We start from the raw sequence: 72,089 nt of genomic DNA, 5'->3' as shown, positions 1-72,089 counted from the left end.
GCAAAACAGAGATTAATAGCATGAATTTAATGTGGAATTTTATTTTTGTATGCTTCAATAGCACCTACTCCTGAAGGCAGAATGAGAGTTGCAGGTGATGAACTCATGCATGAGTTTAGTGCTGATGATTTTTACTTACAGAAGGTAGAAGTCTTTGGGATGTATTTGGCCTCCTGTGTAGGAGTATATGCACTCTAGCATCTCAGAAAAACAAAGGGGGGCATGCCAAGTTATGTTAGCTGTGTTTTTTCATAAAACTCTCAATAGTGACAAACAAGTGGGGAAAGTTGAGTGGGGAATTAATTTGAATCTCAGAGGTTGGTGCAGATGATCATTAAAAGAGCAGATCTGAACAGAGAAGACATGGAAGAGGGAGCACATCAAAGAACATCATTAGGGCAGAGAGTGATGCATTCCACACCCAGTGGAGGTAGGCCTTTTCCCCCATATCTTCTGCTGACAGAAGAGAGAATAAGTAAAGTCAAAGGAATAACACTGAGACCAGGTCAGAGGAGCTGATGAAACACTGTGTGGATCTATCTAAAGAAGTACAAGGAATTAAAACAAATCTGACCAAGAGATTCAAGTTTTTCTTTCCGCTGTGGTCCTTGCTTTTCCCAATTTGAGCACTGCTTGTTTTCTCAGTGTGCATTTTTACAGTTTCATGCAAATTTATCCCCAGGGTTTCTGAACAAGAAATGCGTAGGTGACCAGCCAGTGCTCATGGCAGAACTGGATGGAAATATTTTGCTCATCTTTCATTTGCCTGCAGTAGGTCTTCCCATCTGACTAAATATCAAAATGCTGCCTGAAAAATACCTAATGGAATGCACTGGCATTCAAGACTGCAAACAGGCCAAGGAAAAAATATGTCATAAAATTCCACATAAAATTCATGCTATTAATCTCTGCTTTCCTTTGCCCCCACTTAATAAGCCCTTAGTGCACACTACAGTGAGTCCATAGTGTTTTACCAGTGATGGCTGCTATGAAGGAATTAGATACACTGGTACACTCAGGTTCCTTTACCAGTGACACATTGATGGCTGCTGCAGGCTAAAGCTGTTAAAAATGTCACTCAAGCTTCTCCTGCCTACCTCTACACACAGGTATTAAGAGGAATCATCCAGGGGAAGCCACTGGAATTTGATGAACCTCGCCTTATTCCAGCTGATTTGATGGGCAGGGTGGAGGCCATTGGGAATAAGCCCTGGAAGCACAAGTTAAAATAGATTATTTGTTCATTTAGTGGCCTGGGGTCTTCTGCTGTCATGTCTTACCCATTGATGGCTTTTGCTTTTGCCGGTCTCTGAGATGGATTGTGATGAGGTTCTAGGCTTATTTCCAGACTGAACAAGGAGTTTCAGACCTCTACCCTTATTTCAGCTCATAATAATGAGTGAAACAGGCTGCCAGTGAGCTGCCATCCCTCTGTCCTCTCTGGGATGTTTATGTGGAGCTGGAATGGTGGACACAATGTCCTGCTGGGAATGGCAGCATGCAGACAGCCCTGTCCCAGTCAGACTGCTCAGGAAAGGCAGGGCAGGAAAGAAAATACATTGTTTTGTGGGGCTGGGTTTTTGGGTTTTTTTTTTGTTGTTGTTTTTTTGTTGTTTTTTTTTTTTTTTAATATGTCTGCTTTTAATTAGCAGCTTATAGGAAAAAAAACCCCACAATATGCAAAATAGTTTTTCCCTTGCTTTCTTAAACTCCCTGGTGCCACCTGTTTGTAGCACACGGTGTACTAATGTGGATACAGGACTCCAGCAGCCAGGGTAGGTAGCATTTTAATAATTCAGACATGGTCTGCTTGTCAGAACTGTTTTCTCTCTTTTCGCACCAGCACGGCAGCGCTTTCCTTATGTGACAACTGGAATGTTCCCTCCAGACTACCCTGTGCACAGTCACTCCACACCGCTTTCAGAGCCCAGGCAGCAGATCAAATGATCAAGGATGCATAAATCTTCAGCAGAAGGCACGGCTGGTACACAATGGAAAGATGAACCACTGATCTCTGGATATCTTCCTGTCTTGTCCTGCTGCTGGCTATCTTCGCAATTTCAGCAGCTTTTTGAGGTACACCAACTCTACAGTTCACTGCGGGTTCTTATTAACAAAGATTCTTGCCAAGGATCATTTCTGATTAAAGGATTAAAGCACAAGGATGAAATTGAGAGGGAATCAATTTTGATTTCCAAGTCTTTAGATGAAAGATGTTTTCCTAGCTCTGGATTCAGGAAAAAAGCTCTGTCTGTGTTGATATGTGTCATATTTGCTTCATACAGCTGCTGGAGAAAAGGAGCTTCACTCCCTTTGAAGTTTACCCATCTGAGCTTAGTGCTGGTACAGTAACTGAAGTGGCAACTCTGCCCTTTGAAGATGCCTCATTTCTGTCTCAGAGTTTCCTTCCTTTTTTCCTTTGGAAGCTGATGGAGTTAAGGGAATACAGAGCCAGGGTGAACTCAATATCAGTAAGGCTCTAAAATCCTGGTAATAAGAACACTGTAATAAGCTGAGTGAAGTAGTAGCATTATCATCATTAGGTTTCATCATATCTATCCCTGATGAAAAACACTTGTTCTGGCCTCTCCATGGACTTTTATGGTGTTGGAAGTGACTCTCTCACCATGACTACAGAGGGGTGAGCCTTGTAACTAAGCACTGCCTTTAGGCACATAAACCCAGATGAATCAAACACTCTACAGCACCCCATCAAATTCATTCACACACCACAATTCCTCTAGGTCCTTAGAGATATGCATAACTGGAGCCATTTCATCATATATTTTACATTTTTCATTTACTTTTTCCGTGTTCTTAATTAGCAATTAATTTTGCAGCATCATTCTGACTTCTTGATTATTCAAACTTCTTCATTTAATATACTGTGGACAGATTAAAAAAAAAAAGTTAAAAAGTTCTGCTTCTCCCAGCCATTTCCATCATAATTTCATCCATTTCTCATTTTTAATTGCTGTGTTATCTCTCGAGCTCCATTCCCACTCCAGTATGATAGAGGGAAAAAAAACCCATCCAGACCAACCTTCTGGTTTCTCCTAGCCCCTTTGGCTAACAGTAACTCATTCCAGGGTTTTAATTGCATTTTTAAATAAGACTGCTACAGCTATTGGCTTTGAGCCTTTCATCATGCATAGTATTTAGTTAGCATGCAAGGCAGTGCACACTGTTCAACAGGGACAGCCTCTCACAGAGGCAGAGATAAAAAGCAGAGCACGTAACGCTGTCTGCTTTAAGAACCTGGGCAGGGAATATGGAGATGTTAGTTGATTTCTTGGCTTGTTCGGGTTTGATTTAGTCACCTCATCTCTGTCTCACTTCTCTGCCTGTAAAGTATCCTCTCTCTTACCAGCTAGTGGCACAACTACTCAAAAATACTTAGACTTCTTCTGCCTCAGTCATCCTACCATTAGCCAGCAGGCTCTTTGGCACAGCCCTCACCCAGGTACCAAACAGACCCTGCCTCAGCACCAACACTTCTGGCATTGCAGGGTGCCAGGATGGCTGACTTCTCTCACGTGGGCCAAACCCCTGCATCAGCTATTTTCCCTTATCCAAAACTCTTATCTACTGCACAGAGCCCAAGAATGAGCAGAGTGATGTCCCTACCCAAACCTCGCCTTTCCTCTGCACGTTTGCCCATCCTTTATGTGACTCAGGATGGGAGTGCACGCTCTCTGCTGTGGACAGAGAGAAAATCCATCCTGTCCCTGCTGAGTGCTGCAGGTGTGCAGCACCTTAAGCAGAGCAGTCACACACCATTAATGCCCAGCTAGTGTAGAGGACACTCACCCGGGCGTGGGTTCAGTGATCTGCTATAACTGCACTGTGCATGACTCATCTCTCTGACCTTGTGTTAACATAAAATCCAGACTGGTGCTAATAGGAGTTGTGTTTAAACAGTTGTAAGGGCACACCCTTGACACCGCAGTCATGAAAAACAGCATTATTTCATTTCCAGGAGTTCGCAGATTTCAGCTTCCGTATTCTAAGGCAAATTCTGTGTATTTACTTTTTGTATCTCTGAGTGGTTTCTGTCCTTTTCTCTAGCAACCATAGCTTTGCTTCCTACCCTAAACCCTACTAGATTGATCATAAACTCTATACAGTGCCACAGAGAATGAAGCTGTTAGTGTATTTGTATATTGGAAAACATTCTGAGAAGACAGCATATAATGTTCAAACATAAGAATGTATCTTATTAATAATTGATATATTCTTCCAACTGTTCTGAGTGTTCATAAAATGCTCTGAGTTTCTGTGATGCAATGTGAGCTGTGAGAACAGTCACTGCTTAAACAGTGACAAAAAGTAATCACAAAGGAACCTGAGGTGCCACAATTGCTCTGCCTCCAGATTCAGCAGATTTCACAACGCGTTAGAAAAGCGTAACCAGCAATAAGGCTGCAGGGTAATTAGCTCATTAAAAGCAGGGTGGACTTCTTGTAAAACAAGCTAACATACCTCATTTATTTCAGCTTCTTCAGGAAAATCTCTTCAGGCTGCTGATAACCACTGAGTCAGGAGCTGACTCAAGCACAACATTTAGGGAACTGGTATCAGATCAGCCCTTCCCACGATGAATCTCCTGGCCAGGTTCTGAGGAACAACTGATCAAGTTGGAGCTCACAGGTTCCCCCTGCCCAGTGAGAACAACCCCAAAAGAAATAATGAGAAATGAGAAATGGAGCAGTTGCACAGAATAATTCTAGGAATAATTCATAGATAACTATTAAAAAATTATTATAATTTTAAAGTTAGTTTCTAGAGAGAAACTGCTTACTCTGATATGGCACCCAGAAAGGTTTATTTCTATGGATCCAGATGTCAACAGATGTTTGTCCAACCAAAGTTTCACTTTAAGAAGCTTTTAATATATAATTATTTACAGATCCCTGCTAATGCTTCATTAATGTCATTAATTTCTTTATGAATCCCTGAGTTTCACTCTATTCACATATACTAAAATTTTTCAGCTGCTCCACTTTTTCTTGATAGTCAAAACCTTGTTTTTTAAGTGTTTTTTGTTTCCTTTTTTCATTACTTTTTACTTTCCTCTTTTCATTACTTTTTCTTTTGAAAGACAATTTTAAAAGAGATGTTTGATACAGTGATATTTACTAGAAAATTATAACCCTTGCAGACTTTTGAAGTACCCTGTGGAGTTTAAAGGAAAACTGCATCTTCTCTAGAATGTTAGAAGAAGCCTCAAGGGTATCACCAGAAGATGCTTGAAACAGTTCAGAGGTTTGATAGCAGTATTCAGTAGAACCTTTTCAATGAGTTCATAGTTCTCCTGCAAATTTAATAAGCCCTCTTGAGACAATCTCAGCTCACTGTTTGCTGATGGATTTGCTGTGTGCCATTTCCTTGAAAGTTCATGGCCTAAAGGCTGAATTGTTACATGCCCAAGACCCTTCCCTTTGCCTTATTTGGGCACTATCAATGGGCCTTAGTAGGGGCATATAAACAAAAAAGAAATTAGCTACTATCTCTTTGTGTTTGGGAAGACACAAATGATGTGTTTGAGAAGACTTTCAAAGTCATGGGAACTAGGCATTTCTCTGATTTCAGAGGGTGTTGAGCTAGGCTGTTTCTAGAAGGGGAGTTTCCTTGCAATTTTTTAGCCTTTGAGTAATCTCTGTAAACCTTTTTTGGCTGCTTCACGTGCTTTGCATTTTCTTTGTTCATCTATTTTTAAATAACCAGACAGACACACTATTATAGTTCAATTTATTCTTCAATATTGATTTTTTTAGGCTGGCATGTGATTTGCTCCCATGACTGTTTGCAGTGACAGATCTTTGGAGTCAGGACTTTTTGATAAAAGAAATTGCATTGTTTCACCAGCCACATGGTTGGCAAGCAAGGTGAGCCAGGCAGGCTGGGTCACCTGAGCTGGAAATCATGGCTCAACTTACTTACATCACAAGTTTGTGGAAGTCCATGTATATGCCCTAATTAGATTTGAAATGTCTGAAATCAACATTGTCCAGTACAAAGGCCACCAAAATGGGGGATGTTACCTACATAATGTAAGAATTGTTCCTTTTTTTCTTTTTATGCTAGAGTTTAAAGTTAACAGTTTAATAAGGTTAAAGTTTCAAGTACAGTCAGAATTCATGTGGGCTGAGGTGTGATTTTTACAGTTCATTTCTGGCTAACAAGGGGAACTACATCTTCTGAAAACCAGAGGTCCCAAAGTGAAAATATTTCCACTGCATTGTACTTCAGTTGATTTAAACACAAATCCAGCAGTGGTTGGACACCTGAGAGCAAAGTGTACCTGGTAGTGGAGAGGGTCAGCTCTGCTCTTCTCAAAGATGAAGGCATCCACATCAGAATTGCAGGTGTGACAAACCATCTACACTGGCCTTGCTTACTCTGCTCAAGCTGGCCGATGATCTGGCCTTGTGCACCTTTATTCCCCATTCCCTCCCCTCCCTGTCACTGCTCAGAGACTGATTTGAGGAACATACCTGAGCTGGTCAAATGTTAGAAGTGGACTGGAAGACAAGGAGGAAAGGCTAGTGGAGGCAGCAACTACTTACACACCACCAGGACACGTGGCAGAGCTGCGAGGTGGCCAGGGGACACCAGAAGCTGCTCGTGTGTCCCCCTCCTCTCTCCATCTCTCCACCCTATACATATCCTATATACTTTAGTGTACCCAGAAGACACTAAGGCACAGCAATGCCTTGATAACCAGATGAACTAGCAATGTGGTGTCAACAGTTTCTTTAGGAGTCACTTTTTACTCTTCAGTATAGTTTTCAGAAAACAAATCTCAATTTGGAAACAGCCACCACAAGTGGATGAGTAAAAAACCTAACCTCATAAGCAATGGCATTATTGCAGGCAATAAAAAAACCCAACAAGAGCTAGTCAGTTAGCATTTTTTTCTGCAAAAGGACAGCCATATAAATATCTTTCATACTAATAACTTCATCCTAATAACTTCTTTATTTATACAGTAAGATTGCAGAATGAGAAACAATACTACAATTGTTGAAATTTCACTGCTCTTTATGTAAATAGCACTTCATATACACAACCATCACTTGTAAAATACAAAATAGAGACATTTATACTAAAATTCTGTACATCCTTTGATACAGATGAATAATTTTCTTCACAATCTTACAACACACAATACATAGAGAAAAGCAAATGAAAACAAATTAAGCCACAGGAATGAGACTGCATCAACTATTAGATTATCTTTAACAGCTGATATAAAGACATCATCTCCTGAAAGCATGCCACAGGGTCATAATTTTCAAAAGAGGAAGGCAATACTCTGGAACTATATACTTCATAATGACTACAGTCTGCAGAAATGCTAAAATGCACCGAAAGGAGCGACATTCAAATCTAATTATAGACAGATTTTCTAACTCAGCAGACAATATAATTTCCTCTATAGTTTAGTGAAGCTATTTTAAAAATAGCTTTCTTGATTATTCCATTTTCATAACCAGAACCATTACAATATAAAATGATGAAGTGGAAATGCAGTTTTCTGCTTTAACATGAAGCAGAAGAAATATGTCTTAGGGAGTTCATTTGTGGGGCTGGAGGAGAGATTTTTTTTGCTGAAAACCATCACACCATTTTTCATCAATTTAATATCTAAAAGAAGTGCCTTGGGAGCAAAGTCACAAAAATATAATGCACAATTGTATGTAAGATGCTGTGATATATATTTTTCATAAATGTTTAATGTTTTAGGATAGTTACATCCAGATTATCTTTCAGTCTGAACTTCCCAGAAGACAGGGAGAATTTATATGATCCTGTGGTAATAGCCCATTTTGTTCTCCCAAAATAATGTCTATCTATCACAGAATATGAATGGAAATGTCTAAGCAGAAAGAAGCCTGTGGCTAAAAATTTTGCAGTGTCTATCTTCAAGTTTCAGAACTGGTGTTTAGGGAATGAACTGCAAGATTTGGCTTTCCTGAGCTGTTACAGGTTCTTTTGTGCAATGGTCCTTCAGGTCTGCTGTCCCCTTTGCCTGTGGAAAACCATACATGAGCCACATAAAGCCACACAAGGGAGAAGGCAGCAGGCCAGCAGCTGCAGTGTCCCTGGCATATGTCCAGCATTTCCACCACAGCCTGGACACCACGGGAAGTCACTCAGGCCAGCCCTGCCTGAGGTGCTGTGCTGGCAGGTAAGGACTGCACACCAATAGGATTCTTCATCCATTGCCATTTAAACTGGAAAAAACTGTTGTTCTTTAGTGGGGGTTATGTTTGTTGAATCATTAGCAGGGGAGGGTGTCGAGTAGAAAGGGCTGAGGGTGACTGGAGCAGAGCACAGCTGCTGATGCCACTCACCATCAGCCCTTTCTACTTCAATGAGTTTTGGACATGGCTGCATGCATACAAGCATTCAGAAAATCCTGCAGGGATTACTGACAGGTAAAGAGTGGCCCAGAGAAGGAGCAAGGTAAGACCCTGCCAGGGAATGAAACTTTCTGGCAGAGGCCAGCTTGGAAATCAGACATCCCTTTCACATGCTTTCGAAAAATCCGCTTTCCCTGTGCTTTGCACATAGATTTCATTTCCAGGCAGCAGGCAACTGATTCCATCAGTGCTTTCTCCTCCATGCAGGGACTCCAGGCACTGGGGATTAGAGGTTTAGGAGGCAGGCAAGTCCTTCATGGGATTGCAAGAAGGTACTGCTATCAACTGCACATGTCAACTCCTAATGATGTCAGTAGGGGTTTGCTGGCACTCCTGACTATGTTATTAAATGCCTCTCCCAATCTCATGGTGACTGGCTTTCAGATTTCTATTACTCCATTTTTCAGATAGAAAATCAGAAAACCAGAATTTTCTCACTTGCAAGCTGTCAGGAGATTTAAAGCACTGAAACCTTCTCTCTTTTCAGTGCTCAAAACTATTAAGTTGTTCAGTAATTATAGCACAGTAATATCATATATTAGATACATTTTGTGGCTGAATGGATTTGATAATAGCATGAAGATAGAAATATTCAATAATATTGAGGTTTTTTGTAACCAAATTGCTATGGTTTTGGATAGTAGGAATAACCATCATCGTTTTCTTCATCAATATAATACCATACAACCTCACCCATTGTGTGATTCTTGCAACTGTTTTTACCTGACAAATAGTATTTCACTTCTAGCTGCCTTAAACATTTGAGGCAACTCTACAAGATCCTTTCACTGATCTTGGCTAGGGGAGATTTGTCCTTACTGAAATGCTGACAGGAGATCATTTAGCCTCTAGCTGCTTGCATATTCTCCTTGATGTTTCCCCTGTGGAACGGGACTGAGAATCCTTTGAGGACTAAAGGGTCAACTCAGCACTAACCTAAATGCTTAGTATCAGTGAAGCTTAATGTTAAATATGTATCACCATGCACTATTCTCACTAAAATCTTACTGAAACATTCTTTTATTACAGTCTGATTCTTCTGGTTTCGCTCCTTGGGATGTACTATGTTTTATACTACATATTTGTAATCAAAGCTCAGATTAACTGAAGAAGAGTATACAGCCCAGAAGTTGCTTCTCTACAGACAAGACTTTCCTTTTCAATTCAGTAACAGCTTTAGATGTGCTGAATTTCATCAGCAGATTTATTTTTGTTTACCAACAGTGTTTTGTGCTGTTGCAGGTAAATTGCACTCTATTAATAATTTCTCAAAAAGAAACATTTAATGTGGGATGGTAGGCACACAGCATATGAAAGCCTTTGTACTTTATAGTCAAACTCCCCACGGTAAGAATTTAACTGCAGTGAAACAGAAGACGTCAGTACAATGTGAAAACTATTCATTTGTCCCTTTGACTGGTGATATTAAAATTAACTCCAACAACCAATAATATTAGGGTTTCCCTTTTCTCTTTCCTTCTCTGCACGCTGCCTAGAAAAAAAACTTCAATTTACTTAACGAACAGAAAATAAAAGTAATTGTCATTGTGGCAATACATCTGATTACTATTAGTTTTAACTTCATATAAATCATTGGTTTCATGTTGATGAGGTGTATGATGAGGTGATGAAGTGGTTGACTTGGAAACAGAGGATCATCCAAAGCATAAAACCTGTTAGCAAGATTGTCCCTAATACTAAGCTGTGTATCTATTGTCCCAAAATTAATTTAACACCAATTTCATTGGAAAACCTATGCTGATGGTCAATTCTGCAGCCTGGTTTAGGATTTGATCTTTAGTCGTTTGCACTGAGGTAATGCTTAGGACTCAATTTATGAAAGGACAGCTTGAAAAACATACACAGTGGTAATTTTATTTCATTTTTCTGTTTATGAAAATATAGTCCGAAATTTACTTTATGGGATGTGTAGGGCTTTAACTAGGAGCAAGAAGAGGCACAGGTAGGACTAATTTAAAACAAGAAGTGGGGGAGGTAGAGACAATCACAATGCAGCAGAAAAAGAAAACCAACAGTTGGCAATGTTTGAAAGAGCTGCGAATGTTAGGCCCCCACCTAACATATTTTCAATTTTTTTGTAGATCTGTCTTAAAATCGGGTGTGAGACATCAGAAGACAAAGGGTGGCACAGTGAGAAATGTGGGTTGTTTACCTTGGAAACTGGGATATTTCAGTCTTTTACTCTTTATTCCTGGCCAGGCTGAAGACATTTTGAAGGATCGCAGGCTGAATTCTGGGAAAGAGTTTCTAAGAGGAAGGAAGGAATGATCTTCTAGCATGTGTTGTAATTGTTTCCTATATATATCTCATGAGTCAGGCAGAATAGGATCAGGTCACTGACACTTGTTCTGCCATAACAACAAGAAAAACAGATTTTGGTGGCAGGGGTGATGGTGATGTGTTATTTTTAAACTGCTTCATGCATTTTCTAAAGTACAGGGGAAAAACCTGTCACATTTTTAACAGAGGTTCTTCTGGATAGACCTACATTTTAAGCCACTTCTTTAACAGCCTGTAGGCCAAATATCTTTTATATTTCTGTATCTGGTAAATGTTATAAGAGTGTACAGTGGACTCTGATGGAAGTGGATAAAACAATACTACAACTGTATTATATTTAAAATTAAGCAACCCAATAGTACAGAAGCTCATATGAAAGTTATCTTACTTCACAGAAGTTTTTCTCTTTGTCCTGTGATGTTCTTTCTATGTAAGCGTACCTTTCCAAGGTAAACTTACCTACACTTCCAAGAGTGTAGGATTTGGCCTTGTATTGCATTTTTTGTAAACTTTATAATATCTCACATGACTCAAGATTTGCAAAGGTATAGGGCTGAGTGACAAAACATTTCCTTTGTACTTCTGATCAGTTTGTTAGGTTGATTGAAAGTCAGCGGGTGATAAGAAGATTCAGCCTCAATTTTGATTGATGAGTCAGATGACACAGTTGAGAAAAAGTAGGACACTGTAGCTTGTGCTCCCTCTAAGTGGATAAAAATAAATGACTAAATTTTCAAAAGATTCAGGTCACTGAAATAGGCTTTGGTGTTCATTATAGCAGGTGCATGTGGCAATAGTACCCATGGGCTGTTCCAGACATTGGTTCAGTGAAGCAATGAATAGCACTTATTAAAACTTCACACTGCTGAGGCAGAAGGGTTGCCTGGAAAATGCACCTGTCTAAATAGCATGGCTAGGTGCGAGTATCCAAAATTAGATGGTTGGCCTGTGTTTCCTCATTGTTGAGTAGTAATTCCTGCTGACTTCATTGTGGTAATGTGGGCCCTCAGCTACAAGGAATAAATGCCATGGCTGAGGGCATCTGGTCCAGTGTGTTGGTTTGTGCTGCACTCCCAGAGAAGAACTATTGGGCCACTGCTGTCAGGGCCAGCCACGGAAACACACGGATTTGCCCTGCAGAAAGAGAAGGATACCTGAAGATACAGAAGATGCCAAAGAGAGAAGAAGGTGCAGAAGAGAGAAGGATACCTGCTTCAGTGCTCCCCTTCACCATGTGCTGGCTGTAAAGCCTGTGCCCAGGGAAGAGGTTGCCTGGGTCCTCCATCCTGCTGGGATATTTTCAGGGAAGCATTGGAACTTATGCCACCCTACAGTTAAACATTAAGCTCCTTTAAACTGTAGGATCCAAACAGCACAGGAAACACGCAAGGTCAGACACAAGTGCTGCTTTCAGGTATGCCTGAGTATCTGGGTTAGAATGTATTTTACATATTAGACACTGCAAAGAGTCTCTCACTAGGGCCTCACTAGAATTGCTCTCTTTGAGCCTAGAGCCCTGAAAAGCCAAGCTGCAGCAGATCCTAGCTATCAGCTAAGGATACAGCAGGAAAGAGATCCTTTCTCAAATCTTCAACCCTACTTCTTCCACAGCTGATTACTTCTTGGCAGAATCTAGGCAGCATCTGAAACTCATCCTAAGAACCTGCCCCGTATGATCCTCATGCAGGCAGCTACAGCCAGCACCAGACCTCCCTACTTTAGTGAAGAATCTTAGCCTGGAGGTGACAGGTCTCCTATGGGCTGGAACCATTGCATTGCAGGCACGAAGACACTCACTGCTACAAAGGATAACAGCCTCAGAAACACCTGCAGTTGCTGGAGCCCAGCTGCCTAAGGCAGACTCAAAGAACAGTCAGTGTTCAGACCAGGCTCTAGCACGCTGGCCCCAGTACATCCAGTCCAAGCATGCACATATTGTTCCATCCAAACTCATAGCCCAGGGCAAGGAGGCCTCAGAGAGCAGTGCTATGCTGTGTACACGTGCTGTGGCCCAGGAACACAGAGTCAAATGGAGCTGAAGCTGAAAGCTGTTTTGACAAGTTAATGTGACCTTTCTGTGAATGGGTAAGAGGGTGCATGAGCTGTCAGAGAGAATGTCACCACTGCTGGGTCCAAGTTTTTGTCCGTGACTGAAACACAAGTTCAACTCAGCCTGTTGCATAAAATTGATTTTACAACAAGTACACAAATTCTACAGAGATGCAAACTGAATTAAAAGAGGTAAAAGGATGTGCAGTGTAGCCCAACAGGACTACTAAACTAAGACTGGGACCGGACTCCAGTTAACCAGAATCAGAAACCATGGAAATAAAGCCCAACTACTATAAAAAGTAATTACACACAGACCATTTAATGTGGAATCCATTCTAAGTCTGTATGTCTTGAAACTGGCCCAGAGAAAGCTAGTGGGCTTTGCTGACACCATCATTTCCTGGGTGCCCAAGAAATGGCACAACATATTCAAGACAAAACCAAAACTGGTCTCTGAACCGGTAAGATCAGGATGGAGGCTTGGACACCCACAGTTGTGTGAGACCACTTTAGCTACTGCATTCTTTTATTTCCCACCATGATCACCTTTAAGAGCAGATTGCCAAGCTGGGGGAAGAAGGACAAAAAAATTCTACAGAGTAGACTGAAAAGATATAAAGTATTTTGTGACTTGAACCCTTATTTTTCAGTACAAAGTAATAAGTATATCAACCATTTGTCTTTTCAACATCTTGAACAAGAGATTAAAAAGACCAATTCTGCTGGGTGACTGTCACAGGACTTAGGAAGGCAAGGTCACTTTATAGAAAACGTTGAATTTTATTTAATGTAATTCACTAATAAGGTCATGTTGACATCCTGAATTCTCTGAGCTAGTACATTTCTTTAGTGTTAACACAATCCCACAAATAACAGTTAATTGCCTTTCTACAAAGATATGGCACAACTTGGAATATAATAGGAGTGAGGAGTTTGAAGAAGCATGCTATATATATAATTATATAAGACCATATATGTATGTACATGGGTGTGTGTATTTATGTACATATATGCAGCCCTCATCCCCATTGGACCTCTTAGAGAAAGAGGTACCAAGCTGCTTTCTGGATAATGTCATTGGTAAACCTCATGGCAAATACATGTGACATTACTTTTTTCATGACAAAATACGCTTATCTTAATAAAACAGTTACCTATCAGTTATTCTACCCGGACACCAAGATCATTGGTTACATTTGAATACTTACTGCAACTCTAAGGAAAATTATATTTACACTGAACAAGGATGACTCACTCAAGAAAGAAATTGTGCCTGACCATGCATATAAACTTCCTTGATTCTAAACACTACTACTTCATGATGCAAACCTTCCCCTAAATATAGGTCCAAACTAGGCACATTAATTCCTTTCCTATCACACAGCAGTGGTCTTAACTTTTGTGGACAGCATTGCACCATTAAGTAAACAGCATAAAACAGGTTTTTTTTTGAGGAAACCACTAAATGTCAAGCCTTCTCCCTTCCCTCTACAGTAGTATTTAGCCAGGCAGGTTTTGTTGGAAATGGCATGAACATAGACACAGAATTTGCTGACTCTTTTTCTTCTGTAGCAATGTACTGTCACCAGTACGTTGCTGATAAATTTTAAAGACCTAAATACATCTCTTATTCCATCTCCATCCCCATGCCAAATTAAGACGGGAATGCATCCCCTCTTCACAGATTACTTTTTTCCCCTGAAAATTCAGGCTCTGTTGTTTCAACTTTTGTAAGTTTTACTTTATTTGACCCAAATCTATATGATTCCATTTAGCCAAAATAGAACACCTTACCCATTGGAAACAGAACACATGGCAACCCATCTGACTACTTCTTAACTTAACTACATTTGTGTTAGTGCCTGTGAGGATGTGATTCTTATAAATTCACATCCTGCCTGCCCACAGGGCCACGACATTCAGAGCCACTAGCCAACCTTGTAGTAACTTCTGTAAAAGCTTTCAAATTGAGTATTTCGAAACAATTGATCAGAAAAATTTTCTTCTATAAAAGGAAATGTATTATGTTCCAGCCTTCACTTAACAGATAGACCAAATCATGAAGGATTCTACTTCTTATCAGTTTCATTAAAAATATTCTAGGGGCAGAATCATTAATAGAAGTGAATTCAGAGAATCTCACATTTATGGCAATCTTTCTTCATGTATACATAATTTAGGACTGATCAGACTTCAAACTTGCCATAACCACTGAAGTTACATCCATGCCAAATTTAAAGAAAGGTTCTGAAGGACAAATCAGTTCCCTGCTGCTATTCGATATTCAGCTGTCAGGGTAACACAGCTTTGATACTGCCTCACGTTTTCCCCACTTAAGTTTCTACTGCCTCCCACACTGTCCTGGTTCATCCCACCGTTCCTCACCACCACCTCCTCTGTTCCCTGTACTGTGAGTTCCTGCTGTACGTATGCCAGAGCAGAACAGGTTTGGCAGGATAAGTATTGCCTGGTAACTAATTTTATTTACCCAGCTTCTGGGACTTGAGGTTTTACAACATAATGAGAGGAAGGGCTTTTTCTTCCAAGACTGATGGAAAAAGTTTTGTGATCTGGCTAAGAGACTACTCTTTTGGGGGGGAAAAAAATGAAAATAAATAATCCTTTCAGTCAACTTGAAGTTTCTGTGCATATGAGTAATTTCCAGTTTTCTTTTTAGTGCTGAAAATATTTTATAGTCTTGATAGAAGTAACAGTGCCAAACATGGGTGTTTCCCTTTCCCCAGATTCATTCCTGCTCACTGACGAGAGCTCAGCGATTACAGCAGCAGAGCCTCCACATCAAATCTCCTCTTTGGCCTACGCCACTCAGCACAGACCAGGCTCTGGGCACTGGAGCACTGCTGTGAGCTATTCTTGCTCTTCACTGAAGCTACTATTTTTACCTATTGTCATTTTCAGTCACTGGACAAAAGACTAGAGTCCAGCGATCCCCCCCTCTGGTCGCTGTCTGCCACCAGGCTGTCCTCTTCCTCTAGCCACCATCTTCTTATCTTCTGATGTCTCAAGCCCTTCAGCATTTCATTGGAAATATTTCTGTAATTAAAGATTATTCTAGTTAACCAAAAATCTCAGAGAAGAACAGACTGCCATTAACACAAAGCTTCTTCGATTTCACTTCTCCCAACAGAAAATGTCAGTGATTCATACAGCTCTTACACTTCATATGTACAAGAGAGGGTTTTCTCAGCCTCTGGACTATGCCATAGAAGCTGCTAGCCCAGTGATGTGATAGGGGAGTTGTCCTACCTCCCTAGGCAGCAGAGTTGGAGACTACTAATTTTCTCTGTGGTTTTCTAGCACCCCAGGACACAACTGTGGTTTCTCTTTCAGTTCTATGGCGGATTAGAATGTCTGCCTTCTTTTCTGCCCCTGTAGACAGGCAGCTTGTATTTGCATTTTCTGCAGCTCAGAGGAAGTTTTGTGCAATGGAGAGCAGCAGTACCTACCAAGAGTGGGTTTCTCCACTCTGCTTGCAGCTGGACTTCTCCAGCAGTAAGGAGCCCAGTCACCACGGAGCACTGCTGGTGGACAAGCAATGTGATGATGTGGTACACTTTATCAACTTGGTTCATGTTTTACTAAGAGGGAAGATCATCGTAGAATGAAACTTCTGCTGGGGAAAGGCTGTTCTGTAAGAGCCTGCTCCCCAATTTCAGTGACTCCCTGCTGAAGCATGCTGTGACGTCCTGTTATACAGGGCATGACACGGAGATCAGTACACTGAATCCTTGGCTAGCCTAATCTTTGACTAGCAAAACATGTAAACGGACATAGCATGCTATGGAATGAGGCTGGAATGCCATAACTGCATTTGCATGTGATATTATCATGGTAAATACAATCACTCAAAATCAGAAAACTGAATATGAAGACACCTTCCTATCCCAAAGAAATCTATAATTAAGTTATTTGTTATGTTAGGCACTTTGAGTTAAAATATGAATATAAATAATGGTTGCTAAACTCAGACTGTCCAGATGTTTGTTTTGGAAGCAAGAACTGGATGCTTTGGTGACACAGTTGTGATGTTCTGCCATTGCTCCCCTCAGCCATGCCTCTAAAAATCTTTGGAGATAAAAATTGAGTTAGAAGAGTATTGCAGGCTGTGTTCAGCAGAGTCCTCCTTTTCTCTTCAGCCCAACAAGCCTCCAAGTGTGAGAGGCTTCTAAAAATGGAGAGCGACTGATTCATAAAAATGGAAAACTGAAGGAGGCTGGTTCAGCTTACCCAGCCACAGTTTCCTATAACTGAAGAGAGGTGTGTTCTTAGGCAAACATTTTCTAACCTTTAAACAAATATCTGGCTTGAAGGTTGGGAAAACTCTGTTTCAGAGCAAAGACATGACTACTGCCTATCATGAATACCACACGTGTGTTCTCCCAGCACGTCATGGAGAGTCTGTGAGTCTGCCTGCTCGGCCTGTCTCCTGTGTACCCCCCACATCCCCCCAGTGCTCTACTGACCAACCATTCAAGCAGCTGCTGTTTGCATGTAAGAGCACATTTACATTTTAATGAAACACGGGGGTGGGGGATGTGTTCAAGGCCATAGAAAGACCCAGCTGTGGCTGGCAGTGGGGAACAGACCAGGAACTGGATGAGCTGTTCTGTCAGGCCAGATTTATGCCATAGCTTCATCTATCTGTTGTATAAAAGGAAATGTTGACATATAATTTAAAGTTTCTAGATTGAATTTTTTTGTGTTTCATTTTTCTATTATTTTCCCACAGTAGTCCTTAAAGCTTAGAGGGGTACCTCACAGCTTAAGGTAGGTTGCTGGACTTTTTTTACTCTGTCCAAACTCCCTGGCCCAGCCCTAGTAAATTTCTAATTTGCAAGTTACTCCTTTGTGTCTGTATAAATTGCCATTAGCTGAGAGGTGGAAGGGCCATGGCCGAACTTTGTGACCAGGGAGCCCTTTCTCTCTCCTTTACTAGAAGCTGTCTTTATTCACCCTAAGGGATAGTTTGAGAAGCTGTAATTTTTACTGTTCCTTTTCATCTGGTGGGGAGCCTCATCTGGCAAGTTTACTCAGCGGCTGCTGGTTGGAGTTCAAGATGGATGAAGAAAGAAGCATTCACAGTGAAACTTGTGAAGATCTCTGGCTGGGGCTACGCAGAGGGCTGGCTGCACAGTGCATTTGTATTCACCATGGATGCTGCTCCGAGCACTAGCCAGGCACTCCACACTATTAAAAAGAAAGTGTCTCACAAGAGCAAAGACTCCTTTAGCTTGTTTGGGGAGCTGCTCACCTGGTTCAAAGCGCACCCCCAAACAGGCCCCATTTTGAAGTTCCAGACCTGAGGGAGGACTTCAACACCTGACATCTGGGTTTCTCCTTGAACTCATCACATCCTGCACTCAATGAAAGTCAGCCTCCCGCTTCACACTGCGTCACCTTATTCTGCGTTGAAACGTGAATGAATGAATGAATGAATAAGTAAAGAATAACAACAAACAAATAGTGGAAGGAATTGTTGTTTTGGGGGTTTCTCACCGCAGGGGGCGGGGAGCAGCGGGGCAAGGAATTCTCCAGAGACTTGTGCGCGGAAAGGGGAATAAACGTCCGCCGCAGCGCGGGGCGGGGGGAGGCTCTCGGGTCGGCTTCTCGGAGCGCCAGGATTCCACGCGTTACTCGGAGACAAGGAACAGCAGGGAGAGAAAGCGCCGGCGTCCCAACACGAGGCGGCGGGAGCAGCATCGGCGGCAGGAGAAGGAGGAGGAGGAGGAGGGGGGGGGAAGCCCTTCCTCCCTCCCTGCGTCCCTCCCTCCGCCGCGGTACCTGCGCCGCGCGTCCACGTGAGCGCCACATCAGCGCCGCTCCGCGCCCTCAAAGTCAGCCAGCGGCCGCTCGGGGGGCAGCCGGCGGCCGCGCTCCACCTTCCCTTCCCTATTTCCTTCAGCCCCCGCTCCCCTCAGCGGCCCGGCCCGGCCCGGGGCTCAGCCGGCCCCGGCTCGGGAAGATGCTGCAGTCGCTGGCGGGCAGCTCCTGCGTGCGGCTGGTGGAGCAGCACCGCTCCGCCTGGTGCTTCGCGCTGCTGGTGCTGGGCTACCTGCTCTACCTGGTGTTCGGGGCCGTGGTCTTCTCCTCGGTGGAGCTGCCCTACGAAGACCTGCTGCGCCAGGAGCTGGGCAAGCTGAAGCAGCGCTTCCTGGAGGAGCACGCCTGCCTCTCGGAGCAGCAGCTGGAGCAGTTCCTGGTGCGGGTGCTGGAGGCCAGCAACTACGGCGTCTCGGTGCTCAGCAACGCCTCGGGAAACTGGAACTGGGACTTCACCTCCTCCCTCTTCTTCGCCAGCACCGTCCTCTCCACCACGGGTAAGGCAAAGGCGGTTCGCCCGCTCCCGGAGGCCTTCCGGGGAGGCCCGGACCCCCGAGGGCCCCGCGGCGGCGGCGGGGCCGGTGTGGGGCAGCCGGGGCCGGGGGCACGGAGCGACCGCCAGACCGCGGCCCTGGGCGTGAGGGGGCTCTGGAGGGAGCCTGCTTCCCACACTCTCCCGGGCGACAGGCGTGTTTTGTTGGGGTGCATCGCCCATGAGTGACCCCCCGTGAATTCGGCGCCAAGAGGCAGGCTGCCGAATCTCCCACCTTGAAATAGTTGGCGGATTCGAAAATCCGGCGAGATGCCCGGCTCTTTCTTTGAACTTTTAAATGCTTCTAGAGGTGACTCATTTGCGTTCTCCTTTGGTTGTTTTTGGGGTTTTTTTTTTTGGTTTTTTGTTGGTTTTGTGTTGTTTTTTTTTTTTTATTCTGGCTGATTCTTTCCCCGGGGGTGGGGGGGATACACACACACACGGATGGACTGCTAACCCAGTTATAATGAAGTTAAATTTCATTTTCATGTTTTGTTGTCAATTTCCATGTAATACTTGCATATAAGTGACTGAAAGATAATGCTTCCTTTCTTTCAGGTAGCAGTTTGCATTGGTGTTTTGAAAAGCTCGAGGAAACGTTCCTCTGACCATAGTTTTTACAAGCACTTATTTTTACAGTCGTTACATTTCACATACCATCATAGTGGACAGCCTTCTAAAGGATGAGTGCAGGCATTTGTGCTGGCAAGCTGGGTTCTGGTGATTTGAATGCAGGTCACTGACACTAATAATAAAGGCTTGTCAAATAAGAAAAGCTTTAAAAAAAACACCCCAAAATTTGTCCAACCAGAGAGGGCTTTGTGCATTGATATTGCTATAAAACATGCGCTGTTTATTTTTTTTTCTTCCTTGCCCTCAAGTTAGCAGTCCTTCTATTATGGGAAATTTAATCAGCTGATACTGACACTTAATAATTTGCTTACCTGTTCATATGTTAGTGCTTCCTGACTGATGTCAAACAGGCAGTGTTTCTCCTATAAATAATTGTCATTGGTATACAGATTAGGGTTATAAGGAAGTTGGGTTTTTAAAAAGTAAAACAGGGTTATGGGTGTCCCCACAACATCTCTCCTCCCCACTTCTTAATTACTAGAGTTAGTAAGGAGAGAAAGTGACACACTTTAAGCAGTTAAATGCTTTCAGTGAATAAATTTCCAAGCATTAAACAACATATAGAATACTGCTGATGAAAAAAGCATAGAACTGTGATAGTAGTTCAACACACAAATTTTTTCTTTCAGTAAAGCTATAAAGCACTTAAAACTTAAGGAGCTGAATTGACCTGCTTTTTTTTTTCATTTCTAATCAGTTATGCTGTTAGGTACTATAAAATGTAAGTTATTTTGTCCAAGAGCTATTTTTATATTCAAATTAGTTTTTCTGTAGTGTAGTAACTCACATTAAAATAATTTTAAAAAAGGAAAAAAAAGGTCTTTTTTTTTTTTTATGACTCAGTCAAAAAATGTTCACAGTTGGGACAGTGGGGCTGGGTCTGAGTTGGTCACACCTTAATGCTTCCTGCTGATGCCCAGCTACAGGATGTTTGCCTTCAGTAGTACAGCTCAGGCTGTATCTTTCCCACTGCATGTCTGCTGAAGGGCAAGGCATAAGCTGGCCCTGCATGTTTAGCTGGCTTGATCATAGAGGCCTTGCCAGGGAAGAAGACTCGAGGTACCATTGTCCAGATGGAAAACCTTATAGAAAATGCCACTTACATGGCATGTGTGCAGAAAACCCAGAGCTCTGACATGCCTGAGGTGAATTTCATTATTTCTGTGAGCTTCATGAACTGAGGTGATCCAGTCATCACTGATGTGGTGATAACCAGGCATCAAGTGGTGGTACTTCCTTCTGTGTCTGATAGTCCTTTGACTTGCATCCTTTTTAAGCAAATCCATCTATTGCTTGTTTTATGCAGTGGCCTTCAGCTGCACTTAATCTGTATTTAATACAAATTAGGCTTTGTACAAGTAGACTAGTATAAATCCAGACCAGTACAGTACCTCCAATGCTTGTTCAAGTTCTCCCCAGAGCACAGGTATTTCTGGTGAGGTGCATTTTTTTCCTCTCAATTGACTCTACACCTGTGCAAGAAATCTTTCAAGTCTCTGGAAATGGTCATTAAAAGGGATGACAAGCGGAAGGACCTGCCTGGCCACCTCAAACAGTTGTTCAGAAGTGCTTGAACATTCAAAATATGCTGTATTGTTGTAAAGTGTGCACCTGAAATGCCCTCCCTTTGCCAAGTACAGTAAAGGCAAAAGCAGAAAAGAGAATCCTGCTGCTGGTGGTTCCAGCTGAGGGTTGTTTCTGTGTGCAATTGAAATTACAGGGAGCAGCTGGATGTGCCTTATGTTCAGCTGACTGAATTTTTCACTCATATGTAAATAAATGCATACCTACCCCTTGTACAGAGGACAAGGCTTCTTTCATAGCCTTTCAGTTTTCTATATAAAGCATGTGGGGAAGTGTTTAAATTTGGCAACCCTGACTTTTCTTCTTGTTCCCTCTTGTCCTTATTATAGTCTTTGGCTTCTTACTCACTAGAGAAAATCCATGAAGAAAATTATAAAGCCAGTTACGAATTTAAAAAAAAAAATCTTAAAGGAGATTGCAGAACAGGGCAAATTGATACTTGAAAGCAATTAATATTGCTGTGCACATGGGCTGTCACAGGACTGTCACAAGCTGCCTGAAGGACAGGCAAGCAAAGGGCAGTGAAATGGACTGGTGGTGAGGCTTCAGCAGATTGTAGCAGTGACAGGTAGCAAGTTTCTCTTCTGACTTTATTCCTCCCTATGCAACTTAAGCAGTTGTGCAGAATGCCATATGAGCAATGTGTAAGGTGAAGCACTTTGGTCATTAATAATTGACAACTTAAACACTAAGAATATACAGTTGTGTGCATTTAAGTAGTGTCTGCCTTGGAAATTCCCTGTAATTAATACCTGACACACATCTATGGTCTGCTTGTCTCAGTGACAGATGCCATCAAGTAATTATGCTGAAGCAGTTCTTTCTGGTTGGCTTTGTTGTGGTGCCATCTGTACTAAAGTCTTTTATTTCTAACAATAAGAATGAAGTAATTTTTTGCACTCATTCTTGCAGGTGGTGTTTTCACTTGCCTTGGTGTGCTGTCAGTGTCTAACATCTTATGCCATATTGGTACAATATGGGAATACTGCATTACACGAGTTGTAAGCAGAATGAAGCAACCAAAGAAATTGATACTGGTTGTGTTGAGAGATATGAAAAGTACACTGACTTCAGCTTGTTGAAGGAAAATAGGTAGGGAGGGAAAGGAGATGCCAATTTAGGAACTTGGGACCTGTAGTTTTATGTTTGTTTCTGGAAAGAGTCTTCTTAGTGCAAGGATATTCCATGGCATTTTATACAAACGGGCTGTAAGACTTATTCTGACTGTCCAGCTTTGAGTATTTTTGCCTTCATCTACAAGCTGTGTCACCTACAAGCGTGGCCAGAGGTTTCATATAACATTCAGACACCAGAGGGATGCTGAGGAAGAGCTGCTTTGTATCCTTCTCTGCTGTGATAGGGTTGGCAAGATAACCATTAGAAGGAAGTGAGGATAACCTTGTCCTGATTCAGGGATTTGCAGAGGAAAGGTGAGAAGTTGCCTCTTCTACGATGGCAATGCATGTTTAAAATTTTTTTGATTGAGGTCAGCTGGCCTCTCATTTGAGCCACAGGAGTTAAGGCAATAAGAGAGGGGAGGATTGTCAGTATTCAACCGCTTCCTGTAACATGGTTGTCTGCAAAGTGGTTTGTGAAAGCAGCGTTTTCTCCAGAATTCAGCCTGTACCAATCTCATTGTTGGTGCTGAGGATGGGTGTATTGTGCTTCATTCAGAGAATGTCACCCAGGATCCACAATGGACTGAATTTGGGTTTCTGCTTGCTGTATTTTGAATGGAGTAAGGAACAGTAGTAATTCAGTAGTTGCAGATAAATGCTGGCAGAGGCTGCTACTTTGAAAGTCCTTGGTTGAAGGGCTAGTAGAGATACAATATGGCTTTCAGGGAGAGTTTTGCATTCAGGTTTTTTAACTGCCAAGCTGTATGAGGAGTTGATGCATCTATAATTTGATTTATAAGGGTGTTTTCTGTTAGATCTGACTCTCATAAGCATTGCTACTGATGACTTGCAAGAGAAACTAAACTATGCCTTTATTTATGACAAGTAGCAGGTTGTGATGTACTGCAAAAGAAGGTGCATTCTGTATGAAGAGACCAGGGAAAGAGAAGCCTGGCAGGCTGCATCATTTTCTCCATGTTCTTTTCGCAAGGGCTTGATTTTCTTGACTTTCTTCTCCCTCAGGGGAACAGGCCCCACATCCAGTCCATATTTAGTGTGCATTACAGATCTGAACAAATCCATAGAAGATGAGCAAGTGCAATGAAAGCATCACAACTGAGCATTACAAAGACATCGTAAGATTTGTAGGCTCTTAAAGTAGAGCCTAGGTTGAAGAAACTACTGGGATGTCTCAAACCTGTATATAAAGATGTGAATATAACTTAAGGTAATAAATAGTAAATAAGAGGACAGTTTACAGAGGCTTTAGGGAAAACAAGGGTTTTTGTCCCATGCTTGAGTTAATGTAAAACGCATATGTTATTTTTGCTGCTGTCAGAATATGTGGGCTGTGTCCCTGGTGATGTCTGTATTATCTCATTAATACACACCGAATGAATGTGTTTCATAATTCATACCAAATGCCTGTCTAGAGACCTGACATAAGATTCTCTGTTGCCTCTTATCTGAAAATATACAAACTTGGTGATGGATTAAACTGAGATCTGTCTCACTGGTAGTCACCCCTGACTCCAGCAGAACACTGAAGCTTCATTGTGCTGTTGTGCTGACTGCAGCACTCGTAGATTATTTAAATTGTTGTGATGAATTACAGCTATTCACCAGGGTGAGGATGCCAAACGTTGGGAACTTTGTTATTCTTTTAAGAGTTGTTTCTTACTTGGAAATAACATCTACAGGAAAAGGTAATTTGCTGGGGATGATCTCGGAAGCAAAGGTTGTGCTGTGCTCTGCAACAGAGTTGTTTTTATACAGGAGACATTCTAAGAGCAAAGGAAATCATGAGGTAGGTTGAGAAAGATGCCAGAGGAAAAGGATTACTTTCAGTAAGCTAACTGTTTGGATCTGAAGCCACGTAGTCGAAGCCTACAGGGTTTTCTGGGACAGGGTAATCACAGTTACTGGCCCCAAGGCTGTTGGCCTCCAGATCAGTAGATGTCCTGGAACCAGGCATCCTACCTCTTGCATTAAGAGGTATAAACACAAAGTCAAAGAGTCATTCTTTCTGCCTGTGTGTCTGCTTTCTTCTCAAGGGAAGTTCCTTCATTCTGTACCTGTGGAGCAGTTCCAGATTTGCTGCTGTCATATTTTAGTCTGGCCCCAGAGTCAAGATGCTGTCTCCTGGGCTTAATGTTATTCTCAGCACAAGGATTTGAACTAGGGTTTTCTAGAACTCCTTAGGAAGAGGAGACAAAAAGACCTCCATCTAGGGAAGTTGTGAAAGAAGTTGAGTATGTATGGACTAATACTGAGAAACTAGCTTGGATGCTTCTGGTATCTCTGTCTTACAACACAAGATCATGGGAATGTTCAATGAAATAGTAAAAAGGAAAAAATTAAATCACATTTACAACCAGAAAAGAAGGGACTTGACAAGTTAAAAAACCTGACCAAACTGAAAAAAAACCACCTGACAACAGAAAACCAAGCAAACCTGCCAAAATACACAAACCAAAAATGTGTGGTGTGAATATCTCCAAACCCCCTGTGTTTTGTCAAAATCCATGTTAATAAACATTTCTGAGAAAGGTAGTGGGTTCTGGGCTTCAGGACAGAAGGCACTCGGTTACCAGAGATGAGCTACAGCCGGCAGATTGGTCACGTTATCTTTTGTATGCCCAGGACAAAGGTCTTGTTTTCTTCTACTGCAGTAAGCAGTAGCAGAGAGGAAATCTGGGTCTCTCCCTGTCTCATGTTCCAGGCAGGGTGGTAGTTCCTGGTTTCTCATGGGACTACAGCAATTAGCTAAGCCAAAAATCCTGCATGGGCTTGCTGAAACAAAGGGTGTCAAGAGTCGCTCTAAACCAATATTTGGCCTTCTTTACAGGCCAGTGAGTAGGAAAAACCATCTCCTGACAGAAACTGGGGAAGCCATGGATTACCAAGACTGTATTATTGTATTACCAGCACTGCTGGCTGCTGATGGATGGAATGTCTTTCTTACAAACTCTGTCCTCACTCCTGTATCCTCCAATTCCTCTTGCCTTGCGAAATTGCCAATGATGAGGAGCCCCACCAGCAGGTTTCAGCAGATGAAGGACTGCAACTGCTGCCTCTGTAGTCCTTCTGTATTTGACCTCGGGTCATTCCTCCTGTGCTGAAACACAAACAGTTGAAAGCAAGAGAGTAATCTCCTGCAAAATTGCCTTTCATTAAACATTTTCTATGTTTCAACTCTTTTGTAAAGCTGGAATTTGTATTATTATTCTGCCACCATCTCCAAATCAAGTCCTAAGTTAAAAGTCATGTAGACTTTCAGAGCAGGATTTCTAAAACTTAACAACCAAATCCTGCAGTTCCTGGCCATTTACTAGGATTTTCACTTTTATCTGAATATAATTTTTAAAAGGTCTTTTAAGCCAGTTGTTTCTCCTGTTTTCATTTATTTGTCGCTTGTTTTGGTTCTTTCCTTGTTTCATTTTGGCCCACTGCATCATCATTTTCATAATCTGTGGGTTTTTTTTAATAGAGTAACATCATATCTATGGACTGATGTCTATTTTAGTCGCTGCTCCAGGTTAATTATAAAGTAGGTTACAAGCTACTAAACCATATGAAGACCAGAATATTTCTTGGCCTGTGAAGAAGTAGAATTTTAGCATTTTGAGGAAAAATTGGGATTCCTATGAGAGTTTTGATGCCTTCAGGATTCAAGGAAAATAATAAAAAGTTTCTTGGGAGTTGGCTACCCAAATACCTACTCCTACTCTGGGTCTGACCTCAGCTGCTTCAGAGTTAGGATATTTGTACAAAATTCAACTGATGACCTACAGTAGTTACTGGCGGTGACCCAGAAGGTCTAGGAGAAATGTACCAGTCATCTTTTTCATGGAAGAACCCTGCCTAAACAGATTGTTTCTAAGGAGGTCAAAACAGCAATGTGGTTCTGGTTAAGAGCAGGACTGAAAGGAATCAATGGAGCAAAGCTTTTCAAGTGGCTGTGCTTCACAAAAGTATCCAAGTGCCTCTTGGAAGAACATATGGATTTCCTTTCCTTTGGAAAGGAAAAGATACACATTCATCTCTGAAAACAGAATGTACCAGCATCCTTGTAGGAAAAGCACATATGAATCCAAGTGGTACACCAGCTGTCACCAGACTCCAAACATTTACTAACTGATGCTTCCTAAGTATTACCATGGTCTGTACTCTAAACTGATTCTGTGCCAGTCACTCCAGCAGCTTTGGAAGTTATCACATCATCTTTGAGGAACCAGGGAAATGCCAGTTGCAGGTTGGGCTGGGAAACAGGTTTTGCCAGCGGAACAAGCTGGCCCAGTAGTCTTCCAAGTACCCTTTGCTTCTGTGTGAGAAATTGAGTCTGTGCCCTCTGACAAAGTTTCGTACTATTTAGTGCTATTTACAGCAGAATTCCATCTTTCTCCTGCAAATTGTGAGTCCAGAGTGTTATGATAACAGCAAGTAGAGGCTTTCTCCCTCTAACCACAAATTGAAAACTTCTGGCGTGACCAGAATCTCTGTATAGAATGTTTTCAAGCGTAATTTAATATTGTTGCAAATGCAGCTTGTGAGAGCATTGCTACTATGAGAATGGAGTTTTGTCATATATTTTGTTCCTCATGCATTTCATGTCTGACACACAGAGTATTTTCTCTGAATATGCTTAAAATAACTCAAAATTAAATGAAAAGGCTAAAATGAATTTCATTTTGTTTGTAGTATGAGTACCTCCTTCTGTGTCTTTCAGTTATTTAAACGCTGTTTAAATTGACTCAGCTGAATAACCTTAAATTCTTTAACAGTCGCTTCTTCACAGAAGGTTTCTAAGACTAGACATATATATAAGTTGATTTCAGGTAAAAGAGAGACCAACCAGAATTAGATATTGAAATGATAAGGTTAATACACATCATTGCTCATGGTTTTTTTTTTTTCCCCAATATGAGAGATGAATCTAGTTATAGAGGCCCCATCTCTGGAAGTGTTCAAGGCCAGGTTTGTATGGGGCCCTGAGCAACCTGCTCTAGTGAAAGGTGTCCTGCCCATGGCAGGGGCGGTTGGAGCAAGATAATCTTTAGGTTCCCTTCCAATCCAAACCATTCTATGATTCTATGAAATGCATACTAAAATTGTAATTATTTCCAAGTATGAGATTTCTCGGCATTAAGAGGCAAAAGTAATCCTTCAGAAAATCTCAAATGATGCAGCACTGACTGGAAGGGACTTAGGTATGATTTTATTTGAAAGTCTGTGTTGAATTTTCTCTTATGTGATGCTTGGTCTTCTACTTTCTTTGATATTTTAAAACTACGTGGCACACTATGAATGCCTATTTTGCTCAGTTGGGTGATTGGCAGCCTCAGACATTGCAACATGCAGTACTAGTGCCAAAGTCCAGAAGCAAGTTAGAGTAGGTATGCTCTTTTGTTTACAATATAGTTTGAGAAGGAGATGTTACTTCAGAGTCACCAAGTGCAAACACAAGGCAAAAATCTCATTTCACCTCTTCCCTGATAGGCTGAGACTCTACTGTATGTGGCCTGAAAGTGGAAAAAAACTCATGTTCAGAAAGTAGCAACATATCCAGAGATCTGCTAAAAATTAAATAGTTTGGATGTTTAACTCTTGGGGACTTCATTATAGAAGTCCATACATCTCCCTCCACAGAAAGGGGAAAAGAGCCTTAAAAATTGATCATTGTATTTAATATAGGAAGGCCTTGGAATCTCTGCTTTGTATGTTATTCAAAGTAGCTATTTTCCCAGCTGTATGCTGTATAAGAATTGCATAGACCTTTTCCTTTGAAGCCTACAGTCTAAAGGAAATGAGAAAACTCTAAAGCAAACCAAAGAACTCCCATCTCTTGTAGAGTTTTGGAAGCTCTAGGCTGTATGACTTACTAATGGACAATTAAAATTTAAACACTTTACAGCAGGTCTTGTTACTTATTTATGTATGTTATATAGGTTGATGGTTGGCCTTGGAGAGTTTTTCCAACTTTAACAGTTCTATGATCAGTGATTTCCATGGCTCTGTTTTGGTTAGTGTTGGGATACTGACTGAGCAGTACAGCAAAAATGGACAGGGCTCAAAATGTCATTGTGTTACTGTTTAAAATGCCAGCTACTGTAAACTCTAAGTGGTGCCCAGAAATTACTGCAAAATTCTGTAAATAATTTGAGTGGTTAGTACTTAGGAACGAATTTCACTAATGTGAGGATTGTTTAATTTACCTCTGTGCATTTACACATCTGTTGAGAAATCCAGGACTTCAACCTGGCTCCTGGTCTACTGCTGCAGCTCTTGTTGGGTATTCAAGAAACTGTGAACACTACAGGATGCAGCACTGTGTGAATCAACAATTCATGTTGATAAGGAAAAAAACTAAATCCAAGACTAATCTCAGGCCTTAGATTTATGCCTCAGTTTATTATTGTAGTTGTTATGTATTTATATTCTGCCTACCTATAGTGGAAAGATACATCTTTAATTTTCAGTTGTATCCTTTATTGCAGCTCTATGGAGTCAGTGAAGCCACCTGAATGTTCAGGTCAGGTTTTCTAGCTGCCACCTATGAGTATTTTGTATTCTGCTTTGAGGAAAATGTCATTTATCTTTACAGTTATTGTTAGCCATGAATCTCAATCAAAGCAAAAGGTGGAAGCTCACTCAACATCTCAAACAGAAGTTTGAGACCCTGGTTTTAACCTTGCATTACACCAGATGTCATGAGGAAGATGGTGATAATCTTTCACATTTCTGGATAATGTTTTATCAGTGCATCTTGACGCATGTGCCAGAAACTGCTTTGCTGATAAGTGCACTACTGTTATGTTCTGCATCTTGAGAGATCACAGTGACATTTCTATATGTATTTTGCTAAAGGATAAGCTAAAACAAAAGAAAAACAATTGTGAAAGACCACGTATGAGCCATTAGTATGGTTGAGAATAGGAACTTGTGTGTTTTGTCTTGCAGTTCTTCATTTATGCTGCTAGGCTGTGTTCCCATACAGTAAGCCGATTTCCCATCCTATGGATGCACTTCAGCAGGCTTTTATTTTCTTGCATTTGATGTTCTTTCTTCTTTTCCTTTAGTAATAGTTTTTCTGCTCAGTAATATTAGAGGAAATCACAGCTGCTTGAATAGAGTTTTACAGAAGCCATATCAAAGTGTGCAATGTACATTTCTGTATCTTTACTTCAGTGGAGAATCCAGAAATGTTGCCTCTCCCTTCTAGGGAATTGTTCAGTTGTGTACCATGTGTAGAAAACACACTACACACCAGATAATGCCACCCACATAACTGATCAAATGCCTGAGTAGCCTTTGTGAGAAGGTGGCAGCATTTTCTCTGATTTAGCATGCTGGATGCCTCTCTTTACCTAGCAAAGGGTTTGCTCAGGGTGTTGTAAAAGAAAATGGGCTGAGCCTACCTAACAGCTTTGCCAGTGGTAGGAAGATGTCTAGGATCCCTGATTCTCATCCTTGGGTCCAGCCCTGTGCAAGATCTGTTGCCAACCGGACCACAACAGTAGGCCAGTTTATCAGACTGGAAGGAGCATATTCCCTTCCTGCTGGATTAGTTTGCTCTGAGTTACTATATTTGAGCAAACTGCAACCAGTACAAGAGGGGGCAGAACCAACAGCAACCTTTTTCCTAGCAGTTATTCTGGGATTAGTTAGGCATTTTATTTAGCTATGTGGTAGAAGCACAGAAAGAATCAAAAAAGCACAGCCAGATCAACAACAGGTATAAGGAAGGAGCTGGTAACTTAAGAAAGTGTTTCCTTTACTGATAACGTATCTGACAATTGCTGGCTGTCCCTTGTAAAGGAGCATATTTCACACTAAAATGTCAGCTAGCAAAGCTGAAAGAATTTTAACTGGACTCCTTTTCTTTAATTCAGATGCCATCGTTAAAATATTTCTCTCCAGTGTATTTCAGGGAACTTCAGGGGATTGCAGATCTTCAGGGGAACTTCATTTTTTCCTGCTGGGTAACTACTGTCATCTGCATAAATTGCATTGTCTTTGGAGTTAGTAAGGAAGTAATGCAGACACACCATCGTACCCAGTTTACAAATTCTTATCATTGACAATTACAAGAAACTGGATGTATTCATGGGACCAGACAGTCACAAAGAAATCTGTCCCTTGTAAAGTTGTGTTAATTATCAGTTTACTCATTGCTGCTCAGGCTCTTCAGTGCTAGGTCTTTTGGAATTACCAATAATTTTACATTCCCCTCCCCTTTATGCTGAGATCTGAGAGATGCCATGTACAACATGCTGATTTCCTTACAGAGTCACAGATTGTGTCAATCCAGCCTTTTCCATGCTGGTCACTGTTTGCAAATGCAAGTGCTGGCAGGAGGATGCTGAACGTGAAGCCTTCAGCACAGATGATGGCTAAGCATTTCTGATATGTGTGCTACCTTGCTAGAAAGGGATTTAAGGAAATGGGTCTCAAAATCTTTGGTCAGTGTTGATGGTCTTTGACTGACTTGGTGAGTCCAGAGTTGTGGCTGGGCAACTGGAGTATTTTTTGATGAATTGTCGTACTGATTTAATGTTGCCCGCTTTCATTGTATGCAGGGCTATCTTATTCTGGCCCTGAGGGGTTAGAATGATGTATATCCACTAGGAAAGTCATCCTGTAGTTGTAGGAATTTTTGGAATCATCAACTATCCCATCAAGTGAAGTGCATTGTTTTAAAACAAATTGCCATTAGTCTAAACAGACAGTAGAGGTTTTGAAAACCACAGAGGATTTAAGTTGCTCTGTCTGTGTCTTTACATTGCTGGCTAAATGTCTTGTTTGTGTAGTCTACCTTTCTAAATGCTACATTCCTGTTTATTTCTAAATAACTTCTAGATAAGCAAAACCCTCTACATTTCATCAGCTTGTGAGCATAAATAGTATGTGCAACCACAGTTCTTTTCCTTTCCCTTTATTTAGTGATAGGACATACTGAGCTGTGATTATCCTGTTTGTCCTTATTCCAGTGAAACTAATCAAATTTGTGTTTCCCACGATTATTGTTTGCTATGTGGGATGTCTTAAACATGTGAGTAATTGAATAGGACTAGTGTACATGTGTATCTATAAAATCTGTTTGTGATTCAGTAAACTAGTTCTCACAATAGTTGAAGTATTTCCCCACTGAGTTTTGCAAATTTGTGTTCTGTTTTGAGCTTGAAATGGTGAACATATTCAGCCAGACTCTGTTCAGATGTGAGAGTATCATCAAGCATCATATTTAGGACTGTGATTTAGAGTTTTGAATGAGCCATCTCATCTGTAAAAGTATCTCACTTTGGTCCTTATGTAAGTATTGTCTCATAATTTATCTTTATTATTCCAGATAGAACATGCTTGCATGAAAGTGGAGCGTGATGCACTTCAGTTCTGTGTAGTTTTCTTAGTTGCTTTAGTGATTTTTTCCTATTTGTGTTAAATTGTTTTGCTTCTGTTTGACTTTATGTGTTGTTAAAATCTTCATGTTTCTGAGAAATAGCTATTGAGACAGAAGATAGTAATAGGATTTACCCACATTCAAATACATTATGGTGAGTGACTGACTTATATATAAAATATTTCAATATCTTACAAAAATAGGCAAGAACTATGTGTCTTTCTCTGCCAAGCAGGGGAGTTGATGCTTGTAATTTCCCTGAGTTCCAGATGTCAAATCAATAACAAGATTAGAAGTAAATATTCCTATTCCCCTGCTGCATCTAGTAGATAACACTTTCTTCTACGTGAGGTTGCATTTTAATGCAAAGATGCTGCTTACAGATTTGATTTTAACTCCACAGCGTGAAATGGCCTAATTTTTTAGTGTTGTGTGATAATTCCTTACTGCCCACAATACAAGTTTCCTTCCCTGTTTTCATGCTCTGTAATTTCTGATGGTGCAATAGAGCAATCTTTGTTTCAAAGTGGAGGTGGAAAGCCTACTAATTTGCAGATGGTTGTTTCTTTTTATTTCCAGATGGTAGGAAGAAAACTGTGGCTCATTTCAATGCGAGAAACTAAGTTTGCAAGACTAGATAGTCTTCAGTAACTGGATATGTGATTAAAACACTGCAGTAAGTGCCACTGCAACACATTCAAAGCTTTTGGCACATCCCAGGGTGCATTTGGGATGGTAACAGGTGTGAATTATAAATTTTTAGAAATCTCTTTTCTAGTGAACTGTACCAGGCTTCAAGCAGGGCACTACAGTGCACAGGTGCTGGGTTCAGCAGTAGCACCTGGCACTTCCCTGTGGTACACCATGCATACACAAGGTCTTTCAAGTGGTAGAAAGCTGAAGTAATTGATAGAACTTGAAAACCTGTTACATTAAAATTAGAGGGGCTGTGGAAAGACCAAGTTGCAGCATGGAATGAATCTGTGGTTCCAGACCTTTTCTGTAAAAAGAAAGATCCATCTTCTATCAGTCTGTTTAGAAAGTGTGTGTCCTCTGAGCTTCATTGCCACTTAGATGCTAAATGTGTCTTAGCTGCTAAAAGGAGTTTTTCCATAGGTTCTGGAATTACAGACAAAATCTGGATGTGTAAAATCTATTGTTTGAGATATACAACTTTTATGCTGTAGTCAAGGTGAAATCCTCATCCTGTTTTTTTCCTGAATCAAGTTGAGAAATGAGAAGATCAATATCGTGGACAAGCTGCTGGCTAAGTCTAATCATTAATGACATTTTCTCTCTGCCAAAACATTGTCCATGTTAAGTTCTTTTTGTCCTTCTTTGAATATTTCAGGATGTGAACCTCAGGAAGAACTGTAAAAAGTCTTGTACCCTGGCCTGGTTTCAGCTGGGATAGAGTTCATTTTCCTCTTAGTAGCTGGTACAGTGCTCTGTTCTGTATTGACTATGAGAATAAGGTTGATAACACACTGAAATTGTTGCTCAGTAGTGCTTACCACAAGTCAAGGACTTTTCAGTTTGCCGTGATCTGCCAGGGAGCAGGTGCTCAAGAAGCTGAGAGGGCTCATGGCCAGGGAACCTGACCTAAACTGTCCAAAGGGATATTCCATACCATAGAACATCATGCCCAGTGTATGAACTGGGGGAAGTTGGCTGGTAGAGGCCAATTGCTGCATGGGCATGGCATGGACATCAGCCAACAGGTGATGAGCAATTGTGTGGGCTTCTTTTGTCTGTCTTGGCTTTTATTCCTTTCATTCTCCTTTTCATTCTAATTACTGTCATTATGATTATTATTGTATTTTTCTTTGTTTCAATTGCTAAAATTTATTATCTCAACGTATAAATTTAACTTTTTGTTCCGGATTCTCCTCCCCACCCTGAGGGAGGAGTGAGCAAACAGCTGTATGAATGGTACTTAGTTGCCATCTGGGGTTAAACCACAACAACCCCTTTCAATACCTTGAAGTTGGTATTTAAGTTCTTAGGAAGGTTTTTAAAGAACTTGTTTCTTTGATTGCTTGTTAATCTTGGTGATCAGTGGCTTTAAAAATCCATTATTATGGGAATGTTGCTGCACACACATATCTGAACATTCCAGTGCCAAAATCTCATCTTGTTTTCTAATGTTTCAGAGGACTACAAGTTACACTTTCCTAATAAAACTCACTCACATTTCTCTTTTAGCAAATTTAGGCTTCTGAGACTTAGGTAGGTTGTTCTATTAGGAAACCTTAATAATAAAGTAGTCTGTTGGAGCCCCTACTTTGATACAGATTTTTGACCATCTGTTGCCTAGCGGGCAAGTAAACCAATAAAAGAATAATTGGAATTTTCCTGGCTGGATTCTCAGAGGAGCCCTCAGGAAGTCTCACCTTGCTTTTGACCTGTTGGTTGAGTTTTATTCAAAAGACTTCTGTAATTTTTACTTCTCCATTGGAAAACGAATCTGAGATAACAGAAAAGAATTGTTGAAACAAGATAAGAGTTTGTTTATTTATGCTAAAGCTTTGCTAGAGGCAGATCTAAACATCACAATGCTTGTGTTTTGGATAGGTATTTCTAGAAATGTGCTGTTATTAAGAGTTCTGTGGGGGAAAAATAGCCCAACACCAGATGGATCCTGGTTGGATTGCAGCTAAACCCTTATAGGATCTTAAATTCAGGATGACACTAAGAGGAACCAATTTCCAGTATAAAGACTTTGGGCTTTAAAAAAAAGAAAAAAAGGAAAAGTGCTGTTAGCTTAAAAAAAAAAAAAAAAAAAAAAAAAAAAAGGAATACAAACCTAAATGGCAAACCCCCAGAAATTCATGCATACCTATTGACTATCATCTGTGATAGAAGGCCTGAATGCTTTGGCACAGAGGTTTAGCAGACCTCTGCCTGCTGAAGCCACTCACATTTAGTCTTTGCTCCTGCCCTGAAGCACTGTGAAGTACACAGAGGACAGGAAATCTTTAATGACACATCCAAAAAACATGGCTGAAGTTGTCAGGGCTCTGTGGGAGTATGGGTCCAGCCCACACAGACTGCATGACAGGCTGGAAGTTTAGCATGTCCCAAAAAAAAGGAGTTTCTCAACAGGCAGTCTGATGGGAGCCATGTAGCTGACAGGCAGGGTTTGAAAAAATCTTCTCTTGCAGGGAAAGTGGGAAAGCTTTGCCTGCTCTCGGAGTGCCTGGAGAGCACAAGCTCTTCCTTCAGGGAACATGTTTTTTATACAGGCTTATTTACTAGCCCTGGAATGGCAAATGTGCATCACCTGGAGCCCTGTCTCACACATGGTAGGCATCTTTCCGGAGTAAGGAATTTGTGTTTTCATATAGGCTCTACTGGAAGAGCTTAACGGTTCCCTTGGGTTGATAATACCTGTTTTGGTCATACATAATCTATCCAGGCAGGATAAGCAAGACCCAGTGTTGGGTGGTGGCAGGAAAGAGGGCTGTCATTTTCCAGTTAAAGTTACAGTCTTTTGAGCTGTATTTCCCTCTGATACTTTTGTTGAGAAGAGATAATACTGCACCAAACACTCATAATAATCATCTCAGATGTGGGGGGGAGATACTGATTTCTGTACTTAATCTTATGTCTGCATTTGGTTCCTGTGCAGTGGATTCCATCTGCTGTTGTCCTGCTCTAGTAACAATTCATTCCTGGTACACACCCTCCCCCATCTTAACTGCTGATATGGGAATCCCTTCATTATTAGCATAACTGCTGTAGGGTTGTGATGCTTTCACTTACTTGCTGTGGGCAAATACTGTCTAAAACAGCAGTGAATGTAAATGGACCAAATGGTACTGCTTGCTGCTATTTGCAATTCCTATCTGACTGTAGGTGTGCCTTACCTTGTGTAGTGTTATTAGAGAGACATGGATTGTCTTTTTGATGACAGGAAATGAGAGTTAGGAAATACTAGCATTCGTTTGGTTTGGCTCAGAGTTATATTTAGTTTCCCTTTAATTAACAGAGTGTCCTTGTGCGTTATCAAGTGACCTGGGGTTCAGGTAGCCTCACAGACCTTTAGTACTGTTGTTCATCTTACTGAGCTATGATGGAAATTCAGAAACGATAACCGAAAGTCTTTCCTCCAAAAATCTGGAGCCCATCAGGGAAGTAGGGGGAGCTGTGAAATTAAGCCAGTCTGGCGTAGCTCTGCTGTGGAATACCATTGGAGGAGCTGATACTAGGGAAGCACTGAATTCAGCTTCAAATTCTGAAGGCAGCTGAAGTCTGTCTATTTCTTGGCCCTGTTCCTGGGTTCAGATCAAGAGTGCACTACAGATAATTTTGACTTCCTGCTTTGGTTCACGCTTGTGGAACAGTTTCGGAGCATGTAGACTGGACTTCTTTCTAATTAAACAACCTGAAGCAGTAAAGAGTACCTCAGCTATTATTGGGCTTACAGTCTTTGTGAGCAGAGTAGAGCAAATCTGAAGTAAACCCCGGCTTCCCTAAATATAATCTTGAATTTAGGTACATGCTACCAAGTGTTCTGCACCATGGATCAATACTAATGTTAACAAGGTGACCATTCAAATTTTTTTGTTCCTTTTTTTTTTTTTTTTTCCTGTGCCTATACTTTACATTCCAGTGGTCAAAATAATTGATTTTGGGCAGGAATTGGCAGATCTCTAATCTCTTAAGTAATATGATCAAAATACTCCTTTTTTCATGACATTCAGATACAAGATCTAAGCTCCTGTTGCAACCGAACTATTTTCATGTTTTGAAATTTTGCTCACAAGCCCAACACAAAAACATTTTCTTTCTCATGGCATCTTACTATTTCTCCTGCTGCCTTGCTGATATGTGAAGAGTATCAAAACTGATCATGTTTTGAATAACAAATTACCATCACATGTGTAGTGTCCAGGAATCCTCCTGCAGATTTTCTCTTACTGATTGAAATGACAGCATGTCTCTCTGTAGAAAAATGTAAATGATCTTAAAATAGCAAAAAAGATGCAGGACTTCTTGTTGTAAAAAAATGGTTCAGTAATTTTTCTCTAGTTAAGAAAATTAATAGACACATAATGTATGCCCTTATTCTGATCCTACTTGTTTGACTCATTTTAAAAGACTTAAAGCACTTTCAGTTTTCATTGCATAATTAATGGAGCAGGTGAGTCAGCAGCATGCCCAGATGGCAGAGAGGGCTGATGTTGTCCTGGGCTGCACCAGGAGTGCTGCCAGCAGGTTGAGGGAGATGATCCTTCCCCTCTACTCAGCACTGGTGAGGCCACTCCTGTAGGGCTGGCTCCAGTTCTGCACTCCCCAGTGCAAAAAAAACATGGAGCTACTGGGGAGTCCCTCCAAGGGCTACTAAGGGATGAAGGGACTGGAGCATCTCTCCTGTGAGGGTTGGGAGAGACTGGGACTGCTGAGCTTGGAGAAGAAAGGTTTTGTGGGGAGCTCACCAGTGCATATGAATACCTGAAAGAGTAGGTTAGGGGGCATATGGATTCTGCTGTGTTGCACACTGCCACTGTCAGATCATTCTTTTCCATCTTTCCATTCATGTTCACTGGCTGGCTAGTATTTTTTTACTTAAGCTGAACATTTTGAGGACAAGGAAATATTTTCATTCTGCTCTGGTAGCACAATAAGTATTAAATAACTGAATTATTACAGGATACATAAAATACTTTCACATTAGTTTTAGTTTAGTTTTAAATATTTATATGTTAAATTCCATGGGCTTACTGCATTTATCTAAAAATCATATATACACAAATTACTTGCTACATTTTTAATGTATTTTTATATGGGTAATTATTTTCCACCAGAAGTACCACTCTGTTCAAAGGTCCCAGTCAATGAGAGCCTTTCTTGTCTCTTCATGTAGGACTCCCCGGAAAGTCAGAGGTGAGATGGCCTTATTGTAGGAAGGCTTTTCAGACAACTAAGAACTAAGAACTCAGTAGGAAATTGGAAGTGTTACTACTCTTGCTTCCAGCATAATATGTTGGATTTTTTTATTATTATTTCTGATGGCCATGATTTCTGAATGAGGATATGTTTGCATGCCCATACACAGTAAACCCGTTTTCACACCAGTTATTTAAGCTGATGCAGAATGTATAAGAACAGGAAGTGAACATCAGTGGTTTGCTAGCACTGGCACAAATCCACAGGCTGTTTAAACAATACCAAACATAAGACTGTAGAGCAACCTGTTCTTCATATTAATATGAATAAAGTGTGAAAGTATCCCTTATCCTCATACAAACATTCTCCCCGGTTTGATTCATTAGCATCCCCCTTTCCCAGCATCTGTGGATGCAGTTTCTTTGGGAAGGTGAAATATTGCTGCTTGTGCAGGAACAGACAGGGCAGATTTTGAATGCTTTGTGAGATAAAAATGTTCTGACATACAGCTCTTCTGGTAGAAATTGGTTTTGAAACTGGCTTTGACCATAGAAGTGAATATATCCATGCCTTGTTTCTTTAGTTCAGATAATTCTGAAAGTCAGCCAAATTGCTCATACAAGTATTTATTTATTATTTAGTATTTCTTACTAAACTGACTGTGTTAAAAGCCATTTAAGCTTTTCTTGGTGCAGCAGGTGACATTTGTGAGCTGATTATATGAACACAGTCCTTTCTACAGTCCAAACCTAGGTGCAGGACACTGACTCTGAGGAATTAGCAGTCTTTGGCTTTGATAACTAGTGGCAGCAGAGAACAGCCCCAGAAGGAATCAAAATCACATAGGAGATGCATGTAAATCAGTGTGTTGGAATCTCTTTGGAGTTTTGGTTGCTTGGTGGGTACTTTTGGAAGGAGCCACTTCATTCTAGAAATTGGCAAAACCAAACAATTCTATTCTGAGAAGTGGTTAGGTGAGATATTCCTGTGAGGAAGATGTAATCCTCATGGTTACGTTAATTTAAATATTGTTCTACTACTTTTATTCCGGTGAGGTTTGAGGGGTATATTATTATTGAAGAGAACTGGATCAGCACCATACTAAATCACCTCAGCTTGAAGTCTAAATCACTTTTAAATCACCTTTACTGGTGCTGTGTGAGAATGAACCTAATGACTGTTTTCTTTAGTGGCAAAACTGGTTTAAGAGGTTTCTGCCACACCCTTCATCACGTCTCTGTTGTGCCAGTGTAAGTCTTTGACAGCTGCATCGTAAGCTTTTATTAGTGAAATGGACTAGGTTTCAAAATCTTCCCTTCCCTTCCCTTCCCTTCCCTTCCCTTCCCTTCCCTTCCCTTCCCTTCCCTTCCCTTCCCTTCCCTTCCCTTCCCTTCCCTTCCCTTCCCTTCCCTTCCCTTCCCTTCCCTTCCCTTCCCTTCCCTTCCCTTCCCTTCCCTTCCCTTCCCTTCCCTTCCCTTCCCTTCCCTTCCCTTCCCTTCCCTTCCCTTCCCTTCCCTTCCCTTCCCTTCCCTTCCCTTCCCTTCCCTTCCCTTCCCTTCCCTTCCCTTCCCTTCCCTTCCCTTCCCTTCCCTTCCCTTCCCTTCCCTTCCCTTCCCTTCCCTTCCCTTCCCTGATTATTTCATCCATTTTGCTTTGCAGGACTTCTTCCTCTTCCCTCTTCTAATGTACACAAAATCAGTTTCATTAACTCAACTGAGGAGACAGCAAAATGTAATTTCCAAATGGATTTCCTCTGCTTAGAAATGCCTGTCACAGTGGAATTTTTCCTCCTCATTTCTGCAGTGTAGGGTGGCGTATTTCAGCCTGGCTAGAAATCCAAGTTCCCTGATTTGTTTAGCAAAATGGTGTTAGGGAACTTTTCCAAAGTGTTTCCGGTTTGGTAGCCCAATAAGTTTGAAAATGAAATACATCTTTCTTCATAAAACTAGGTCTCAAACTATTCTTTTCTATTGCAAGGAAGAGCATAGAAGCAACCAAGGTGATCTCTCTTACCACGCAGATGTGCCATCACCTGACATTTCCTTTTTATCTTGGAAGATAATTGACCACTTATGAAGAAGGATGTATTTCACTGTTAAACACAGTGGAAAATGTCAAAGGCTTATAAAATGAAAGTCTAGAAATTATGTAAATATTATCATTGACCATCTTCATCATACTTCTGTGAGTCATGTTATGCTTGGGATGAATTAAAGATTTTTGCATAGCTTAAAAATACATAGTACATGATGCACTTAATTTATTGGGGCATTTTGAGATTATGAGCTGATTTAAAGGTCCGACTTCTCTTCAAGGACACTGACTCAGACCATCAAAGGGATAAACACACTTGCTGTGTTATGCTGCCTGGTGTGATTCTGCCATCTGAATGGGTGTGTTGGGAAGGACACTGGATGTGCTGAACATAACCCTCTCCATGCCCTGAGAATCTCAGGGTGCTACACAGGGCTGGTGGTATTGCAGCAGGTCACTGGGGCCAGAGGGAGCTGTGGCTTGACAAAACCTGTCATAGAAGGAATAGTACCTCTTAACTATGAATAGGCAGTGGAAGAGAGAGGCAGTGCTGCCACCTGGTACACACCTGCCACAGCCTGGGAAAGGCTGGCTGGGGGAAGCTTTCTGAGGGCTGTAGCAGTTCTGTTTGTCTGTTACTTGCCTCACTTGATGTAAGATCCATCTCCACCATTCAAACATCCACCCTTTGGGGCATCATCCGGGGATTTGTGTGGAAGGCTAGGCTGGGTTATTACAACACAGAACCATGGCACCTCAGCACTCTGGCACTAAATGCTCAATTCAAGGTCCTGAAAGACCTGTAAGGCAGCCACTGCCTCTTAACACAGAGCTCATTAATGAGCTACAGGAGGGACTGAGCTATAAAGAGACAAAGCAGTGATGATACACAACTGCTGAGATTGGTCGAAGCAGTGTCTGAGAAGGATGAGTGGGAAAACCACCCACTGTCAACAAGTGCCAAGCTAAGAGAGGATGGAAGAGTGTGAAATGCTCAAAGGCAGTGCTAGTTTGATACAGGCTGTTATGAATTAGAGACATTGTTAAAAACTACCTAGAGACTCTGGAGAGCAAAGTCTGATGGTGTATGTAAAAATGGAGGGAGAAAATATATCTTACCTGGAATATAATGGCCAATTCTGTGTGTTTACCTACAGAGTGATCTAACAGGGGCAATTAGTCTCAGCTAAGACAGAAGACAAAGTAACTGAAAGAGGAGCTTGCACAAGAGGGATGCAATGTACTGAGAAGTGTAAAAAAGTCATGACTGAGCCTTTTTAGAAAGATGTAAGAGCAGAAGACGAACTTGAAGTACAGCAAGAGGAAAATTTTTTATTGATTACATCATTGACATATATAACTCAGCACCAAAGTAAATGTAAAAAGATATAAGTATTTTAAATTATTTCTAAAAATAAACACTTTTGTATGTATGTTTTCACTTTTGTGACAACCTTCAGAATTACATCAGAACTGATAAAGACATTTTCTATATTTATATAAGCGTATAATAGCAGAAATCCTCCAAGCCATAAGAGATTTTTAAGGAAAAAATCCCCACATGTGAACAGAACTGAAACTCAGCTGTCAACATCTTGTGGAGTTTTACTCTTCATGTAATCAATACAGTATGGTCCATCTCAACGCATTGAGCTAGATAGATCATTGGTCTTACTTATTTCACAAATTCTGCTGGTCTTGGATGCATTCTTTTCATTTTTTTTTCTTTTTTTTTTTTTTTTTGAGTGATATCCTTTATCTCTAGTGTCACTGTGAGAAGCAGTGTTTGGCCAGGTTTTCTGAGGGTTTGATTTTTCAATGGTCAGTGATTTTAAATGGGTGATTGTTATCTGATATTTTCATGATACATGAAAATATAGCATTCAATAAATCTTGTTTTCTTCATAATCAGTAATACAGTTATCAGACAGGCTGCACTGATGATTTAATTCTGGTCAGCCATAGCAAGTGCCCTTGATAGAATAAAAAAATGCCTTCATAAGTAGTGCCCTTTTGGTGAGCATCCTTTTCTCATAGCAAAAATAATACCTTAAGATTGCAACTGTAATGCTCCTGATCATGGTGGTTTCCACTGAAAAAGGCTAATGGGCACACACACCTCCCTGAAGAGGACACAGTACAAAGTATGAACAGGTGCAGAAGCAGAATGGGAGGCAATAGAGCACAAGTGTCTGAGAGCAGACAATGGAGTATCTTGGGCCTTGGATCTGTAATTTTCTCTCTTTTAAAGTGTAGCTGTGTTGGTTTGGGGTGTTTTAATGACTTTTGTACAGTGATAACTAAGATTATAGGCAACTTGACACTTAAGATTGTCAAGAAAAGTTACATAAAAGCAGTTGCATACTGGGAAAAAACAGGAATCCTTTTCTTCCCCACTTGCCATAGCCTGAGTTATGTAAAGGTAGCACACAGAGTAGGAGAAATGGTTAGTTCTTGAAGGACTGGTTTGTTCATTCCCCTAGGGATTGTCACAGGTGGTGTTCCTTGTAGAACTGTGTTGGGCTTGTGCTGTTTGACTTATTCCTAAATGACCTGGAAGAGGGAAGCAACTAAGTTTACTAAATACGCAGCATTAATTAAGGCAGTAAGGATGATGGAAGAATCCCATGGCAACTGGGCAGTAAAGTGTCACATGAAAATGAGTGTGGAGCTCAGTGATATCAGTCATAGTTTCAAACATTAAGTGATGGGATATGCCCTGGTGGATGTCAGATCCAAGACTTCTGATAGACAGGCCCAAGAAAGCCCCAGCTTGGCAGTAGTCAGAAATGCCAGTCAAACCTCCTGCATTATTAGGCACAGAGTAGAATACTTGTCTACAATTTCATAAATCTGATTGAACTACTCTGTGCAGTTCTCATCCTCTTATCTCAAAGCAGATAAACAGAAGGTGAGCTGGGAAAAAAGCCATTAATTAATACAATTTACCAGGGCTCAAAAGACTGAGCTTGGGTAAATTATTCATAATATCATTAAAATTCAAGTACAACTGAAATTTCCTGTTGGGTTAGCTAACACAGAGAAATTACAGCTCATGTGTTTCTTCTACAAGACTTTGAACATTGTAGTGATAAGATGTTTTGCCTGTCTTTCATTGTCTGGAAGTGTCTTTATACATCTTAAGAAAAGGAAATGTTATTTTTTATTTACTCCTCTGGAAAACTTAAAAAGTAATGATTCTATTATTAAATCCATCAAAGTAGAGAAGAAATCTCTTTTGTTCATATAGAACTTGAAGGGACTTGCAGAACAGCCAGTTTCACAGGAGAGCAGGCAGAGAGTTCCCAGGAGGCCTCATGGAATGTCTGCCCGGTCTAGTGCTGCACTGGGCAGACTGGGATGGTGCAGAGTGCAGTTCAGAAATCAGAAGCAGCATAACCCTGAATTCACTCTGTGTTCTGCCTGGACTGCTCAAGATAGCTAGTTGCAGTAGCTCTGGAAAATGCCTTGCTGTACAGCAGTAATATAACCCAAATGAGCTGGCTGATCTGGGGCTGCAGAATTGGTAGGGCTTGTCTGCACTCTCTCGGTTTGATATCAGTGTAAAGACTGCCCAGCCTGTATGTCAAGAGATTTCCTTTTCCTAGCTGCAATGAACACAAAATACTTTTTTTTTCTTTTTTCTTTTCTTGGTTGGCAAACAGTAGAAAGCATTCCTGGTTTATGTTGGATTTACTGTTCCCTTCTGTGATGACGACTTACATTTAGAACCAAATGCTGTCTGTCACAGTGTGCTTTGGCAGGGTAGCCACTTGCACTGGGAACAATTGCACAGGTTTGTGACGTGGGGATTGCTGGCTGTCATCAGCCCCTACACCAGGGGATCTATTCCTGTACTCTGAACACAGCACTGTTCATCCTCCTGGTGTGTAAATGGTGAGGCAGAAATCTAGCCACAGGGGCTAGATCCTTGGAGTTTTGCTGTGAAAAATTTATGTTCTGCTTTTAGATACCTTTTGATGGATTATAATCTGTGGAGACATGGAATTAGATAGTTTTGCATGTCGATTATAGTACTTCTATGTAATTTAATTGATTTTCATAAAAGGGGTTAGAGTGTGTTACTGCTGTAGATGTAGGAACATTTTTCTGAAGTATGTATTATTCCAGTTTACAAGGTGGGTAGAAAAGTTACATCACTTTGTAAAACTAAATAAAAAATTCACCAGGAAAAGACAGAATCAAAACCAAACTTTCTGGCTTCCACTCCTGACTAGCCTTTCTTCCTTCTCTGAAACAAGCATTTATACAATGATGATCACAATTTTGAATATTTGGGTTTACTTGCTTGTGGCTAGTACTGAGTTTTGTTTGCCTGCTTAAAACAGACCATTGAACAGCATTTGTCAAGAGTAGCAGAATTCAGAATTACTGATAGTGCATCCTATTCTTCTCACTCAGCTCAGCCAATATCAGACTGGCAGCTGAGCTCCTAACTTTCACTCAACCCGTGCCTGCTGTGCTTTGTTGCAGGTTATGGACACACAGTGCCTTTATCTGATGGGGGAAAGGCCTTCTGCATCATCTACTCGGTCATCGGGATCCCATTCACGCTGCTGTTCCTGACGGCCGTGGTGCAGCGCATCATCGTGTACGTCACCAGGCGCCCGGTGCTCTACTTCCACATCCGCTGGGGCTTCTCCAAGCAGGTCGTTGCAATCATCCATGCCATGGTCCTCGGCTTCATCACTGTCTCCTGCTTCTTCTTAATCCCAGCAGCAATATTTTCTGTCCTGGAAGATGACTGGAATTTTTTGGAGTCATTTTATTTTTGTTTCATTTCCCTGAGTACCATTGGTCTCGGAGATTATGTGCCAGGAGAAGGCTACAATCAAAAATTCCGAGAGCTGTATAAAATTGGAATTACATGTAAGTGTCAAACTAACCAGCTAAGTAAAAGGCATTTTATATTAAAAATTTTTTTAAAAATCAACATCAAACTGACAATCAGACTTTTCGTCTCCATTCTGTGGATAATAATCATTTGTCAGCTAGCAAACTGGGCATTAATTTAGGTAGCTCTGTAAAGAGGAAACTGTTAAGTAAGGTCAGTTTTCATAGTTAAGGAAGAAAAAGCTAAAACGAGAATTCCATTATTCTAACCATAGATATTTACTCTCTTATTAATAGTAGGAAAAAAAAACCCTCATGTAACTGTTATGAAAATGGTTAAGAGTATCCTGGGCTAACATTTCAGTGCATCGCAGAGCCAAGGCGATCCGTGCAACCTAAGGCCATCCCATAAGGTTAAATGACAGGTGGACAGAAATGAGTCAAGAAGCCGTGGAAAACAAGGTGGAATAGCAAAGCTTCTGACTCCAGTTGTAACTGAAGGTAGCTGAAGCTGGCCCTGGTACATACCAGCTGTCAAAGACAGACAAGTAGACTGAGATGGTAGAAAAAGAAAGATCATGAATGCTAAATTTAAATTGTTTCATTGTATTTGACACAGAAGAAATCATAGTGATCAGTGATTTTAAGAAAGTGAAGATTTTAAGAAGAAAATGACCTTTATTTTGGTATTCTGAGTAAATGTATACTGAGGGCAATATTTTCCAGCAACAGTGTTTTGAAGGATGGCAATTTCTCATACATCTTCAGCCTGAGCAGTCTTTGGGTCATCCAAGGCATCAGTTAAAGATCTAAACACCCAAAGCAAACCTTTCCTGTCAGGTTAATTTCTTAGGCTGGTCTGCATTCAACTATGCTTCTGTGCATGATCCAGCAATCTTGATGTAGGCGAAGAGTCTGTTAACTTGGTTTTGTGTTTTACCTGAAGAGAGGTTTTTTCATTCTTTGAAGCAGGGCCTTGAACTAGCCAATAGAACACTTTGTTTTATTATCCTGCCAGGCCTGTTGCTGTTGCAGATTTCCTCCTCTCCCTGTTATGTTTATCTTATGAATGGTAGCTTTTAATTATTAACCTGCTGATCTGCAGAGTTGATTTGGGGATGCTAAGTGGTGAAGCGAATGGAAAGTCACACATGGCAAAGGCCTTGTTACAAGCTTGCTGTTCTGAAAACTCAAAATCTGAAGAAAACATTATGGCTTAGATTAAAGCTTTTTCAAGCTGTACAACAATTAGGAAGTAAATTGCAGGAAATGCTAAAGAAAATACTAAAAGGAAAAAGTAGGCAAAGTAATGAGAATATCTAATTTCAATAGATTTTAAGGTTATAACTTAAATAATTCTTTTTTGTTTCATGTGAGCAATTCAAGGAACCAAATAAAATGTTCTCTCTTGAACCTAAAGTTTCTATAAGATAATTTGGACTTCTACATCAGAAAATGCTTAATGCATACTAGAGGCTTTTCAAGAATTTTTAGGAAAATACAAGTCCTGTTCTAAATCAAGTGGCAGTCAGCTGGACTGAGTCTCAGAGATAATTACAAATTCTCAGTGCAGATTTATAGATGCTTTTCAATTGATATAGCATTGTCAGTTCTTCCTTGTGTAAATGCATAGCTCCCATTTGATGTTACAATATAAAGTTTAAAAACAATTAATAAATTTTAGCTGTAGTGCTGATTTAGATGAGTATTCAGCATTAAAAAGTTGATTAATGGTTCTCCTGGAAGGAAAAGGAGAGTGTTCCTGCCAGTGAATAATCTGTAACTACAGGTGAGATATTTATATCTTTATGTAACAGAACAGTGACCATATGGAAATTATAATCATTAATCTGTGTTGATTTTTCAGCACTCTTGTGTTGAAAAATGTCCAGTGTGCAGCCCTTGGATGAGTGCATTCTGCTAATGGTTATACACTTAGCTTCTGCTTCATTTACTTCATTGAAATGATAAAATAAATAAGTAGTCATGCTCCTCATTGAATTGTAATGATCAGAAGTAGAGATCTAATGAAACACTGAGATTAATAAATATTCATTTTAATACCTTCCTTTAAACTATACACATTTATGTTCTGAGAATATAAAAAAAAAAAAAAGTGCAGCATACTGCTGGTCATAGAGATCTCCATTTCCAAAAGTCTCAGTCTATGAGAGCTGACTATTACCTCTAAAAATAAGTCAGTCAGTACATGGCTAAAGTAATTTGTGATACATTTGAGATAAGACTTCCAGGTTTTGGGTAATATGTGTCCCTTAGTAAAACATTGCAAATGCACCCAAAAGATGAAGTAACTGTGTCAGGTTTTTCAGATTACAGGAGTAATTTTACAATAATTTTTCATTTTGGTTTTATCGGGTTTGTACACATTCCTAGTTGCTTTGTTTTTCCAGGTATTTGAGGGTGTTGTATGCCTAATAATTTTAGAGGGAAATAACTCCAAAGTTTTCATGAAGTAGTAAGTGATTTGTCGTGCTAAACTGATACAGATAACCAATGACCATAATTAGCTCTCATATTTTTTCACTTGTGCTTGTAATATACAGGAATATTGTGGTAAAAGTTTATTTTCTGTCTTTGATCAAAATTTTTTGAAGGCCATAAGTAAGTAAGGGAGTGTGCATGTTGTAAACTTTTATTAATATGGTTTTTTTAATACCTTTACACGTTTTTTTTTCCTCGCACAGTTGTAACAGATTTGAAGCCACTAGTATTACTCTTTCTGTTTATGTGGGGTTGTCTGGTTGTAGAATTAGTAAAGGAAAAAACCAAGGATATCACAGTTCAAAGCTCTGAAATTATGCCATAAAGAAAATTAACATACTGGTCAGAGATGACAGGGGTGAGAAAAGTCACAAGCTCGAAACTGGTCCAGCCCTACCTGGTTTGCTAATGTTTTTATTTTTTTTTTCCACTCAGGTTATCTGTTGATGGGCCTTATTGCAATGTTGGTGGTTCTTGAGACTTTCTGTGAACTCCATGAACTCAAAAAGTTTAGGAAGTTGTTTTATGTGAAGAAGGACAAGGAAGAGGACCAAGTGCATATAATGGAACATGACCAGCTCTCCTTCTCTTCCATCTCAGACCAAGCAGCCTCCATGAAGGACGATCAGAAGGCAAACGAGCCTTTTGTGAATTCCCAGTCCCCAACTTCCAATGACAGCTCTCTAAACAATTAATACACAGGTGTCCATGCCAGTGTTTTGGTGCATTTATGCTACTTACCATAAGAAATAGAAAGCCTCATATTTTTTTCTCAAATTATAAAAGCTGGAAGATTGTGCTACTTTAACAAGGATTTATCTCTTCTGACATAGAAAAGACTTCAGGGAAAAATGTGGGAGCCACCCTGGGAAGAGGGAATAAATGTAAGATGTGGCTGGGAACATAAGGTCATTTTGTTTGAGGGATAAGGATTTAGGTGTACTGCATTCAGAGATGCCAGAGAGAAAGGCTTGCACAAGCAACTTCGTTGAACATCTTTAGGAGACTAGGCCTTCACTGACATCCAGCTCTTTGAGTTGCATGCTCTGTCTTGCAACTGGTTGACAGCAGATTTCGGCATGTGCACTTATGATAGTCACAGTTTTAATCCAATAGCTAGCATCTTAATCTGGAAAACATTTTCAGAGCAATATCTCTAGATTGGTGGAGGGGGGAGTATCTAGGTCATCCCTCTATTGCCCAGTAACTTGCAGGTGTAAACAATTATTCCAGGAAAGAAAAAATAAGACTGCAATCCCTCCTTTGCCCATGCTGTTTACATCTTAATTTCCTACTTCCTTAAAAGGGCCTCCAATCACCAGAAAAATGTTGTCCTGAAGAGAGTGTGCCTTGGGTCTTCCGTGCTGTTTGTTTTTTATATGAAATACTTTTCTGAGAGATAGCAAAAGCAATTCAAAGCTCTGGATGAGGTGACATGGTAGGGAAGGAAGACAGATGCATTTCAGTCTTCTGAAATGGGCAGGAGTGAGTACTTAGCTGCCTGGAATGGAATGAAAACGAGTCAGCATATGCCACACATGACTGGCAGTCATGTGCTTGTGGCATTCTCCTAATAGATGGTTGAAACCTGCTCAGCAGAAGGACTCAGTGCTGTTCCTCCCACAGTCCAGCCCAGCGTGTGCTCTGCTGAGCTGGTGGGTACACAGAGGAACAGAAACAGCATCACCTTTGAACATAGCTCCTCTTTCTTCTTTTGCTTTTCTAACTGGTACTCAGAACACTTTGGAGGAGAAGGGAATGTTTCAGGGCAAAACAATTTTTCAGTTTTTCATATGGCAAGAAAAAAGGAAAAATGTCACATTTGGTTCGGATGGAACCGAATTTTTTTCCCCTTGGGAAAAGTCACTAAAAAGTCAAGATCTTGCTCAACTTCTGAAGCTGGAACCTCTTTGACTGTAACAGCAGAGGTGTTTTAGTCCAGCTACCAGTCACTGTGCTGAATGCAGGGACCTCCGAGTGAATTTCAGTGAGCATGAGATGACATTTAAGTGGTTGTAGTACTTTCTCTTCTGGCCTTAAGAATCTTATGATAGGGGAGTCTTGATAATGCTTTGCAATGAACAAAAGATCTGGAGCACAAATAGCCATAATAGGACAGCCTCCCACATAGGAACAGTGTAGAGGAGAGCCTTTTACCTGCAGTGCAAGCATGCCAGATTGCCTGTAATTTGGCTTTTAGTGTTTAGAGCTGAATAATAATTTACTGTAAAGAAAACAAATGCAGCGTGTCTAGATTTAGCGCACGTGGGAAAAATACTTGAAAGTAAATAATCCAAAATATACTGTGTTTGAGCTTAATTATAGCTAGCATCAAACAATTTTTTATATCTTTACTGGAAAAACTTACTTTATGGTTAAATCAGCTGAAAGTCTTCAATTGAAATTTATATTTGTAGAAAATCAGAGCTAAAGGTTTCGGTTGTTTTGAGTTTTATAGATTAGGTGAGAGCATACTGTGTTTGCATGTTCCCAGGAAAGTGGCTATTTTTATACTGCTTAGGTTAACACAGTTCTATTTATAATGAATGTTAACCAATATATATGTACATATATACATAAATATATTTATATACTGTACATATATCATAAGTCACCAGAGTCTAACAGACTTAGAAAAGCATTTTAGATTTTTCCCCTAGTCTCCTCTTTATACAGTCAATATTTGAAAACTATGGCATTGAAATGACTCTGACATAAAATTATTAGTACTGTACTATAGAAAACATTTATACTATTCTTTTCCATGAAACTTTATTGATTTTTTTCAGTACCTTAAAATTCAAAATTTCTTTTAATTTCCATGTAATATTAAGCTCTAAAGGATCTGCACAGATGTTAAATGAAATACAAAGTTACTTTTGCAGCGTGTACACAAATGCAAAATGTAGACACGTGAAGTGAAAGCACAGAATTCAAAGCAGAAGCGATAAACTAAGCAGTATACTGTGATTGTAGGTGAATATTTGTTATTTTAAACTGAAATAAAAAGTCTGGCTTTTGCCTGCCTGCACTATGAAGTGGGAGTATTTTCTTTAGTGGTATGTGTGCCTTGAAGAAATCCTACTGTATGCATTTGTGCATCCTTTAGTTAGCCTTCCTCAGCTCAAGGAAGGAGGCTCTGTTAATGCCAGTGTTGTACCTAACCTTGATAATAATTGTGGCTTAGTATTGTGCTGGTTATTCCGTGTAAAAAAAAAAAAAAAAAAAACCAAAAAAACAAAACCAAACAAGCAATCCAAGGTATGTTTGGTTTTATTTCAGATGCTGACTGATTATAGCAAATAAAAAATAGTGACATAGCATTTATCCTGTCCTTATGAACCAACTACTCCAATATTTGAGAAATCTGAAAAACTGATGAAAATAATGACCCTCATATAGCTTTTGCATATTCACATGAAGCCAGCTTATAAAATGAGTTGAAACTGTAATCCAGATCAGAAGGAGAAAGATTACCATGCAAGAACCTCAGTATAAAGTGCATCCCTTAGAGGCAAACCGTGAAGCCAGGTGCATGTAAACCCAGATGGAGAGCAATGGTGCTGAAAAAAGTCACAAGAGAAAGTTAGAAATGCAAGTGAATTTCTTGTACACATAAATGCAAATTACTTGTACACATAAAAGAATTGCCTGGGTTATGTCCTCACTCTCCTGTCTTCAATTGTTCCTAGCATATATCCCATTAATAGTTTTATTCCTGTGCTACAGCTGACATTTGCCATCTTCTCGTTGTCTGTCAGTCATTAAATATAAACTTGTTTTATTGTTATTTCAAGGGAAAGGACTGGCAGGATATTCATTGTGTTGGAGGAAAGAAAATGGAAAAACCCACTCGAGTTTTGATTTTGGAGCTGAGTGACAGCCGTGTTGTCCCTTAATGAAGGTGTTCTCTTCCCAAAGTCCACCACTGGCACCTTGTGTGGGTGCTGAAGACTTGCTGGAGGTTGAAACGAGTTATTTTCTAAGTAGATAATTCAGGAGACCGGGGCAGTTTACAGCTTTAATGTCAGCACTGCAAAACCTCCCTAGCTGGGTGCTTATGCCAGAGGAGTTGCATAAGAGCACCAGTTCTGGATTACATTAAATATTTGTCTAGACCAGTGTTTGGTCTCTGGCAATGGCCAGGAGCAAGATGTGAACCTGTGTAAGGAAGGGGCAAATGTGTAGCAACCACTGCCCAGGATGTTCTAGCTCCCAGCAGTATGCAGCTCTGCATCCATGACAGTATCTAGGAGGGATGGGAAGTCAAAGTAGGTGTGGTGTGTGGAAGAGATTCTGCAGGGAGGTGCCTGCTCTCTGCTTTGGTCAGTGAGAGATTGTCCTGCACAGGATCAAATGGAGATTCCCACAAAGCTGTTTCAAGTTTGGTGCTTAGCAGTTAGCAGGTAACTTGCATGGAATGGGCTCTTGAAAAAGAAAAGGAAGGGAAAAAGGGGAAAGAGGAAAGCCTTTTATGTACTGTTAATTGGACAGTGCTGTCCTGTAGGTAGATAGGAGCTTGCACAGAACCTGTTTGCTAGTGCCAAATCTTGTATTTACATGTTACAATTTGCTTTGTAAACCATTGCCACAAATGTTGCTAAAAATACCACTGCCCTAGCATTATTCCATTATTCATTTTTCTAGATTCTGCTTTCTACTAAAGCAAAATAAAGCAAAAAAATTACTATAATGGGAAGCAGTGTTATTCCAGGTGTACACTAGTACAAAAAAATGGGGTTTCTCTTCTCTGCACTACCATCAGTATTGCAGCATATATCAAAAAGCTTCTGGAGAGCCAAAAAAATTTCTTGTTGCTTGTTTCAAACAGAAACTGTATTTTTTAGATTCTGGAGCTTGCTTCTGCAAAGCTACGTCTTGCTTAATGCAGATTAGGTACCTGGTGTACGTAATTTTAATGCTGACTGTGTCAGTCTCACTGCTTCCTAAGTTACCGTTCCACTTACTTTTTAACACGGAGTTCTTACCACAATGATCTTCAAAGGTCATTGTGTTGCCACTGAGTGTGAGAACTGTGATGCAGTTGTTTTGCTGGTGATGGTGCAGGTTTGCCAGGGCCATTGCCTTAGCTGATAACAAGACGATGTCACTCGTGGCAGTGAGATCATTTGGGGCCAAATGACAGATTTAGGTAATGAGGAGGGACAGTGTGGCTGGGAGCAGGTGCACGGGCTGACAGCCAATGTCAGGAAGAAATCATCCTGGCAAACTGCTAAGTGACCACACAGTTTTCACTGGGCTTCATTGCCTGTCACTAGGAGTTAGAGGAAGGAAGAGCAAGGACATTGCCAAAAGTCATCTGAAATGAAGTTTAATGGAAGTTTTTCACCATTTATCTGCATTTATCTGCAGTTGCACCATATATTCTATGGATCAGGATAATGGTTTGGCATTTCCCCAGTGTAGATGGCTCCTGTGGCCCCTGAGGCAAGTTATGCTTGTTATCCTAACAAGCATTTTCTGTTTTAAGAGTACTTAGTGTTCAGACCCATGAGCAGGAGCATAGGTCAGTGTCACTGCTGAAACTTTCCAAGGGCAAAAGTGGCTCAAGGCACTGCCTGGCCTTGGGTCAGCCTTTCATTTTAGTGCCTAGCCTGTCTAGAAAGATAGGAATGAACTCTCTTCCTTAAAAAGAGAGAAACCCACTCTTCTGGGAGGCTCAAAACTCCCCAAATCCATTTGGTGCTGATCCCAGGGATTTCATAGTCTTGTGTGTAGTGCATATGTGCAAGTATCTGGAGTAGCACATAGAACTGCCACTTCTTTTCTCTGTGTCTGATTTTTTTTGAGACTGGTTTACCCCCTTAACCTTCTGAATTTCTCTTCTCCATTCCAGAACTTGGCTCACAGTATTCTCTGACTGTCCTTAAGCTCTCACTAGTACCTAGCTGGGCCATCTCAATAGATGGCAAGGTGAGATTCAGAGAGTAGAAAGGGACTTCATCGTCTGCCCTAATGATGGGGACTAGGTGAGGGGACAGGAAAGCCCCATCCCCACCCATTAGCTTTAGCTGCCGCCCCCACTTTATTTCTAAAACCATTTCCAATGTCTGGCACAAAAGAACTGTATGATTCACTCATCTGTACTGTGCATGTCAGCCAGTGCTTGTACTAATGGTAACATAATGACATAAAAACTAATAGCTCATCTAGAAGAAATAAATTGGTGTATTTTTCTTTCTGAGTGTATTACTGCTTTGCTTATGAGCATTAGACTGATTGAATGCTGGCATGCAATATTGTATCTGGACATGTTATCCTCCAACTGTAAAGCTTCCATCTCAACCCCACATGGGCAAAAATTAATCATCATGTTTGCATAAACAGAAGACAGCAAACTGTAGTGTCAGTTTAACTAGGAATTAGCAAATCCTAATTCTGCATTTCTGGGCTGGTTTCCTGATTATTGGCAAAGATCTGTTAAATTTGTTAAGTGATTGCCAGCTGTGATTTGAGGAATGCTTTCTGAACAGGGATGCAAAAAATGTCATTGCCCAGTAATGAAGTACAACATCACCTTGGGGATAACATCCCTCAAATGTTTAGTAGGCTACTTTTGCAGATTAATGCTATTTGCATGGGATAATGAAGCCCTGTTTGAAATTTATTGTGCAAAAAGGAAAATCCACACTCCATTTAACTCAAATTCCTGCTTCATGTTCAGTGGAGAGAAGAATCAATAGGAAAGAAGAGAATGACCCTCTTTTTGTACCCCCCTTCTGGGGAGCTTGACCTGCTGTTGCTGAGAGCTGAGAAAACACCCTGGTTTTCCTGACCCATGCAGAGCATGGAGTCAGACAATCTGCCCTGGGAAGGTTTGCAAACAACATCAGCCTCGGGAAGGTGGAGTGGTGCAGGGAGAGCAGCTCCCATGGGGCACAAGAGCAGAGAGCACAGCTGCTCTGAGGCCAAAGGTAAGTAGCAAAGATGGCCAGTGAAGGGGGGCTGTGGTGGGACTTGGAGGGTCAGGGGCAGTCAGCCTGCTCCAGCCCAGCCCCTGCGAGGGACCTGTGCCCAAGGCAGTGTGAAGAGAGGAGGGGAATGATTTAACAGCAGCATTATCAAAGAGGTGGTGTCACTAGAACAAAACTAGTCAATCTGTTACAGGTAGGAGGGAGAAGGTGAATTTCTGTTTTTTAAAGGCAGAAAGGACCCTTTTGAGGCTCTTCTGTGGCCTCTTACAGCAGCCAAGACACATGTGCAGTATTAGAGCAGATAGGATTTCCAGGTCTGGCAGAAATAGTCCCACCTCTCATCCTCTGTCACTGATGCTAATTATCTTCCCTGTAAAAAAATTCCTGTCTTCTTTGGCTAACTGCACAATTTCTAATTAATTGTTCCAAAACCAGCATTGCTATAGGACTTTGTTATGCATGTCTGCTAAGTGACATACCACATTATATTAGCTAACAGCTTGCCCTGAAAAGATGAGCATCCTTCAAATGTCCTCTTTAGTAGGTGAAGCAGGCCATGCTCCTCTGAGTGCTGAGCATGAGCATCTTGTCAAAAGCTCAGCTCATTCCCAATCCAGTTTTTCAACATGCATTTTTCAGCACAGCACTGAAACCAGGGTGCCACACTCCTGCCAGTACCCAGGGTGGTCGCTCTGCAGAGGGGCTCTGCTGTGGCCAGGGAGTAGAAAAGGAAGATGCATTAGCCACAATGCCCCTACCTCCATGCTTTTCCTCTTTTTGGGGACCTCCAGGTTTCCCTTCATGCTCTCCCCACCCGTGGAGCACACCTGATACTCGTCCCTACCCCTACTAACCTGAGGGACATGCATGGGGACAGAGAATCTGTGGCAGCCTCTCTGCCCTAAATGTTCCCAAGTGTCTGACACAGAGACATTTTAAACACAGTCTGCAGCACCCTACAAGAGCCAGGAGCTTTGTAAATGCCTCCTAGTCCATCTGCCCAGCCTGCTGTGCAGAAGCTGTTTGCCTCTTGTGCAGACCCTTGGGATGCAGGAGGTTGTCAGAGCTCAGAAGAAACATGGGCAGACCTGCCAGAAGGGTCAACTGCACATTTACTTCAGGCAATCTCAGAGCACTTTGTTTTGGGCAATAGGGCTATCTCTTCAATCCTCCTGCTCTCCTGGCTGTGCCTCAGGCATCAACAAGGTGCTGAGAACAAATATGAATGTATAAATGACCCTTGGCCAGGAGTGAAGCCCCTTGCAGGGAGGGCGTTGCACAGAGTAGGAAGATGTATTTTTATTAACTTCAAGGTACACGTAAAAATAATCTTACATGCACTGGAGCTGCTCCAGGGCTGTAGCATCCCCCTGTGACAGACAGTGCCCCTGTGATGTTCTTGGGAACACTTGTACTGCAACCCCCTTGGTGAGGTCTAGTTATTAAAATGCAACTGAGGCTGCAATTTTCTATTCAAGATGAGGCAAGAGATTCAGCTCCATGGTACTGAGGTAAAGCAATGTCCTGAGCTAGGCAGCAAGGTCCCACCTCTAAACAATCCAAAACCTTGTGAGTATCTGCCAAGCTACTGATAATTCTGATGGTGCAAGTACTGCTGCCTCATCTTCTCACAAAGGAGGCTAATAAGAGTTGCAGTTTTTGATTTGCAAGTCATGCATTGAAACATAAACCAATCTCAACATGAAAATAGTTTTTTTGACAAGTTTTAGTCCTGAATGCCCTTAGATGTGAGCTTGGTGACTGAACAGAATAATGTAATGATTGGTACACAGACAGCAGACTGACCCTGAAAGCTTGGACAAAAATAGATCCCCTGGGCAAATGGTTACCCAGGACTTTCTTTCCCAGCTGCAAAATATAAGCCTGGATGAAACTCCCAGAGGTGGTAGCTGGAGCAGAGAAGGAGGGATGAATGGAAGGCACACAACCCTGGTTCAGCAAGACCCCCAATAAAATAATTTCATTGAGTTCCAAGAAACAAGATGATGTGTTTGCACCAAACTGATCTAGCAGACAGCTAAGAGAACAATTTGCTTCTGCTATATTTCTGCCTTTATGTCACTGTCACTCTTTGCAGCCATCCTGTAGTCCAGAAAGTGTCACCCTTCTTGAATGCAATACAGGCTTGGTTTAAAATGTTTTCAGAGATGTTACATCAGCAGCACCATGGTGTGCTAATGCTGTCATGTTGGCAGCTTTGTGAGGCATTCCCTGAGGTCATGTGGTCAATCTGGCAACTTTAATTGCATCTCATAATTTAACCTCACATCTTGTTAGATGTGAAACATAAAATCAGTAGAAAACCTATGTGTCAAGTATTGCAAGGAATTACCACTTCAGTTTCAGCCTGTATTTTTGCACTTCTCTCAGAAAGAAGCCAGTTTATCTTATTTAATGATTTTATAAACCCTTCTGCTTGGTAGACCTTGGCTCTATCACACTTTAAAAATGCAGCCATGTTCTGTCCCCTTTGTATTTGTGCTGCTATTTTACCAGAGATTAAAGCATTGACACAAACAGTTTATCCAAGAATCAGAAGCATGTGTGAGACTTGGAGCTTCTCCCTCAATCTCAAGTGTCCAAATTTGTCTCTGTAAGGACAAAGTGGTCTCTAAAGGACTATGAGGAAGCAAGAACAGGCAGTGAGATCAGAGGTGATTTTCAGCTCCTGTCTTGCTTAGATTCAATTCATATTCTTGCCCTGATGCAGCAGCCACAGTGCACATTCCCATGGCATTTGGCAAACTTTACATACATTTGGCCTACTTTGCATCCAAATTTCAAGGCCATGCACAAATCAGAACATTAACTTCTTTCTGTTCTTCTGTGTGGTATGCTTTAGCTTCAAACCCAGCTAAGTGGATTACAGGAAGTTAATTGTGACAATTCAATTTGAGGGACAAATTCAAAACAAATAAAGACTTGGGTTTCATACCAGCTGCAGGTATGTATTTATGCTATGGCAGAAAATATATTTTTAACAGGTTTAAGTCTTGCTCAGTTATCAGTCCTCTGAAAAATCCTGCTGTCAAATGGTTTAGGCTAAGCACATCCAGCATGTTTATGGCTGCCAAGACTGGTTCTGAAGGAGATTTTCACTAAATAGTGCTCCTGCTGAGGGAAGAAGACTTCATGCTCATTTAGATTATAGACTAGCAGCTGGGAAATATTCCTGGGTTAAAAATGTGCACTTTAAATAACAGCTCTGTTGGTTATGTGTAAATGGTTTGTACCTTTCCAGGTATTTATATGCAACGTTTTCAATTTGTTGTCACTTGATAGGATTTGTTTCTCTTGTTCTAATAAAACAAGAAAACCTGGATGAGTGTTCAGCTTGGGAAGGGAACAGACTGAAAGCTGTACTTTACAAATAGTCATGGTTTCTGTAGGCAAACTTTCCCCAAAATGAGATGATCTCTCCCAACCCAGATCTACTGATGTGCAGAAATCTTTGCAGGATTGGACTTGGTTCAGATCAGAGGAAAAAGCCCCTCAGTTGCAAAGACATCTCAATTTCAAATGGCAGTGCCTTTTTTCATCATATTCTTTTTCAGTTTCATGCTCTCAGTTTAGCTGCCAGACATGAGAGTCTTCCCCCATGACATCTAATGCCACTTAAAATTTCATGGAAAAGAGCAAGCAAAATTGCTTGCTGCACTGCTTTGAGGCCAGTGGGGGATGCAAATAGGTGCACTGCCGAAAAGCTGTCCCCGTGCCACTGAGGCATCCACACACCTGGACCAACATCCTGGTGCTGGCTGAAAAAGCTGTAGTACCCTAAAAACGTTCAAACAAACCCAAAATGAACAGCATCAAGCACAGAAGAGAAAATCTGTCCTGGCACCAGGGGATAACCAGGAACCTGGCCTAGCAGGAGATGCAGCAGCTAAATCTTGTGTCACAAACACATGGGACTAAGTCTCCTTTCGACTGGAATTCTGAACAACACTAAAGCAATTGAAACCCCATCTCTTACATCATCATTTCTAAACCCAAGAACCATCCCAGTATTCACAAAATCTCTTCTGTAAATTAATCCAAGGTTGTCTTGCAACAGTCAAATACCTTCTCTCAGCATCCCTGTTCAAAGGCTGCTCTGGCACTTTATTTCTGAAAGTTAAATATCTTCTTCTTTCCAAGCCAAATTCTTTCAGGGTCAGTGTACAGCTGCTTAATCTTGCAGCAGCATTTATCTAAATGGAAATAATTCCTCTCTCTTCCTGTATTTATTGCTCAAATGTAATCCAACCTTCTCTCAGTCTTCTGTTAACACAGCTACACGAGACAGACTATTTGATCTACCCTTCAGAAACAGAGGGACTCAGCTCATGAGCAGCCCTTTTCCCATTTGTCTGTTTAAAATACTCTTTTTGAAGGGCAGCTGATGAGAAGTGCACACTGACAGCTCAATGGGGCTGTTGTGGAGACTTAGCTAGTGACCTTCCATGACACTGTGGAAAATTCTCATGTGACTCTTCCCGGATCCACTATCACGTCTTTCCTGGCTGTGGCACTTAGCCTAAGCAGCAGTGTAGGGTTTTGCAGTGTAACCAGATCCTCCTCCTCTTCAGCATCCCTTGAAAACATCTCAGCACAAGGCAACACACCTTCTTCTTTGATCCCAGGTGAATTATGCCACGCATTCCCCATCACATTCCATACTTTTACTCGCTCCAGGAATACCAAATTCTTCCTATGACAGAATCCAATCATCCATTATAAATACAGGCATTGTCTTGCATCATAGGCATGAAGGGAAATGGGCTAATTTGTGATTTGAGATACCTCTGTAGGCTGGTAACACAGCTACCAATTGATCTTTTTATACTGTTTGCCCAAGTCCTCAGGTTGTTTGTGGTTTTTGAAGTGCATCCCAACTTTGCAAACAAAGTCTTGTGAGTCACAGTGCTAAACTCTCCTGTAGAGGTGAGGCCAACCAATCTGTGTTTTGTTCACAGCACTTCCCACCTGTATGTATTTGTATGTAACAGCCAGATATTTCTATGATCGCATTTTCAGTGAGCGTGGTGGGTTTTACTATCTTCCAGCTTTACCCCTGCTCATTGATAAAATGTAACAAAGGAGATGAAAAATACTTCCATGTATGCTGGAAAGAAAGAAAGAAGTGTCTTGTGTCTTGATGGATACCAAAGCACTGGCTGTCCATGTGAAATACAAGACCTGAAATGGTCTAATCCATTGGGTCTTTCTGCTGGCTACCCTTCCCTTCCTCCCAGTAAGAGGTGGTCACAGAGACCCCAGATCTGCTTCTGCTCGAGTGAGCAGTGCCTTCTGTTTGCACAATTTCCAACAGGTCCCCAAGTGCTCCAGAGTTAAATGAGATTCCCTGCACATGAGAAGTGAGGAGAAGCCTGTCTCACCTTCCCTTGCCTGTGAGGAGGAACACTGGCCAGGGCCTGGGCTGGCTGGTGCCTTCCCCGTGCTTGGCAGGCGGGATCGCAGATGGTCCGGAAATCAAACCTCCTTCCAGAACGGCTCTTCTCCCTGCCAGGGTCATTAATGAAGGTGCTTATGCCACTTTTCTCAGAAAGGTCAAACGTATGCTGGCTAGCAGCTCTCACCAATCCATTTCCCCCAGTAATGCAGAGTTGCCCTTTGTGGGCTTTCCTAGTCTGCAGGCTCACTGCAGAATTTGCTTTCCCACAGAAGGCGGCTGCAGCTCCATGTTCAAGCTGCTTTAATAATTTCCTCCTTGGGGCGAGGGCTTGTTTGTTTGTTTGTTTGTTTGTATGTTTGTTTGTTTGTTTAATCATCTCCTGCTCTGTTGTGCTGAGCTCTTTCTCAGTGCCTCACACTCCCCCACTCTGTTGCAGTGCCTGCTGTTATTCTTGGCACACGAATCAATGCTAACTGGTGTATAATCAGCCTGTGTTTCACCCACCAACATTTGTTCCACTGTCAGCTTTCATTTCAGCTTCTGCTCTCATGCCAGTTGCTGTTCTGCTCTCTGGTGTGGAGCTCTGATTGCTCTGTGGGGTGCCCCTGCTCTTTGGGCCTCTTCTCATCAAGTTCTTGTCTGTACCAGGGAAGCTTGTTGCCCAGTGTCCCACCCTTACTTCTTCCTAGTCTGTATATTGGGTCCACTTCTACTCTGCCTCCATGTCCCAACCTCTTGTATTTGCAGGTTCATGTGATTGCAATTCTGCATGGAGTATTTCTTAATTTTAAGCCTAATATGGTAAAATATTAAATAAATGGCTCTTGAGAGGCACATGAAAATTATGACTCTTTGGGTGTCATGGTATAGGGCTACTTTATTACATTCTGTCTGTGATAATGAAAATGCTAAAAACCAATTTTACTTCACCCCCACGTTTCCAAATCTGTGTTTTGTTGATCACTGGGTGCGTGTGTTGTGCTGAATCAATAGAAATGTAGCTACCTAGGCATTTATCTATAGATATGTATATGTGTATATATATATTTATCTTTATATTGCCCGTGCTTTGTGGGACTAGATTGTGTAAACCAGTCTTTGATTTTTGTGAGTAAGAGGCTGCAAGTAAAATAAAGGAAGTTGGTGTACACAGGAAAGGGCCATGGTGTTTGGGCTGGTGGGGAAGGGCACAGGGACCAGGACATAAGATCTATGGCTGATGAAGCAGGAGAAATGGAATAATGCAGAACAGCTGGGCTTGTGCATCACCTGTTCTAGACTCCAGGAGTCTTTCTTCTCCAGCATCACAGGGCTGATAAGTTCCAGGCAAACTAGAAGGAAGACACAGCATTTCATCATCCAGAATGTGAGAAAAGCTGCTGGAAAGAGCTGAGCAGCCAGGAAGGGCACTCACACTAGAGAGCCAGAATATAAAGGGAAGCTGAGTATGTTTGGGGTTTTTTTTTGTTTCCTCAATTTAAGAAGCAATGAAGCAAAACACCAATAATCAAATAAAATGAATCACAATTCTTTGCTTTTATGAATAAGGAAGAGATAGAAGAGTGACCAGGGGATAAAATATTCTGATAAAGAGGCGACAGTTCATTTTAAAATAATTAAAGATGACAGCCTGGATCCCAAGATAAGGAAAACGATGATACAAAAAGGAATCATCAGCTCAGTAAGAGCCTGGCAGCTCTTTTGTGTGGCCTGATGTGTTTTCAAAACTAGACAATACTGTCTGTTGGGCAAATACCAACAGAGAGTAAACAAAGCTGTATTTTTTTTTCAACTGATAAAGTAGATATTACCTCATAGGGCGAGTTAATATTCCTCAGTAGACCAAATCCTGCCCCCAAATCATACTCAAAGCTATCTTTAAGATATTATCATTTTGTTTTAGCTGAACATATTTGCTAACTTTGCTGTGTTAACATGAGCGTACAGGCACAGAGTGATCTGTGGAGCTCCTTAAAGAAAAAAAGTGTGTCTTCTGGGGTTCAGGCAGCTCCACCTCTAAGTGGCCTCAGTGAAGCCAAGCAGCTGATGTAGGTGATGGCAATCAGTGGCTGGGTGGGGAGAGGCTGGTTTGAAAGAGTTTCTCCTCTGTGGAGACATTGAAAGGCATATCATGAAAATGTAAGGAAAAAATCCACCTGGTAAAACAAATCCTGACAGCCTTAGCTGTGGAGTGGGGGCTTGCAGCAGAGAGGGATGGTGGCTCTCATCAGTGCTGGCGGGGGCAGGAGGGGTGAGCAGCCTTGCAGGCACACTATCCAGGTCAGTGCCTCCATGGATGTTCAACTGCTCTGGCCTCACTCCTGGAGAAAGGTAAGACCCAAATGTGCATCTCTTGCTCACTTGTACCTTTCTCCAGTTCAGGCTCAGAGCCGTGGAGCATCCTGGCCTGATCCAGGGGTGCCAGGGCTGGTGAGGGGTTGCAGCTGGTGCCAGGGGTGGGTGCATCTGTGCAGGGCTGAGGGTGATGCTGGGGAGTGAGGAGCTGAGACTGAAAAGGATCAGAGGGCTGTGCTGAAAACAAGTGTAAGGTAGAAGATCAATTTTCTTTTTAGATTCTCACAAGTGCTGTTTGGAGACCTAGAGAAAAAGGCTAAACTGCTCTGGGACTAAAGGACGAGTTTCCTATCTGAGGGAAATAGCAAGGCAAGGATAAAGCCCTTGTTATGAGAGTAGCCAAATATATTCCTTTGATCTAGCTGGGTTTAAACCTCATTCATATGTTTATTAGGTTCCTCTTATCTGAGCCATATGCCTTCTTGCAGCTGCATTTCCCTTATCACACAGCAATGGAAAAGACTCAAAATGCCTAAAAAGCATGTCTCTCTTTCAAATGGTTCATAAAATCCCAGCTGTCACCCATATCAATGTCATGAGTGATCCCTCATCAGTGTCTGTAACTGCCTTAAGTCCTCCTTGCTTTCCCCTTGACTGCCCATTCCTTTCTTCTCCCAGTCTTCCCTTCACCCCTGTCACCATTCTCCTCTGATCACCTGCTGCTGAACCCTCCCCTTCTGGGGATCCCTTGGGCTCTTCTTTCCTCTGTCCCTGCCCAATTCACCAAAAAAAAAAAAAAAAAAGACCCCACCAAAAAAAAAAAAAAAAACACAAAAAGAACCAACATAACTGAACAAAAAAAAACCAAAACAAAACAAAAAAACCAAACCAAAAAAACCCCAAACCCTATAAAAAAAACAAACCCTATTTAAAACCTATTGGGATGCAAAAGTGCCTCCGTGGTGAGTCTCTGGTACCTCTACAAACCCAGCTGCTCCAGACACTTCCCAGGAGGAGAAATCTCCCCATTGTGATGCCAAGTGAATACCAAAGAGCTGACTGCCATGTGGTGTCAGGCATTAGGGTTAAATGCTCATGAAGTCCCAAAAAATGAAGCAACCTTCAGTAAAATGTAGGCTGTCAGAGACTGGAAGTCTGATATGTCTCTACTCTGCTTATTTGGGAGAGATTTTTGTGTGGGACATCCCCTTGTGGGAAGGTGGAAGTATATATTGCCCTAAGGCACACCTGTGATGTATGACCTCTGTCCAACCTCCTCCTAAGGCCAGCACTCACTTGGCTGTGTTTAGGTGCAGTGAAATTTCACACAGAAAATATCTTTGCCACATTCAGGTGCATTTCCTGCTTGGGGGTGACCTGTAGGACATGGGACACGGTGATATTTGTGCTGAGCCTGTGGGAAGAAGGTGATCACCTAGGGCTGAGGCACAGCAGTGTACAAAGGAGCTGGACAGCCAGGTTGAGTCTGGGCTGGCATGAAAACCTCACCCACACTCGTGGCTTGTGGAGCGTACGGACGTGTTCTGAGGCTCTGCTTGACCCCACAGCCCGGCTCGAGGCAGGACCCATAGCTGTGGAGGGGACACAGCCCCTGAGCACCCCAGGAAGCAGGAGTGAGGACAGGACCCCTCTCTTCTTCCCTGCATAAATTGCATGTCTCTTGGCCCAAGGTGCTTGTCACTGCATTCTGAGGGTGTCCTCTCAAGGCAAAGCCCCAAGCCCGGGCCCTGGAGCTGCTCCTGGAGGACCAACACAGGGCACAATGAACGAGCCCACATGGAACAGGGGTTGGAGTCTTTCTGAAGGTACCCTGCAGGGAAGTACTTTGGGCACCTGCAGTTGCAATCATAGGCTCCACGTGCTTGTAGCCCTTTTCCTTGGTTTTCCTTTAAGGGAGGTTCATGCTCTGCCTGCATCTCACCCAGCCCTGCCTGCATCTCACCCAGCCCCAGCTGAGGGAGCTGTGGCTTGCAGGAAGCCCTGATGCTGGTAGGGCTCTTCTCTGCCCACAGGGCCAGGATATCCCAGGTGGCATCCCACACCAAGCAACGTGGCAGGGGGTTTTATTTTTGTTTTGTTTTGTTTGGGTTTTTTTATTGTTGTGCCAAGCTTTACTGATGGAATTGCCTGAGACGTGCAGAATCACAGCTTTTGTGTGTTTGATTTGTCAGCCCCCCTCGATATGACTAGACTGGGAAAAACCACACTGCAGCCTGCCAGAGCTCTTGCTCCTGAGCTTATCTTTAGCTGACTGTCAGCTACAAACACATCTATTTCATCAGGGTTTTTCCCACTAAAGGATTCTTTTCTCTCCCTAACTTTCTTGGTGGGGCAATTAGCAAAGTCATCCATCCACTGGCTCAAAAGAGACTGCACCCCAGGATTTTGCTGTGCTGCCAAAGTTTCATTTCTGCTCGGCTGACCAGGGAAGATCCTGACAGGGGATGAAGGAGGAAGAGGACAAGGGCACACACACAAGACAGACTGACACAAGCTCCCATGTACTTCTTTACTGAAGCAGCTCCAGAAGGTGCCCAGCTTTGCCAAGTCCCTCAACCTTCCCTGAGCAGTGCATTAATGAAGGAAAACAAGCGGAACAGGGCAAAGGCAGAGCACCAAGGTATGGCTGGAGCACAGACATCATTCTCATGGCCATGCTAAGCCAAGGGCTGCTACAAAGGACAGCGTGGCAGGAGACTGTCAACAGGCTTGGAGCAGTGTTCTGCATCAACAGAGCTACTTCTAAATGCTTCTTCTTGTGCTGAATCTTCATTAAAACAAAAATAAATAACAAAGTTGGGTTTGTGCTAGGAAGATTGCTTAGAATCCTTGATGTTGAGGTGGTGTTTGTTCCATCCTCCAAACCCATCCAGCCTGACATTTGAGTTCACCCTCTTGCCCCCTCTGACAAGGGAAGGGAGCCAGAGGCACAGAGCATGGTTACAACAGCAGGTTTATCGTCCTGCTCCAAGCTGAGTGGAGATGTTGCTGCATGGATGTTTGACAAGTAATCCACAGAGCCCAAATCCCATGGGTTGTTTCACCTAGCAATCCCTTTTAACACCTTCCCTTTCCCAAATAACCAACCTGCCTCTATTTAGTTTTCACCTACAGGGCTCAGTTTTGTTGATTTGACCTCAGTGACAGCCAATAAATCAGCACCTCCCTAGCTCCTGGAGTTTCACCTAAAGGGAGTTTCCAATGCTCCCGTTTCACCTGCTGAAATGCCTGGCAGTTTTTTCCAGTTCTGGTTGGATTACTGAGTCCCAGGTGTGGCTGGCCAGTTGTTTTCTCTCTTCTCTCCTGTGCAATATTTGGTGTTTTTCTACACTGTTCTCCTGTTAGCTCAGCCTAAGGTCAGCTCACCTGTGCACAAACCTTAACAGCTGATACTTCCTTCTAAAGACTGTGGACTATAAACCCTTTTTGGCTGTATTTAAGTTATTTTCTTTCAAAAAATGGTGGTTCCAATTCTCTAGTCTACAAAACACTAAGGTTGAGTGAAAGGAAAAAAGGAAAAGTACTGAATCCTGTGAACTCTGTGTGTAGAATGCCAGTGTCTCCCAAGCTGTTCATCTGGCATTAACAGTACACCCAGATTCAAGGTTTCACACAGACCAGACTTCATAGTAATTATCTGGTGTTCACTGGAAGAAGTAATGCTTTTTCAGACACTGTCAGCTCTAAGCTTTCATCAACTCAGCAGCTGGCCAATTTGCTTTTTATACTCTCTGTGGCCTCACTTGCTCTCTGTGTCCCATGTTTGGGACCAATTGTGCATCACTTGACAGAGAGATGGCCAGGGCTCTTGGGCGGGAGAATCCATTGCTTTGATCGTTGGTCTTGAAGACAGCAAAAGAGAAACCACTCTCTTTGGACTTTCTGCCCATGTCTGTAGCAGCCTGGAACGCTGATACACTTTCTAATGTGTTTGGGAACAAGCACTGCACAAAGATTTGGCAGAGCTGGGTGAGGTCCTGTGGGAGCAGATGGTGGAGCAGGAATTTTGAAAGCTGAGCTTACAAGCTAAGGGAAACAGGAGAGGAGAAGAACAACAACACAGGTTGGGACACCAAGGGAAGAAAGATCAGAAACAGGGACCATACCAAAAGGGACCACTAGGAAGTGAGACACAGAGAGAAGGAGCAATACTTTGAACTTTTGTAGATCACATGGACAGAAAGACTTTAATTCTCGACAATTTACTGTTGCCAGTGACAGCTTCTGGAAGAAAAGTGCATTGTTGTTTTTCTTCATAGGAAGATGCAGTTTTGAGGGTCAAACCTTGCAAAACACGTTTTCTAAGCCTCTGTGAGAGGGAGCTGTCTGGCAATTAAATGCTGACATCAGGCAAAACTGCCTTCAGGCACTGAGCTCCCACCTGAACCACTGCATAGACACTGTGACAGCTCTTGGGAACAGACAAAGAGTGGCCTCATTTCAGAATTACCGTGCATAACCACCTGGTGTGGTGTAGTTGCTTCTGCAAGCCACAAACAGGACCAGAAATATGAAGTTTTGCCTGAGTACACGGGGCATGAGCAGTGAGCATGCACCACCACCTGGGTTATTCCCCGTGTGACGGAGCCTGTTGGAGTCTCCTTCTCCCACAGCATGAGCGGCACTCAGCTGTTTGTGCAGAAGCCAAAACACCTCATTTTGTTATGAGGACAAATCCTGTAATTCATTCCCCTTATTTTCTGATTTCAGACTTCCAAAGGCACTCAACACTCCAACACAGCACTACTAAATAGCCAGGAACTGGGCTCCAAGCTAGAGGTGGTGCCCAGGTGAGGTGGCACTGGGTTAGGAGAGGGCTGGCTCCCTAGCTCAATGCAAGTACTGCAATCCTTTGTGGCTCTCACTGCAGGTTCACCTACAAAACCTGAACTAGTCCCAGTGTCACCATGCCCACAGCACATCTGCTGTCTCAGAACTCTCTCATTATCATGTGTTACAAGTTTGTATAATGTGAGTGCTCTACAAGGAGAAATCTCACCCGTCTGATGCTGACCATACCATGAATGGATGCTCTGACATTTCAATTTCTCTTTATCCTCCACCTAGAAAGGAAGAGAAAGCAAAAGTCCCTCGACACCAGATTTCTGTGGCAGTAAATGTACACCCAGACATTAGTGTGAGTGCACAGAAAAAACACAAAAGAAGCAACAGATTTCCTTTCATGAAAAAAAACCCAGACAAAACAACGAAGGTGAGATAAAACACTGAATAGCTGTATCAAGCAAGCTCCTACTTTGTTCAGTGTACAAATGGGTCCCACAGGAAAAAGCAAAACAAAAAGCAAGTGGAAATCTGTAATTCAATACACTGTTTGAAAAAATGACCTCAGCTGCAGTGTTTCCTAGCATCCAGATAGTTCAACCAATATTACAAGACCATTAATGTCATAGGCTATGTTTTATTTTACTCATAATCTGAGAAAAGGAAAGGAGAAAAGAGATTTGTTGCAGGTGTGTTCAGTAGAAATTCTCTATGAAGGTAAATGGCTGATATGCCAGGAGATGGTCAGGCTTTAGTTTATAACACTCCCCCTAGAACTGCAGGACTGGATAATGCCTGCCCTGCCAATGCCATGCAGCGTGCTGCTGCCCATTTGGCACGACAGGTCAAAGAAAGATTGTACGTAAAAGTGATGCAGCTGAAGCAACAGCTAAACAGCATTTTGGAAACTGCTTTCAGTAGGGGGAATCACAGGGTTTGAAGGACAGGACTGGGTCAGCAGAAGGGCTAGGGGAAGAGGCAGGGAGAAGTTCCATGTGGGTCTGGTTTGTCTGCTCATCCCTGGCCTCCTCTGCACAGTCAGCATCACACAAGGCAGTCTCTGATACAGCAGATGCCTCTGCTGCCTACCCTCTGGGTGGGATTGCTAATGGAATGGAGTTCTTTCTCCTGGTTTGATGACTGAGCAGAAAAGGAAAAGAAAGAAGTACTTTAATCTGAAAGGAAAAGTTCAGCTTTGTGAGTTCTTGACAAAACAGTTTGGTATGAAAAGTAATTCTGTTGAGAGGGGAAACTTTTAATCACCCCTTCCTTTATTAAATGTTAACAACAGATTAGTACAATTATAAATTTGATCTTTTAAAATTAATTGAAGGAATTTGAAAGTATATACAGTTCAAAGAAACAGTTTCTGGTTAAACTGTTTCTGATTCTAAAAATGTTCTTAATCCCATTTTTTTAAGTGTGTTCAAAACTAGCCACTTAATTTGACCAAAACTCATTGATGAAGTTCTCCTGAGGCACCTTTGAACACTGGAAGGGCTATGGGAGGTATCAAATAGCAGTGGCCAGCTTCATTCCTGGCCCACCTGGCTAAAAAAATGAGTATGAGTGCCTCTTCTCTGGATACAAATACTTCTTTTTCCTCCTTTGCAGAAAGACCAAGGAGGGACATTAACTGAGCATGGCCACACTCTTGAGGGAGGGTGCTGTCACCAGTCTCATGTCTTCTTCCAGCTGTCCATTGCACCAGTGTTAGCAGCTATCACCCAAGTCTTACCTGATCTCTTTCAACACTTTGCTGTTCCCTGCCCTTGTCCTCAAAAGGTGACACCTGCAGAGGATGGAGGTTTGGTTCTGCATCTTACCCAGGTTCTTTCATCCTCCACCAGGTCCTCAGCACCAGTCTGGGGCCAGGGCCTTCCCACTCTGACTTCTCTCAATTAGTTGAGCATACATGATGCCACAACTTCCTTTCCAGGCAGATGGTTTTACTCACTTAGGGAAAAAAAACAGTTGTGCTGTCCTCATCACTTTGGAAGGAAGATGTGTATCCACCTTCACTTAGCCCAAGTGTTGTACACATTTTCTTATATAAATGGGTTTTTATCTTCAAGTAATTGATAGGCTGAAGTTTTCAGGTGCTCTTATCCTATTGACCTTCACCAGACACATAAGTTACCTTTTCATTTGAATATTGGAAGGATGATTCTTGTCAAAATGTTGCTGGACTGCTCACTGACTGCCCAGGCCAGCACTGTCCTGGTTTCATTTTCAGGAGTCCTCTGTCCTTCTGATGCTTGGGTCAAGTACCTCAGTGCTCTTCTTCAATTTTAGCATGGATTTTGCATTCTGTTTGACCTGCCAGCAAGTATTTCCACCCTTTAGTAGCAGCTAAGACACTCTTCTTCTCAGGCTCACTCACAAGCCCCAGTTCCCACACCTGTTTCTCCTAGGCAGACTGAGCAGCCACCTTAATTTTCTTTTTCCAGAAGAGCATGGCTCAAAGTCTATGGGATATGGAAGTAACTTGGAGATCAGTGGAAGTCATATATTATCTCTACTTGTTTTCTGTGCTACTTAATATTCATAGATGATTTGCATCTACCTAATAAGCATGAAGAAGTTCTACTGGGGAAAAAAAAGGAGATCCAAACATGCAGCTGATGTAAAAGTCTGGAAATAAATAGTCAGAAACTGGGCTCACGTGTTTATGGTGTATAAAAGTTGCACGTGAAAATGGGATTTATAAATTCCATTAGCTCTTGAGAACTAGACCTTCTGGAATTGCACTTTCCACTGCAAATTTCATTTTTATGTATACATATCACAAAAAGATATTTTCAAATGCCTCTAGTGAGAAGGCAGCCTTAGGTTCAAAAGCTGCAGACCACTTGTGGTTTTTCAGAAGACTAAATTATCTATTGCGTGTCTAATGAAGATTTGGAACAACAAACTGACAAACAATTTGATCAATGTAATATGTGGAAACTCTTTCACAAACCCCCTTTCCACTGATATTTAAGGGAAAAAAAATCATAACATGCTGGGATATCATTTTTTGTTTGCCATAAATCTGGATCTATTCATGTGTTGGGATGTATTCTTTTTTTTTTCTTTAACTGATACTCTTGAAATTAAAAGGAAAATGATGGGCCTTGACTGAACCACCAGCTGGTGAAAGAGATCAGCACTTTGCACAGGTGTGATGTCATCTGCTGTAATTCCTGACAAGCAGAAGGGGAGGGATGGAGTGGCTGTGGGTGTTTGCAGCCCTGCCCAAATCAAGGGAAGGACGGAGGTGAGCAGCTCCTTTGTGTGCAGAAAGGATCTGCATTGTCACAGGGAATTTCAGGTCACATACCATAGGGCTGTCCCTGCCTACGGCAGAACACCTGTCACATCTCTAAATATTACTTTTCCAAACAAGGTGTTGCCACTGGCTCAGGATTATTCTGTATCTGCTAGAAAGAATTATCTCTAAAACCACGTTTCTACTTTAAAAATTAATTTCTACAGATGCCTACGAGCAAAGCATGATCACACTACGGTTTTGTGGAGGAGGAGAATGTGGTTCTGGAAAAAAACAAGAAGAGCTCAGGGGTAACACTCAAAAGGCAAATGTGCTACAGGAAACTGAGTGAGAGGGGATTATGTCACAACCCCCCCCATGTTAATAAGTATTTTTAAAATCATTCTTTTGACATTTAAACATTGTAATTGTTTTAGAATGTGCTTATTTAATACATTGATATCCCTATTACACATATATTACATGTTTGTATAATTATATATGTAATTGTTATTTTTTACTTTCTATTTTTACTATACTTTACTTATTTAGAATCTAAAGATATTTGCATAATAGAAGCATAAACAGAGTATTTAGTCAAGATACTAAACTAACCACTGCCGTTATGGACCTGTTTCATATTCTATAAATAATATTTAATTTTTAAAAAAACAAGAACAGTCCATGATCAATGAATATTAAAGAGAGGGACTGAAATCTGATTAATTAAAGGATTTCTATTTTTTGTCCTGAGGGAAGAGGAATAACACAGTACTCTGCTCTGGTGTGCATTATAGCACTCTTCAAATACCTGTTTGTGACAATAAAGAAACTACCTGGTCCTGGACCAAAGGAGGTAAAAGCAGAGAAATATCACATGAGCAGAAAGGACATGCTCTTTCAGTAGAGTTAGTAATATCACCACTGCAGGAATAAAACAACCTGCTCTAGAGCTAATACTCTTTTGTACTCTGCTTCGCTCAAAAGAGTTTAAGAAAAAATTTTAAATGGCAGGGAAAAGATATAAAATTTAATCTATTTGCTCCTTGCAGTTGAAGGTTAAGAGGTAACTTGATCAGGTCCGCAGGTATGTGAATAAGAAAGGGATTTGAATACTTAGGGAGAAAAGTTCACGCACAAAATAAAGAAATTTTTGGCGGTTTAGTGATAAACCATCACATCTCTATTTCCTGACAAACTGGAAGTCAGAGAACTTTTGCAACTTAGTTTGTAATCTACTAATATAGATGAGAAGCAATTTTGAAATTCTCTTCTTATCTCATGATTGTTCAAAGAAATATTAAATTGTTAAACTAATAACATCCGGTATAGTGTAAACAGGGGCATCCAAGTATGAAAATAATTTATCTCTCCAGCTTAGAGTCTCCAAAGACAGTCCTTTAATTCTAGGTCTTGTTCAACCATAAATCAGGCTCATTTCTGGACTAAGCTAAGCTGTCATTCTTCTGGCTGAGGTGTTTCCCTACACTTCCAAAACCTGCATTTCAGAGATTCATGAGAAGCATTGGAGGCCAGGAGAAATCTTAGTACAGAAAGGGACAAGAAAATTTGTAAGCTTCATCAAGCAGCCTTTTCAGAAATCTGTTTGGGTCATACAGAGCTCTTGTTTACAGTCTCTTTTGGAGCTGTGTACTCAAACAAACAACACACAGATGAAAATCTGGGTTTATTTATTCTCCTGCAGGCTGGTGGCTGAGGCGAAGTCCCCAGATGCTAGTACATTCCATCTATGCTAGTAGATTCTGTAACAACTGGATAGAGAAGAAATGTTCCCTAGCTGGTGTCTCATTTGTATGGAAATGGGATTACTTATATACATTTAACTCTCCCTGGTACCAGCATCTTTCCCGTGATCAACCCATCACTGTCTTTTCTCTCTTCTTGGCACAAGCAGTCAAGCAGCTTTAAAACCTATGGCTGTTAATATAGCTCTACAAAATTGTTTCCCAAATGTACTAGTAGAGATCCTAAACAGGCCATGCCTTCATCTTAGTCAGATGGATGGGAAATAAATCCAAGTAACTCAAAAACTTCCTGTAGGTCTTTTTCATTAAACTTAAATTGCACATCTCTGATGGGCAAGGTCTAGCAGAAAGGTTTTTTCTATTATGTACAAACTACAGCCCCACTGAATGTATACTTTAAGATGTTTTATGCCCAAAGTTATCCTCTATGCAGGTTTGCAGCAGTCAGT

At 41.4% G+C, this 72,089-nt stretch overlaps 1 protein-coding gene across 1 annotated transcript; it reads left to right on the top strand.

Annotated features, from left to right (window-relative positions):
- Positions 1-18,765: 18,765 nt before the first annotated feature.
- Positions 18,766-47,867, top strand: KCNK1 (potassium two pore domain channel subfamily K member 1; the record flags this gene model as incomplete). Its single annotated transcript, XM_084201745.1, has 3 exons — positions 18,766-19,120; positions 44,311-44,706; positions 47,608-47,867. 3 exons carry the CDS (start codon positions 18,766-18,768, stop codon positions 47,865-47,867), a joined length of 1,011 nt encoding a protein of 336 aa, XP_084057871.1.
- Positions 47,868-72,089: the final 24,222 nt, after the last annotated feature.

This window comes from Fringilla coelebs, assembly GCF_963513975.1.
Source record: "Fringilla coelebs genome assembly, chromosome: 3".
In the NCBI taxonomy this organism is placed as follows: Eukaryota; Metazoa; Chordata; class Aves; order Passeriformes; family Fringillidae; genus Fringilla; species Fringilla coelebs.
Note: the sequence above shows the minus strand (reverse complement) of the source record. Positions and strands in the feature narration are given on the sequence as shown.